At 43.4% G+C, this 72,089-nt stretch overlaps 1 protein-coding gene and 1 pseudogene across 6 annotated transcripts; both read left to right on the top strand.

The window, feature by feature from the left end:
* The first annotated feature begins 20,965 nt into the window (after nt 1–20,965).
* On the top strand, nt 20,966–39,935 carry LOC103643172 (mediator of RNA polymerase II transcription subunit 15a). 6 transcript variants are annotated; one of them, XM_008666330.4, is made up of 10 exons: nt 20,966–21,445; nt 23,009–23,120; nt 23,409–23,523; nt 24,715–25,917; nt 29,562–29,632; nt 36,019–37,455; nt 38,563–38,904; nt 39,036–39,227; nt 39,345–39,433; nt 39,513–39,935. In XM_008666330.4, the coding sequence occupies exons 1-10, from the start codon at nt 21,291–21,293 to the stop codon at nt 39,718–39,720; spliced, it is 3,924 nt and encodes a 1,307-aa protein (XP_008664552.1). In that variant the 5' UTR covers nt 20,966–21,290; the 3' UTR covers nt 39,721–39,935. The 6 variants fall into 6 exon arrangements, with proteins under 6 accessions (XP_008664552.1, XP_008664553.1, XP_035820115.1 ...); XM_008666331.4 differs by having other exon boundaries at nt 39,516–39,933; XM_035964222.1 differs by having other exon boundaries at nt 20,968–21,445; nt 24,719–25,917; nt 39,516–39,935.
* A 428-nt stretch (nt 39,936–40,363) lies between these two features.
* LOC103643173 (uncharacterized) lies at nt 40,364–42,062 on the top strand (annotated as a pseudogene).
* Nucleotides 42,063–72,089: the final 30,027 nt, after the last annotated feature.

Raw genomic sequence — 72,089 nt, 5'->3', positions numbered from 1 at the left:
TGTAAGTTCTGCATTCCCTTAGGAACGTCTTTTGAACTTCTTCGCCTTCTATTTCGACGGTATTGGCGTTGACTTTTCGCGCTTCGCCTTATATTTCGGCGGTATTTGGCTCTGCATTCCCTTTGGAACGACTTTTGAGCAGAAAACTTACACTGCGCTCCCTTAGGAACGACTTTTTGTAGCTTCGGCAATCTTACGCTGCGTTCCTTAGAACGATTTTTTGTAGCTTCGGTGATACTTGCAATGTGATTTTTAGCCCCGCGTTCCCTTAGGAACGACTTTTGTGCTTCAGCGACTTTTTGAACTTCGTGAGTCTGTGGAGAAGATATATTTCACTATAGCAAGAACGAAGCTATCACAAGAAATTGAAAATAGCAAGAAAACTAGATTTACAATAATTGTTCCTTATTAAAAAAGAAAATGACAATGAATATAAAAACTGTTTTAGGGGTAGGATATCTCTCAATAGATATGTTTAGATTCTAGCACAGTACTGTTGACTGTGTGAGCTTCGAACTCCTCCCTGAAATCTCGCTGCTGATGGGTATGCTGGCTCACTTCTGGCTGCTGGCCTCGTGAATATGCAGGTTGTAGTGGTGGTGGAGGTGGAGGCTGTTGCCAAGATGCCTGTGGCTGGCTAGCTGAAGCAACAGAAGCTGCAGGATGGTTACCCACATACTCTGGTATGTAGAGTGAGTGATACGAAGCAGTGTGCATGACCTGCTTCGGCTGGTTCTGCTGAGCTGCGGCTTCTGCTATTTCCTTCTGTTTCTGAATGGTGACATGGCACATCCTTGTAGTATGGCCCTTGTCCTCACCACAGAATAAGCAATAAGTTTTCCTAGGCTGATCCCCAAACCTTCCTCTGAAGCCCCTGGCGCCTCTGCCTCTTGGAGCTGGCGGCCGAAAAGAGCTTTGTTGTTGCCCCGAAGCTTGCGAGGAATACTGTGGCCTCTGTTGTTGACTTCCTCTGTCATCACTCTGAGTAGAGTTATGAATTGACCTGACGTGCCTCGGGTGGATTCTTCCTCCGAAGCCCCTGGTCATTTCAGAGAACCTGTATGCTTCCTCCCTTCTTTGGCGGAAGTCATTGTCAGCTCGGATGTATTCATCCATCTTCTGGAGCAGCTTCTCCAAAGTCTGTGGAGGCTTTCTAGCAAAATACTGGGCAGTAGGTCCTGGACGAAGCCCCTTGATCATGGCCTCAATGACAATTTCATTGGGCACTATAGGCGCTTGTGCTCTCAAACGTAAGAACCTTTGGATGTATGCATGGAGATACTCCTCATGTTCTTGCGTGCATTGAAATAGAGCCTGAGCTGTGATTGGCTTCGTCTGAAAGCCCTGGAAACTTGTCACCAGCATATCCTTGAGCTTCTTCCATGAAGTAATAGTTCCTGGCCGAAGAGAAGAATACCACGTTTGGGCCACATTCTTAACTGCCATGACGAAGGACTTAGCCATGACAGCTGCGCTGCCTCCATATGAATATATGGTTGCTTCATAACTCATCAAAAATTGCTTCGGGTCTGAATGCCCATCATACATTGGAAGCTGAGGTGGCTTGTATGATGGGGGGCCATGGGATAGCCTGCAGTTCTGCTGCCAAGGGAGAAGCATCGTCAAAAGTAAAGGTATCATGATTAAAATCATCAAACCATCCATCATCGTCGAACAGGCCTTCTTGATGAATCTCCCTGTGTTGGGGCCTTCGTTCTTGTTTGTCTTGAGCAAGATGGCGTACTTCTTCAGTGGCTTCATCAATCTGCCTTTGAAGATCAGCTAGTCGAGCCATCTTTTCCTTCTTCCTTTGTACTTGTTGATGAAGCATCTCCATGTTTCTGATTTCTTGGTCCAACTCGTCCTCCTGGAGTGTTGGACTAGTGGCCTTCCTCTTCTGGCTTTGGGCCTCTCGAAGAGAAAGGGTCTCCTGATTTGGGTCCAGTGGCTGCAGAGTGGCAGCCCCTGGCACTGAAACTTTCTTCGGTGGCATGACGAAGGTCAATGCTTGCCGAAGGTGGTCGAAAAGGATTCACCAGAGGTGGGCGCCAATGTTGGGGACTTGTTCTCAAATGCTATGAGTTAAGAACAAGGCAACACAAAAAATGTTAAACGTTAACGCCCTTCGTCCTTCGAGACATTATTTCCCTTAGGATATAATGATTTTCGGACGAAGGTCATGAAGGACATACCTTCATCATCTCAACATACTTATATATATAAACATTAATGATGAATGAAACATGCAAAGCATAAGAAACAGTGTGAACAATAACATTATCACATATATTTTTAACATATTATTGCAAATTAACATAAGAACAATATTGAATTACATTTAGTACCTTCGGCTTGACAGACAGCAAAGGTACGAGTGTGACGCACGAGCAAATACAAGTCAGCGTGAACAGTACGGGAGCACTGTTCATCTATTTATAGGCACGGGACGCAGCCCATGTAAAATTACACCCATGCCCTTTACATTTGCTAATGACTCTATAGTGATCCATCGAGGTCTAAATAACCTTTTCCCTTTTAAGTCGGTTCCCTTTTCTGCTATCATGTCGAAGCTCCCTTGCGCATAGCTTCGGCTCTGCGTCAACCTTCGTATTCTTTGTGTTTCTCACACTGTGGTTCTGATCCGAATCCGAAGGTACCTATTCATGTATTACACTCCAGAAACATTGTTAAATCATGTTTTTGAGGACCTTCGGAAGACGAAGGCCCCCAACACTTATCGTTGATATTTCTCGATGACTTAACCAAAATCAAGCATAAGGCAAGCACACGTACCTTGCAGGTGATAGGAAATCATCCGACTTCTAACGTCTAAGCAAGCCTAAGGATTTAAGCATACTTAAATTACCTAGGTAACAAGGATAGGGATAAACAAGGGTAATCAAGGATAAATGCAACAATTGTTTCCAAACAACTACAACCTAATGCAACAATCATAGGCAGGTAGGTGAATAAAACAATTATTGTAAACCATGGAAATTAGATGTCGGGGCTTGCCTGAAATCCAACATTAGGTTAGTGTTTTTGTTAGACGACACCCGCTTGATGAACGTCTCCTTGATCAGTCCTTCTTCTTCAGGATAAGTCCTCTACACCTTCTTGGGGAGGAGTTCTAACGCCACGTCCTTCATGTCCATGTGCTCACATCTAGCGTACCTAATGAAATGCACGATGCATATGTATGAACATAATAAAAAGTAACACAAGACCATGTGATGCCTCATCATAGTGAAGTAAACACTAAATAGCAAGACACTACAACACTCATACACAAGCACTAGCTATCCATACATCATCGACACATGAATCTAACACCACTGAAGACATGGGATAATCGACCATATACTTAACTTAATTTGCACGCAAGCATAATAGGGGAAATGGCAAACACATCAATCATGGGACACATGCTAACTTGAGTTTCTACAAGTATTCATCAATCAAGAACTAACCAAACCTACTTAGCCAAACAAAAGTAAGTCCAAGCGATTAACTTAGCATTTGCAGTTTTTGGACACCAACAGAACACGCACTTATTTTAGGCATATCCAAAGATTTAAGCATCCAAAACAGGTGATCCTAGACTTTCTAGAAAGCTAATACAGATGTCTACAAAACATTTATAATCATCTTAGGATGATTCAATCTCTATCAAGGTCAATCAACACAAATAATTTGCCTCTGTCTAGATTTGGACATATTCATACTTCATACTTCAAACATCTATAATTGAAGATTTAGACCAACAAAAAGGGTGATCCATAACTTTTTGAAAATCTTAAAAATGTACTAAAACTCTTCTATAATTACTATGAACCGATTCTAAGCTTAACTTAGTCAAACAATACAATCTTCTAAATCTGAACAGAATGTGGATATATTCTGATATTGAACTTGTGAGAACCATAACTTCCAAACTATTAGACCTATGGCCATGAAATTTTAACACAAGCAAGGTAATGAAGTTATATACAACTTTTGTATAGAACATTTCTACATAAAACATAGTTTAGTTCACCAAACTAATGGCACAACAAAAATTGTACCCACAGCCCAAACAGAAAGTATTCTAATTTCACTCCTCTTTAGTCTCTACAATTATAACGTTATTGATACTTAGTGTTGGGGACTTATTCTCAAATGCTATGAATTAAGAACAAGACAACACAAAATGTTAATGGTTAAAGACATTCGTCCTTCGAAGCACTATCTCCCTTAGGATATAATGATCTTCAGACGAAGGTTATGAAGGACATACCTTCATCATCCCAGTATGTAATAACGAAAGTAGAAGCATGTGAGACATGGAAGATAACATGAACAATTATATTGAATCGTCGTGTCATTTATATTCTCATTATCTCATTATGAACAAATATTAATAACAGTAAATTACATCTGTACCTTCGACTTGACAGAAGGTTTGAGCCCAAGAGTGACGTGCGAGTGAATACAAGTCAGCGTGAACAGTACAGGGGTATTGTTCACCTATTTATAGGCACGAGATGCAACCCGGTTAAAATTACATTCATGCCCTTAATAGCTAATTACAAACATGACACAAGTCATCATGGACTAAACAGTTTTTTCCTCTTTAAGTCGGTGCAGCCCTTCGTCTCAAGGTGCGTCGTCATGCCAAAGCTCCCTGGATTGTAGCTTCGGCATATAACTTCGTGTTGTGTCTTGCTTGCATATCACCCTGTCGAAGCTGTTTTTGCTTGGAGGACCTTCGGCGACGAAAAAGGCCCCCAACACTTAGCATAGTCTAGCTCTTATCATTTATTAAAGCTAATACCAACTAGTAAGCACTAACAATTCATCTCACTAATTACATTCAAGTCATTTGGAGCACTAGAGTTACAGACATACAATTAGCAAGCACATTTATCGTTCTTTCCTACTTAACACAACATAGCTCCTACATTAATAAAACACTAAACACGTTATATAAATTTATATTTTTCTAAGTTAAGGAATGACACCAAAGAGTAACGGATATTAGGCTCACCATTTTAGGACACCTAAACTCAAACCATGGATAGAAGTAATTTAACTAGCTCTCTAAACCACTTTACAAGATTAACTTGCATAACGCATCTCTAACACCCCATGTGTTACTATTAAGGATGAAAACAGTTTCGAATTTTTTTGGAATTCCGGAAACCGTTTTCGAATTTTTCCGATCGAAATCGTCGGTATCGGTATTTCTCGGAATCGGTCATCGGAATTTTAGATCGAAATCGGTATAGTCCTTTACCGACCGTTTTCTTCGGTTACCGTTTTGGGTCGGAATTTACCGAAACTCATGGCCCAGCCCAAATTCTAAATTCACAACTCATGGGTGGCCCATAGTCCAGCAAGCAGCCCAGCAGGCCACCACAAGTCCACAACCCATCTGCCGTCGGCCACTGCTCTTCCACTTGTAGTCTTCTATCGCCCTCGCCCCTCGCCCAGGCACAACCGCACAGCAAGCATAGCCGCCACCGCCAGTCGCCACTGCTCAGCTCGGTGCTTCAAGGTGTGCCCCCAAATTTCGTGACGGCGTGACTCGTCTTCCTCCTCTCCTCTCTGCCGGGCTGCACGTGCAGACCACGGACGGACGCACTGCCCCCAAAGCCCCAATCCAGTAAGTAATCTGTAATCCCTAATCTAGCTTTGTGGCGATGGATGCACGCACCCACTGCCGGACGCACCCAACCGCCATGGACGCACACGCACCCAGTTGCACTTGCACAAATGCACTCCAGTCCTCCTCTTGCCACTGCTCTTCCTCCTCACGCGCCGGACGCATCCGCTGCTCTCCTCCTCGCGCACCGGACGCACCCACTGACCACTGCCGCACCAGTGCACCACGCACTGCACTAGGAGTCTGGGGCCAGCAGTCACTGCACCACGTGCGGCCAGCAGTCACTGCACCACGCACACCAGGCAATGTCGCACTGCCGGGCTACACACACTGCACAAACGCACACACCGCCGCACCGGCACCAGCAGTCCAGCACCACACACGGCCTCCACAGCTCTGGCTCCACGCATGGTAGAAACTGTGAAGGTGTGATCTACTATAATGTCACAATTTTTATTTGCAGGTAAAAACTGTAATTCGCTCTAATGGCTAGTGAAGGTGAAGCTTCACTTCCACGAAAGCGTATATTGTTGGAGTTGCCTAGTGAACATCAAAGTCAGAACTTGACATCCTCACCTCATGCAAATACAACTCAACCTTTTGGTGTGTCCGCATCATCGTCAACACCTGCTGCAACATATCATGAACAAGGTGCAAATCCAGAAGAATGAATTAATTTGGATGAGGATGATCCTTCAAAGTTGAAGCAAATGTCAACAGTAGCTTCAGAATCTGCTTTTAGTGTGGGTGGTCGTGTACTTGATCCATTTCGTACTCGCCTTGACCCTACCATGGTAGAAGCGCTAATCTGCACCAAAGATTGGATAGCTGGAGCAAGAATAGGTTGTATAACAGGAACTTATATTTATTTACAATTTAATTAGTCATTACCTTTTTACTAATGCACTAATTGATCTTTATATTCCTAGGTTCCAAGGCTAAGAGTGTTGTTATTCCTAATATGGTTTGTGAAATGGAGGAACTTGAGGCTCTTGCTAGAAATCTTTCACTTGAGGTTAATTTACCTTCATGTTCTAATCTACTTTGCATAAAACATTAGCTATGATTCAACTATATATTCCTTTAACAAAATGTTGGATGAAAACCTAGATGATGATCATGATGATGGACCTGAGGCATCGTTGTAAGCTTGTTGACGAAGACCTAGATGATGATAATGCAACATGAATGCTCCGAATGTTTTTTATTGTACTTGTTGCGTAATGCTTTGTGATCTTGCGAACTTGGGACTTGTGGACTTGTGGCTTTGTGTACTTTGTGATCTGTGTGATCAACTTGTTATATTATGAACTTGTGATCAACTTGTTATATTGTGAACTTGTGATCTTTGTGATTACCTTGTTATATTGTGAACTTGTGATCTGTGTGATCCACTTATTATATTGTGAACTTGTGATCAACTTGTTATATTGTGAACTTTTGATATTGTGAATTGTGAACTTGTGATATTGAAAATTGTGAACTTGTGTTTTTGTGATATTTGTAAACTTTGTTGTATTGTATAATTTCATATTGAGATATTTTCATATTGATATGGTTATCGATTGTATTTTAGATTCCAACCTATACCGATGTACTTTTTGTACCGAACTTCCGTTTCCGATGATTCTAAAATACCGATGTCGTTTTCGTTTCTGTAATTACCGTTTTCGATTTCGTTTCCGATAAAAATATGAAAACGGTAACGGTTTTAGTGTTTTTCGATCGTTTTCGACCGTTTTCATCCCTAGTTTCTATATGTTTAAATATGGGTATGGACTTAAACATGGGAAGTCGGTGAGAATAATGGTCTATATGTCCTAATCATCTTTGCTCAGCATGAATTCGATACCCCTTTTATCTCTATCTATCTGAACTGTCCAAAATGTTTCGCAAATTTCGTAGTTAAATAATCACCTAGGTATTAAGTGCCACAAATTGAAGCATGACATCATTTTGAGCATCATCATCACATGTGATTATTCCGAAAAGGGTAATCATGTTTTGCATTCACCTTAAAATAATGCAATTTGTTTTGCCTATGCATGGTTTGGGTGAAGCTGTGTTTTGATTTGGTAAAAACCCCGACTTAAGATTAGGACCGGGACATTTTATTTTATGTTCTCAAGTGAATAAAAATATGAAAAACTCTATTTAACTCCTTGTTGTAAGGTGGGTATTTTGGTACCAAATAGGTCGTTTGACTGAGTAGTGAGGGGCTAGTAAGGAACAATTGCCAAAATAGGTTAATAATAGACTTAAGAATCAAAATTAGATTTTGCGACCCGTGCTGCACTAATTTGGTTTGATGTGGGGTTGATTAAAATTTGGATACAAAATTTAAGTATGGCCCGATGATTCAAAATTTTGGTGATGCAAACTCAAGTTAAGTCGAGCTCTAATTTAGATATTATAACTAAGGACTATTAGGCCACTAGTCACTTGCGCGCGCCAGCGCGCACATGTAAGCAATGTAATAGCAGTATTCTAGATATATTTTTAAGAGAAAATAAGCTGAATAGAATAAATGATAAACATGTAAATTTTCTACAGCATATGCTGTGGATTGACAGGAACATAAATCTATTTAATTTAAAGTTGTAACAGATGGGGTTGATAAATTTTCTGTAGTAATTACCTGATATATGCATGTTTTTTTTTTACTTTCTTTGTATACCTAGTTTGCAAATAAGCACATTGTAATAGAAAAGAGAAGAATATAATTTTTACATTGTCATTTAGATAGACCATTTAGAAAACATCCAACATTCATAAGCCTTTTAAAAAACGTACAGTTATCTAAATGAGAAATATGTAATACTACTAACAACGTAAAAAGGTAAGGAGAGCACACTGTTAGGAAGGGATAAAAGAATGTGTAATGAAATGAACCTTGTTTAAGCAGCAACTTTTTGAGCAGATACGTAGACGATAATTAAGCCCATGTTTCCAAACCAAAGTTTAGGGTTGACTGATAAATAAAAAAGCAATCAAAACAATAAGCAGGGAGTCATGAATATTGAATATCCGTTGTAAGATGCTCGAAAGGTCTGTATCAAGATCAATGCACCATGCGAGGAAGTTATAAACGAAGGCGTAATAGAAGGAACCTTTACGAAGCAGTAAACTTCTGAGTATATTTGTAGATGTTAATGAAGCCGATGTTGCTAATCAGGAGTTTAGAATGTACTACAAAAAACAACAAAAACAATAAGTAGAGGACCTTGTTTTCCATGGACCACATCTCATGAAAAATAATTGTCGAAAAATTTAGAACATAGGGTAGGTATTTTTTTTAGTCGCAACTATTTATTTCATGTGCATGCTTTTACTTGCTTTGTATACCTAGTTTGCAATTAAGCACACAGTCATAGAAAAGAGAAGGATCGATTTTTTATAATGTCATTTAGATATACCATTTAGAAAACATCCAACATTCATAAGCCCTTTAAAAAATGCACAATTATCAAAAGAAGAAATATGTAATACTACCAACAATGGAAAACAAATTGTGGAAGCTGAGCTCACTATTTGGAAGGGATAAAGGTATATGTAATGGAATGAGCCCTGATTAAGCAACAACTTTCTGAGCAAATATGTAGAAGTAATGGAGCCCTTGTTTCCAAACCAAAGTTTAGGGTTGACTGACAAATATAAAATCAATCAAAACAATAAGCAGAGACTCATGAGAATTGAATATTTGTAGTAAGAGATCGTAAGGTTTGTATCAGGCTCAAGACACCCTGTTTAGAAGTTATAAAGGAAGAACCTTTATCAAGCAACGAACTTCTGAGTGGATTTGCAGGCGTTAATGAAGTCAGTGCTGCCAAACAGAAGTTTAGAGTGTACTGCAAAAAACAACAAAAAAGCATTAAATAAGAAGCATGGGTAGTTTGCGCAGCAAACGGACATCGACTGTGGAGATCAAAGGCAGAGTTGATTCTACTGTATTAAAAATCGATAGACCACCTAAATAGCTGTAGCTAAACAAAGAATAGTCATAAAATTTTCCTAATGCTAGGATAAGGCTACAATAGTAGCGGTGGCAAGAATGCGACGGCCCTAGCCGGACCAACATTACGGCATAGCGGCTACCGTGCGGAGTCGCTTCTCACCATCAGAAAGACATAAAGTGAGGAACGAAGGAACAACCAAAAACATTAGGTGTCACGACAACGCCCGGACGAAGAAAGCCAGCATCGTTTGGTAGCTTGATGTGAAAGCGGAAGCAACATCAATTTGTTCTAGAGCACTTAAGGCACGATCTCCCTCAATCCTTGTATATAACTAAGTACAGATTCCTCCTGATTGCTAAAGCTGCAGTTGGAGACGATGACGATCCACCATTGCCAAAATCTTCCTCTCTCTGACCACAGACTGACGATGCAACAACAATGACCTCTCCATCATTTCTAGTTATAGATCTCTGACCAACATTCTTCCTCCTCACAGCTGACATCGTAGGGGATGGAAGAACGGACAGTAGAAGGAAGCTCATCCACGTCCCTAGGAATTTCGGTATAGCTGCTTCCACGCATCTGCTAGTGAGTGCCTAGAAAATGCCCCCACACAGCAATGTCATCGCATTTGGCAGCTAGGGACGCTCGGGCGGAGCAAGTGAATTCGCCTCGCGGATTGCTGCGAAACAGTGAAGGAACGGGAGAATATCGGCAGCCAAAGGGAGCATATTTCAAGTTAACGTCCGGACGGAGCAGTAGAGGGTGGCTCGTCAGCTTGCTGAAAAAATGGCGGACTAAGGGAGACGGCGGCTTGACGGCGCAGGAAAAGTAATAAGAGAGAAGGATAGAGCGTAATGTAGAGAGAGAGGAATGAGTGTTACCTTCAACGCTCCAGGTAAAGCGACCATGACGCTGAGGCCACCTGCCGTCATCGACTGTCTAGAAGATGACACCTCTCAAATTTACTGGCACTTCTACCAGACTGGAGCACTTTCGAGAGACTCAGCCAACTCCATTAAAAAAGTAGATGAAGAGTAGGCCTGAAGTACTGGACAGAACAGACCAAACAAAACAACAGTTCGGCGATAGGATATTCATCTAACGGCTCTTGAAATCTGCACTACGTGGGCACCTTGTCTGGGGAGCGTAATGAGGCAACAGATGTTTCTAGGAGGCCGTGGAACACACACGATGCTAAAGAGCTGGTGGACCTACATGCCAGCCAGCACGAACGGAGACTTTTCTAGGGTTAGGTTCGATACCCGTTAATCTCTCATCAGACGGCTCACAGAATTGTGAATGACGTGGACGCGTGTACGTCAAGCTTTGTGACCCCATTTAATATATATATATTAGGCCATAAGCTTTAGATTTGGGACAATATATATGCATATATTTGGTAGAAAAAAGAGAATGGCAAAAACATTCATGAGAGTATGTATTTGGTGAGAGCACGTTCATGAGTTTCTCTCCACGCCGCTCAAGCTTTTTAATCCTTATCCACGCCACTTCTCTTCAGTTTCAGCCGACATAATTCTTTGGAATTCATGCCATTGTTCACGTCTCACCCTTATCCCCTCCACGACCTCCAAATTCCAGTCATTCTTATCTCTAATCCACGTCACTTGCTCACTGCCTCGAGGACCCTTCTCGTAGGTCCTCAACGATCCATTCCTAGCTAGCCGTATTCCATTCATCCTGTCAAGAAATCCCTATAAGCTAACGTACATCTTCTCTATGCCAATGACGTACAAGTTCCTCGAATCTCCCATATGTTCTTCAATTCCTAACACTAGTACACAGAAGCTCTATAGTGGCGGTTCTAAACCTATTTACATTGGCGTTTTTCAGTACCGCCAGTGCTAGAGGCCAGTGAAAATCAGTATTTCCACTGGCGGTTATTTTTGAACCGCCAGTGGAAATTCTATTTTCACTGGCGGTTTTCTTAAGAAAACCGCCAGTGAAAATAGAATTTCCACTGGCGGTTTGCTTTATAAAACCGCCAGTGGAAATGCACTTTTCACTGGCGGTTTTCTTTATTTAGCCGCCAGTGGAAGTTTTCCCGCCTTTTTTCAAAATTTCAAACAATACTGAATTATATATATATTTATTTACACACACACAAACATATATATATATATAGATCTATATTGATATTGAAAGCAACATGAAATTAAATTCTATCATACATTTATATACATCAAAGTATTCTGTTTACAACCATATATGCTTCATGCATTCTATACATCATAAGTTTTCACCTAAGCTCTAATAACTATCTCGGCTAAGAGATAATCTACTAATTTCTGTTAGTATTCTAAACTCTGGCAAAGCTAATGTTCCGGAAGCATCGTGATATTTTCCTTCTGCGGGAATGACCTCTTTCAATATGAATGTGCAGAGGTCCTCGACTATGCCATACAATGCAGCTTCGGTCAAGTTCTCCGGGTTTTCTCGTTGAAATTGCTGTAAAGGAATTTTATAAACATCATCTATTTATACTCAATAATAACACATTTGCATCTTTAATGACATAAATACATACTTGACTATTACTAATAATACCTTGACAGGGTTCGTGATGTATCGTCCGTTCACTCTCATGAACTCGCACGCATAGAATCCACATAGGACCGATCCTTGTGGTTGCTTGTGGCACTACATAACGGGAGATTGGTTATTTAGTTGCAACATTGTGTATGATATGTATTCATAAAATCACATACTTACCGGCCAGTGATGATGGATGTCTAGTGGCACGCGTTGTTTCGACAGGTCGTACTTTCCACCTCTCATCTTATAGAATCTATAAGCCCTGTGATCTCAAATAGAATCACCATGTTATTCTCAAATTTTAATCGATAAAAGTATGCATGCATAGAAAAGGCTTACAGCTCTAAGATGCTGAGGAATTCTGCATATGTCGAAGGGTCGAAGTTCAAGGAGTCGAGCACCAGCACCTTTCCAACCTTAGGATAAATGAGGAAGCATATCCAGTGGTCCCTGTACGAATCAAATTTGTGATGCATGTGTATTGAAATTATTAATTTTATTTATGCAAAATCACACTTACTTAAAGTTGTACGGGGCCATTATGGCTTCCCTGTCTTGAAATTGAAGCATTGCATGTCCTATGTAGGTGGCGTATCGAGCTTCAAAATCCTTCTTCATATCCTTTATACGCTTCTCAACTTCTTCGTCCGTCTTTCCCCGTATTTCATCGTTGTCTTTCCCGATTCTAAAAGTGTGGCTTTCCTCGGATATAAGTATTGGGTTGAGATACCCAACCCTTTTACTGGCACTAGCATTGGGCTTGGTACCGTAAAGGATCTCCTGCTGATCATGTTGCATTCTGCAAGTCACACGTGCATGTCAGATATTGAAATTTTATACAGCTCACTAATAATAACACACATATGTGGAAGTATGAGCGACACTTACAATGCAAACATCGTTACAAGTTGCACGTCGAGTCTCTGAAGGTTCATCATTAACCACATGTCCTCGAATGTAACAACGACCTTTTGGTCCGAACCAATAAAAGCATGGTCTGGTATATGCACACTGATGGTGTCGATGCCAACCGATGATGCCCGCATGTACCAGTCATGCAACCTTTTAACACCAGCCGGGACCTTTCTTAGTTTCTCAAGAGGTAGCAGAGGTCTGCCCGGCACATATTTTTAGGCACGTTTTTGTAATCTGCCTTAGTTGGCTTCTTTATCTTTGCGGCCATTGCCTCAGCCTTTTTTGCAGACTCCTCGTGCTCGGCCAAATCAACAGTTTGTGACGTGAGGCTCCGTCCAATCCCTTTCAAAAACCGAGCTGTGTCAGCAGTACTAGCTTTACTCTTCTTTTTCTGATACGGGGACACCAATTTTGGTATAGGAAGTTTAGATTTCTTTGATGGCCGTGGATCCTTTGATGGCTGTGGAGAAGGTGGATCCCTTGATGGTGGCGTAGACAGTGGGTCACCAAGAGGATGGGGAGGAGAAGGTGGTGGAGCCCTGAATGGTGATGCTTGTGGCGGAGACGGTGGGTCAGAAAAAGGATGAGGAGCAGCATGTGAAGTTTGAGGAGGTGATGATGGATGTACAATAGGAACAGCAATTTGAGAAGGCGGAGACGGTTGGGCCTGCGACGAATTCGACCAATCAAGCAATTCGACATCCCTTCAAGGCCAAAGGATAAAATTCTTGATAGCTTGTCCAAGTTTCTCGATACCTTCGGGCCCAGGGATGTCTAGCATGTCGTCCTCGGATCCTTGGACGACCATCGTCACTTCTACTTTGCAATCATCATCTGGAATATCGGTTCCATGGAACTTGCGTCCTGGGATCGCAAGGCCTGTGGCTACTTTCTTTGTACGTTTATTGTTAATACCATATCTTATAACCAGTGTGCACGCCACAGGCCTTGTGATGTCATCAACTGGATAACGGACCTTATTTCCCGTTGAAGCAACAGAGCTTGGTAATGTCGTACAATCGGTGGAATCCGGCGGTTGAGCTGCTGGAATTATTTGTATCTGTGGAGTGGTCATCTGTTGAACAGACATCGCACTCGCCAACTGTTGCATCAATTCTGGAGGAGGATTCGATAGCATTTGAGACATCATGGCTTTGAACTCTTTCTTGGCCTCCTCCTTAAAATAATCCGCCATCTCTTCCTTGTATCGATCACGTTTCTTGTACAGACCTTCCCACTGTGGTCCGAATCCTTCCTTCCATCCTTCCTTAGACGAGATTCCTCGTACACGACCAGGATGCTCAGGGTTACCGAGACCAGCCGTTAGGATGTCTCTTTCCCTTTGTGGCTTAAAAGTTCCTTGGCTCTGCTTAGCTGCCATTGTATATATGTTTTTTGCCGCTTCTTCGACAATGGGATCATCAAAAGATACACCGGTCTTGGTTTCCCTTGGTTTTCTAGCACGGAGCCAATTTGCCGCCCTTTCACCAAGTTGCTCGGACAGCGTCGGCAACCCTGTGGCCTTCTTCTCGGCGTCTTCTTGTGTCCATTTAGGAACCTGACGCTTGTAACCACCTGTGCCTAGGTGGTGGCGGTACTTATTCTTCTTTGATAGTTCCGAATTTGCCTCACTTAGAGATATGAAATCAGGGCTGCTCCTCTGCTCTAGAAATACTGCCCACTGACCTGCTGAGATTTTATATTTTTTGGTCGGGTCCAGACCTTTCTTTGCAAACTTTGTGTTCATCTCAGACCTCCAGTTTCGGAAATTGATTGCAAGCTGCTTCATCGTGTATTCCTTCACGAGTTCTTCTGAACCCCGAGGCAGAACGAACCTCATTAATAGCTTATTCCATATTTGATTCTTGACATCATCTGACACATCTCTCCACTGTCGTATTGTTATGTCAAGATTATCTCTAACTAAAAACCCAAGTGCATTCCGGAACTTAGGTAGTGCCTCTTCTGGAGCTAGGGGCTGACCTTTCGGGCTCACGTCTGAGATTTTGTATGTTTTGTCGGGAAACTTGTTCAGCCCCCTGTCACCTCTTTTTCGATCGCTCTGCTTCCTTTTCCTTGACGTCTCGGTTGTTGTCTTGGTCTGTTCCGGTGCGTCTTGGGTCGGCTCCGGTACGTCTTCGTATCGTGCCACGGCTTCTTCGAGTATCGCACGAAATTCAGACACGACCTCCTATTCATGTAATAAAATGCACAAGAGATCATGCATGTGAAATCAGTAGGGTACACATACAAAGCTAAAGATGCGTACTTTTACCTCAGCTTCTCGTGGATCATAAGTAGGGTCACGTTGCAACTCACGGAGAGCGGCCCTATCTATGCTAGTGGTAGGAAAAGGGTCGCTAGGCGTTTCATATCCTTCACTGCTGGATTGTTCTTGAGCAACACTCTTGTCCATGTGGTCGGGCACTAATCCTTGGTCCTTGATCGGAGAACTCATTGAGCTATATATATACAAATACATAAGCAATAATTAAATACATATTAACACATATTAACGTAAGCAATAATTATATGGATATTAAATACATATTAACACTCTTGAGCAACACTCTTGTCCAGAGTCGTATAGGACGGGGAGAGAGGGAGAGAGGGAGAGTCGCATAGGACGTATAGAGAGGGAGAATCGTATGGATATTATCGAGTTACGTATAGAGAGGGAGAGAGGGAGAGTCGTATAGGACGATGAGAGGGAGAGAGGGAGAGTCGCATAGGACGTATAGAGAGGGAGAGAGGGAGAGTCGTACGGAAATTATCGAGTTCAGATCGAATTCGGATCGGATCGGATACGTATATTATCGAGTTGTGACGGATAAAATTACAATGTATATATTCAACCCGATGATTTTGAACACATATGAACACAAATATATATATATATATATATTGAACACATACATTTGAACACATATGAACACACATATGAATAAAAATAAGTATTGTATGAATACTCTCATCTCCTCTCTATCTCTCTCCCTCTCCCTCCTCTCTCTATCTCTCTCCCTCTCCCTGTCTCTATCTCTCTCCTCTCCCTCCTCTCTCTCTCTCACCCTCCTCTCCCTCCCTCTATCTCTCTTCCCTCTCCCTCTCCTTCCTCCTGGAAGCCTCTCCCATGCGTGGCCACGTGCAGTCCTAGACACTAGCTTCTCCACGTCATCTCTCTCCCTTATCCCATCATGGCTTGGAGCAGCAGGCGCCCAGCTCCTTGCATCAGGCAAGCCCGGCGGCCAGTTCCCTCTCCCAGCCAGCTCCACTCCTCTTCTTTCTTGCGTGCTCAGTTTTCAACTTCACACAGCCGCTTCCACAGCGTCAATTCTCTTCCCAGCCACTCCTCCTCGCCGTTGCTCGCCCCAGCTCGACGCCCTTCTCATGCCGTCCAGCCGTCGGCGCCCTCGCTCCTAGGTGTCCCACGCCGGCCGTCTGCCACGACATGAGCTCGTCGGCGGACCATCGTCCGTTGCTCGGCGCCCACATCAGGACTTCGCTGCACCCTTAGGCTATCCGTACTCATGGAACCCTAAATTTCTACTCTAAAAGAAATATTTCATCTTAGTCAGCGAGATTCTCTACTCTATCCTATAATACTCCGCGTTCATATTCACCCTAAATATCTACTCTATACCAACTATCACATATTCTATCATTTTTTCCTACACTTTTTTATCCCACCCGCATGCAACAGTATCTGTGGTGCATGTGAGAGGTAGGCCCACCCGCATGCAACAAGATTTGGCGTAGAGTTGAACGAGCGCTGGATTTAGCGTTCTCTACTATGGAGAGAGAAGATAGAGTGAGATATAGAGTTACCGCTGCAGGTGCCTAGCTCACTGCAAAAATTTACGGTTGCTTTTACCGTAGGCGACTGCGGACAGCCTTAGGACTTCGACCCCAACCCCAAGCGCTGTCAGGTGGCCACCAGTAGAGATGGCCAAACGGGTCGCCCGGCCCGGACCCGGTGAAGCCCGGCCCGTTTTGGACCTGGCCCACTAGACACAGTTAGAAAACTGGACCGGACCGTCTAAGCACGTGGGCTCGTTTCCCGTCCGAGCCCGACCCGCAGTGGGCCTAAACGGGCCGGGCCAACCCGTTTAGCACGAAAAAGCAGGCTGAAAAGCAGGCTAAACGGGCCGGTAAGCACGTTTTAGTGTAAAAAAGTGGGCTTAACGGGCTTAGGGTAAACGGATCGTGCCGGGCTAGCCCACCGTGCCTAGTTTCCTGTCCGAGCCCGGTCCACTTATTCGTGCCGGGCGGCCCGGGCCCGCATAGAACCGGGCCGTGCCGGGCTCGGATCGAGCCCAAACAACGGGCTTCGTGCTGGGCTCACGGGCCTCGTGCTTATTGGCCATCTGTAGCCACCAGGCTGTGAGCCACGCCGTCCCTGCGCTGGACTTCCACCTGCCATCGCTGACCGTCTGGGTACTCGACCCCACCAGCAAGTGTCCATGGTCGTGTCCGCTCGCCTCTCCATGTCGCGCGCTCGTGGGGCTGTGCGTCGCTAGGACTCGACGCGCCGTCCTTCGCCTCCAGCTCGGCGTCGTTTTGTTTGGACAGCAACGACGTGCATAAAAGCCTTGTTGCTGCTGTTGGAGGCTTCTCGATGAAATATCTAGCAAAGAGTTGAAGCATCGTTCGACCCCGTCGTCTTCGTTCGTCGCGCTACATGTTCATCACAGTCCCTAGTTGTTGTTGCTTATCTCCATCGCGTCGGGGTGCACCTATGTTTGGTATCGCAAAAGCCATCACAGCACCACCACAATAGCACCGTACCAATCATCAAACTTCGCCTCGCCATTTCTCCAGCCACACGCTTGTGGTCACACGTCGTGAGCCTCGTACTCGATCTACTCGACCGGTGCGTGCCTTCGACGACATCACCTACTTCGTTGTGCTCGTCATCTACGCGCTGCTTGGTTCATGGGAGGGTGTCTGCTCTCTGTTTGCTATTGGTGGTCTATATGGGCAAGATGGTGAAGGAGCGACGCCCGTGCAACCCTCGTTTTGGTGCTCGGCAAAACATCTAAACCCGAGTTTCGTCATTTGTGCGATCATCATGTCGACTTGGTCTCGGTAAGCGGAATTATGATTCGTGTTCTTTGGATTGATGGATGAATTGACTAGATGTGTTAATCACGATGTGTGGTGGAGCATAGGTTGGAGGTTTAAATGATGTGAAGAATGTGTTGGTAGACTTATATATGCAACGTGATTGGTTTAATAATACGAGAGATAGGCTAAGTATTTTATCCGGCTAGCCGACATATTTTAGCGATGCTATTGTGATGATTTAGTCTATTTAAGAAAGTTAATGTTTTATTAATAATTGTTTTATGTTATGTCTGGCGGAGGGATAGATGTTGTAGATAGATGACGATGGCTATTTGAATATGTGGAAGCGAGTAAAGTCGTCGAGTTAATTTCAATTAAATCGCGAGACTGAGTTTATTCTCCAAATTCATATTCGCTTTACGACTAAGTCGAGTAGGCACTATTCTCGTTAATTACTATGGCGAAATATTTCTGAACTTCACAAGATCCTTGATATAATCGGGATAGACAAAGATAGATGTGCGATATAAGCGGGCAAGAGAGGGAAGGATCCCAAGTCTCTATGCGATGTTGGTTCTCAAGTGATACATATCGGGCGTTTGCTACTTGGCTAAGTCATCCAGTGCCATTCTCCTTTTTTCGTCCCCTTGCCTTCGGGCCAACCCTCCCCTTTTATAGACCAAGGCGAGGGCTGGTTACAAGTAGCTTTCCTAGAAGAGATCATTGTACTGAGGTGCTATTGGTTACATAAAGCTTATCTAGCTGCTAGCTAAAAAAGGGTGGCGATCGGCCTAACCGACCCTCCTACAAATGGGGATACTTATCTCTATCTTTACATGTGCGCTCTTATAATTCTGGACATCCTACATTTATAAAGATATCATTCTTATCTAATAGAATAATTGATCATTATCTTCCCTTGTATGTACCAATCGAACAAATCTTGCTCTGACATGTGGGCCGAGCCCCCCGTCGCCGAGTCTGATTCCTTAGAAACCGAGTCCGAGTCCCTGGACCGAGATCGAGCCCATCACCCTAGTTTAGCATCATCTTTATTGAATCGTCTTGGCATACCCTCTGTATATATTCTTAACAAAATGTGCTGGTCTAGGTACACAACATGTTGTCATCATTGTATATGATAGTGACCTCTGTGTGGTTTGGCATTCCCTTAGTAGCCTTTAGATGGGCCAACCCCTTTGAAACTACATTGATCTGGTGCACTATGGCTAGAAGTATGAACCCTAACAAAGCCTTGAATATCTTTCTCCTCTTCTCAAATAGTATCATTATATTTTTCCTGATTGCATCAAACAACATGTCCACTAGTAGGTGTTTGTGGTCTTAGATCCATGCATTCTAACATTCTGCCAAGTTGTCATTTGTGTAATCACACTCCATCTCTTCTTTGAATCCACTTCTAGCCCACACAAACTATATGATGTTCCTTCAACCACATCATTAAGTACAACTACATCTTTCTCAACATCACTGTTACATGCATTACCTTCTCACCCATCCTACATATAATCATATTCTCAAACTAATCACTACTAGTAACTTTCCACTCTCTTGCACCATCTATGTCAACAACCCAAACTAGCAGTTGCTAGCTTGAGCGCATATGATCTTGCTAGCTATATCATTTACAAAGCCATTTAGTGTGTACACATTGCTATCAAACCATAAGTCATGTTCTTGAGCTTATATGGCATATACTGAATAGTCATTGACCAACGCATGTGCTTATCAACACGACCATGGATTCCAAAGGCACAATTAGGAGGAACCGTGACAATAACATACACATAAAAGGGGGGATTAGGACCAAACTACCTCCGCACTCTACATCACATATAATGCAATAACATATCAACATACCATGGGGGCACAGACAAAACACCATATTGTCTAAGGGTTTGTACTACATCCAGAAGTTCTACAACACGTATGAAGGACTAAAAATCAGGAACCCTAACCAAGCATGAACATGCCACAAAACTCTAACATCAATTATTACAACCACACATGTGGCGTCTAAGGAGAAGGGACTACATTTAACCTTAGAGTTTGCTAGGTCATGTTGGACTGACGTGCAATGTCAGCAAAAACAATAAAATTATAGGGAAGATAAAAGGAAAAGGTTTTAGTAGTTAGTAAAACAATATACATGAATACTTGCTCTTTTCTCGATTTTAGATTGGATTTTTGACAGCATGATAAGTGAATTTCTATTTTTCATGAAAAATTTATAATTGTCGTGATAAAACCGACAAATACTTAAATACTAGTAATTTGTCCGTGCATTGGTAGGATTTGTTTTAATAAAACACAATAATATGTGTTCTATTGGTTAGGTGGATGTGAACGTGCAGTTAACAATCAAGATTCAAACTTTTACTTATGCACAATTTTACTTTATTTTTGTAGGAGGAGGATGACGCGAGACGACCATTGAAACCGATGCTTTATTGCCTGTGTATTGCCACAGTTTCCATATATCATATGAGTTGTCTTTGTTTTAATAAGATATAAAAATATATGTTCTATTGATTTTATGTGAGGTGTGAATGTAGAGGTACACAATTTTTCTTTTTTCAATAAACGGGAAGGATAAAGATAGCTTGGGACGGATATTAAAATTGTTTTATATAATACATAGATACATATATGGTTAATACTTAAGAGCATATATAACCTTATTTAATATATATTTTTTTAGGTCTCTAAGGGTCTAATTTTGAAAAAAATAAAAGAGATGAAATTTTAGCGAATAACTCATCTCTTCCCGACTCTTTATATATGTTTATGATCTAAAATATCATGGCTGTATCATAACTGTTGTTAGGGTTGTACATGTTCCGCTGGTTATTGATCCGCGATTTGCTGGCTCATTCAGCAGCATCCTGATTCGTTAGGCGTGCCGCGTGAGCCTTGCTCGCTCCAATCGATTTCGTCGTCGTCCGCTCGTCGCTAGCTCCTTCTTGGTCGCTCCTTCGCCCCTGCTACAATCGATTTCGTCGTCTTCAGCGAGGAGCTGGGGAGTGATTGAACGAAGCCAGCGCTCCCTCCATTGTCGCCCCGCAGATCGATCGAAGTCAGCAACCAGATCAGAAAGAGCAAAAGAGGCGCCCGAGTCTCTACGGCGGAAAGCCATGGACGGCGCCGCCAACTGGCGTCCCACGCAGGGAGCCGACCCTGCCACCGTCGCTGCTGTCGGCGGCGTCGACCCTAACGCGGCTGCCCCCACCGGAAGCGACTGGCGCACCCAGCTTCAGCCCGAGGCGCGCCAGAGGATCGTCAATAAGATGTACGTCTTCTCCATCTAACCTCCTCCCTTTCTAATGGGAATTGTCAAGCAACTCCAATTTTTTTTCCTTTCGCCGTGGTTGATCCATGTAGCTTCTTCTACGATTCGATCGACTCGATCGATTCGATCCACTGGTTCCCTCTTTACTTATCCAGTTATCTCTTTACTTTATTTAGATAGATACAGACGGTATCATGCGTTTGCTGTTGATCCATCCGTACATTTACACCTAACAATACGTCAACATTTGTCTCGTTTGTATACCCACGGATCTGCATTGATACCATCCAATGCAATATCATACTTTCTAAGATCATGTATCTTTATTTAAACCAAATTTTATTACCAAAATTATCAGTAGATTTGACTACCTTTTTGCTTGCTATATGATTCAAAAAAATATCTTTATAAAGCCATCTCTGCACCAGTACATACAAAAGCTGCATATGGTCTGATATCATCACATCCGGAGGATTCACAACTGGGGCATGGATCATGTGAGTAACGAAGAACAACTTGCGGATATTCTGATGAAGTCACTTGGGTGCGCACGGTTTGCTGAAATTCGTGGCAAGATTTGCATCCTTTAGGTCATATGAACCGAGACAGACATAGGGGGAGATTGTTGCATAATTCAGCTCGGTTTATTTGTTTTCTTCTTAGTTGATTGATTAGTTTCCTTTTTAGCTAATTGATAGCTGATTGATTAGTTTTCTTTCTTAGCTATTTGGATATTTTTCTTTAATAGCTAATTGATTGCTGATTGGTGCTGTGATTTATGGTTATGAGCCTTTGTAATTGTGTAGATAAACAGATTAATATAATACATCTATTGCAGCGGTGTAGTTTGGCAGCGAAAAAAAATCTTTTATGTTTTTATCTTCAAAAAAGAGAGAAAGAGAACTAATCAATTATCTAAGAAAGGAAACTAATCAATCAACTAAGAAGGAAAAAACAAACCGAGCTGGATTGTGCAACAATGACTACTCATTTTTTTCTCAGCCATGAGGGGTACTTCAATGCGCATTTGAGTTCTTTTAAGGTATGGGTGTAGAATGCAACAACCCATGATGTGATTATTTTTTCCAACTGTTCTCTGCCCAGGTAGGCATGGCATATCGGTAGATTGTTGACTCCAATTTGTCAACCTTCTTGCAAAATGAGAAAGGGTAAAACCATGTAAAAATCCCCTTCCTAGATCCTCATCTTGTGTGGGAGCTTTTAGCCTTTGTTATGCAGTATGACTCCAGTATTTTTCTGCCAACTAATTATTACATAAGCCATGTATATGCTTGCCAATCGAATGTGTTCATTTTACCCTAGACGCCACTTGAATTTTACCCTAGTTGCCACTTGAATGTGTCCATTTTTACCCTAGTTGTTTGTTCAGTTCAACCATATGTATGTACATTAGTGGTCCACAAATTCCATGCCCACTTTTTCCACTAGTACACTATTTTTGTACATGTACTGGGGCTTCTGGTTAATGGACTAATTAAATGGTAATCAAAGACATTTACCATTGTATCTCTCTCTATATCACTTCTTGCATTATATATGTAGAATGGAGACTCTGAAGAAGCACCTGCCAGTATCAGTACCGGAGGGGCTGACTGAGCTTCACAAAATTGCCGTGCGATTTGAAGAGAAAATCTATACTGCCGCCACCAGCCAGGTACATTTAGCCTAACTCTAGTACGCTCCTGTACAGAGTCAGAATGTTCAGTCATGGGGTGGGTTAATACTATGATCAAGCTTAAAGGCTTTTAGGTAAATTTTAGATGCTTATAGCATCTTTTTATCATGCTAACATACATGATGGGGCAATCATGGATACTGTGCTAATCATATTTAGGAATTAGGAGGTATGGTATCAAAATATCATGGGCCCATGCATCTTGCACATTTAAATTGTATTAATGCAAAAAATACAACTTAAATCCTTTTGTTTTGTATCACTCAGTCTGATTATCTGAGGAAGATTTCTCTGAAAATGCTGTCCATGGAAAGCCAGAAAAAGACACAACAGAACCCTGGAAATGCTCAAGTGATTCCAAATCAAAACCCTCCTGGTCCAGGTAGCAATACACAGCAAATGCAACATCACACCTTTTTTTTGTGCTAGTAATGTATTTGCTTCTCAAAAAAAGAAGAAGAAAAGAACACATGCAAGATATTTGTGCACAGTTAAGTTTTCCACATTGAGGGAGTTTACTTCTCACTGGTGGAATGCATGCCTTTTTATTTTCACTTGTTTCCTAATATGTTTGTATTTACATCTTCACGATTTTTAATCGCTTTATTGTTTTAAAGGGCAAATTTGTTGTTGCTAAAATTTATTGGCTACCATAATGTAGTGCCTGTTTGGATGCCTTAGTTTTAGAAAAACTATGGTATGAAGTAACTGTAGTTTAATAAGATAAAGGTGTGCAAAACCGTCGGTTACAAAAGAAGAGGTTATGAGTGGAGTATCTAAAACTTGAAAAGACTACAAAACAATACCATGTCTTTGAAAATAGAAGGTTTGTTGCATTCAAACACGCAATAGATTTCCAAAACTAGAGTTTTTTTTTTGCAGAACCATAGTAGTTGCCCAATACTCAGAAAATACTTTGCATCCAGAGCCTTAGATGATTTTTACCACAAAGGGCTTAATTGTTATTCTCCTGCCCCAAAATGTAGGTTGTTTTAGATCTCATAAGTCAAAATAGAAAATTGCACCAATATCTACAACATAAAATCAAATCCATTTGATCCACCATGAGAGATGTCTCCATAGTGCATTTATTTTGTATTATAGATTGTACTACCTCCGTTCTCGAATATTTGTCGCCTGCTAGTTCATTTTTGAACTAAACCGTGACAAATAAAAAAGAACGGAGGGAGTATATGTTATTATGTTAATATTATTTTTATATAAACTTGACCAATGTTATAGAAGTTTTAGGACGAAAGTACAAAACTAAAACACCATACATTTTGGAGCGGAGGGAATGCTTATTAATTATTGGGATGTAAAGTCATATGCATTCTGAATGATTATACCACTGTACTTTTCTTTTCAGATGTGAATCAATTGCTTTCCTAATTATTTGCAGTATACTTGCCTATTTTTCTCTTCAGAATTGCAGAAGCTCACTGTCAATTTTATGTATAATATGTTGCATCGAGTGCTTCTGTATGTTTGTTACAATTTTAATGTAAGCATTCTTTGTCTTAACATTCATATGGTGTATTTTCTAAAACGGAACCTGGCCTTCCTCCACAAGGTAGTAATCCAGCACAGTCATCAGCTATCCCGTTGATGTCTCAGCAACAGACACGGCAGCCAAATGCTTCTACATCCGTTCAAGGTTCTCTTCCTAGTGTTGGTCAGAACTTGTCGAGTGTCAGCCAGACATTGACGCTGCAGAATCTGTCTGGCATGCCACAAAATACCATGAACAATGGTTTAGCACAAGGTACTCCACAAGATATGTATGCTGCACAAAGACAAATGGCAGGTAGGCAGCAGCAGCAACAACAACAGCAAGCACATAATCAGTTTATGTATCAACAGCAGAAATTGTTGATGAACCAGAAATTGCAGCAGAATTCACGTATGCAACCACACATTCAGCAGCAGCAAACTTTGTTGCAGTCAACACAGATGCAATCTTCACAGCAGCCCATGGTGCAAATGTCATCTGGCCTTCAGCCTGGGCAGATTGCCATTCCACAAACTCAATCCATGGCGATGCAGTCAGCTACACAGAGTGGTATTCAACAGAATGCACTGAATTCGGTACAACAACCTGTGCAATCGTTACTCCAGCAGCCTACACCGTCTGTGGTAAGGCAGCAGCAACATCCACAGTCCATGCACCAGCAGTCTTCTCTGCAGCAAACTCAACCAACTCAACAGCCCAACATTCCTTTGCAACAGCAGCCACAACAATTAATGGGCCATCAGTCAAATTTACAGCAAAATCAGTTAGTGAATCAACAGAGTGGTGCTGTGGAGATGCAACAGCAACAAAGGCTACCAGTTCAGTCAACTAATCTTTTGAATATGCATCAAACGCAGCAGATGATGAACCAGCAATCTATGCCCTTGCACCAGCCACAACAATTGGCAAACCAGGGAAATGTGTCAAGTCTAAATCAGCAGCAGCAGCAGCTTCTTGGAACCGTGCCAAATGTCCGTATGCATATGTTACAGCAACAAAAGCCAATTCAGCAACCACAGCAGCAACAGCATGCTCAGCAGACATCAATGGGTTTGATGCAACCTCAGTCTCAGCAGAATCAGCTTCAGCAACCTCAACAACATATGATGTCGCAGTTCCAGTCTCAGCCTAATCAAACGCAGCAACAATTGGGAATGCAACAAAGGCTCCAGACTTCAGCTGGCATGCTCTTGCAACAAAATAATATTGATCAACAAAAGCAGTACGTTCAGGCACAGAAGGTCCTCCAAGAAGCACCCAGTAGTAAGTTCCTCATATAAGGTCCTTGAAGTCTTGTACCCATTAACGTTTCCCCATATTCTTGTGCAAGCCTTTTTGTGCATTTTCTTGAAGATGAGGCCTTGTTATGCTTACTAAGTTACTATCATTGTTGTTGTTAGACTATTTAATTACGCTGATTAAGCCTGCCATATATGCTGATCATGCCTGCCATATGTGTCTTGGTGTTTATGGTAGTTGATCATAGATTAGGCAAGGATCTCCATTGATTGAGTGCTTTAGATTAGGCAAGGATCTTTATTGATTGGGTGTTTTCTAATTTCTATAAACCTTAAATGATCCTTGCCTCTATTGTATTGTACACCCCTTGTACTTGTACCTCTACCATCAATCCATATCTGACAGCTAATATTCTATTATGGTATCTAGAGACCTAGGTTTCTCCTACCGCTTCCGCTTTCCTTCCTAGCCATGCCCCCTACCATCTCAGCGCTGCTGCCCTCTAGACGCAGCGCGCCGAAGCCGCCGCCAAGGTCGCTCAGGCTACTGCCACCCCTCCTGTTGGTGCTAGTGCTCCCAACCGCTCCGGTGGGCGCAACAAGGGGCGAACGAAGGCTGCAGAGGCGGCCACAGTGGTAACAGCAATGGCTCTGGAGGAAACTCCAGCGGCCAAGACACCCTCTCCTGCCTGACTCTCCTTGTACAACCCCTGGACCGATCACATCATCATGATGCAGTTCAGCAGCAGCAACGTCCCCAACAGACCTTCGCCGGATCTGCAGGTGGTCAGCCATAGTGGATGATGCCCCCGGCGCCTATCCCAACACCTCCTGCATCGACGCCTGCGCCCAAGTACCATTGGGTGCCACAGTAGCCGTGGACGCCTTGGACTAGCCCTGGGATTAGCAGTCCCTGGCGAACTCCTTCGGCACAATGGCTCTTTTGTAGCCGTCTATCGCGGTAGAGGTCTGGGTCATTGACTTTGGTGCCACCGACGACATTGCTTCCATCGCCGGTTTTACATTTACCCTTCGTCCACCTCGCCCTGCTCTTCCTTCTTCTATCCTTGTTGGTAGCGGATCCTCTCTGCACCTCAGTAGGCGATTCGGTTCTTTCCAATCCGTTCTACCTTAACAACATTTTACTTACTCTTGATATTATCGCTAATCTCCTTTCTTTCCGACGCGTTACTACTGATAATCACTGCTGCACGGAATTTGATCTGCTTGGTGATTCTGTTGAAGATCTTTTTTCCAAGGACGTGATCGCCTACGCCTCTTCTTGTTGCCTGGACCTGCACGTGCGCTGACTGTTGTCTCAACCTCCACTTGGCACCACCGCCTTGGTCATCCTAGCTCGGATGTTCTATTTCGTCTAGCTTGCTTGTCGGCTATCTCTTGTCATAAGGACACGGATGTTTCCCTCTGCCACACTTGCCAGCTCGGTCGTCATGTACAACTTCCCTTTTCGTTGTTGTCTTCTCGTGCTATGCCTCGGTTTGATCCTGTGCACTGTGACTTGTGGACATCTCCTGTCTCTAGTGTGTCCAATTACAAATATTACTCGGTGATTTTGGATGACTTTTCGCACTAGTGGTCCTTTCTGCTTCGGCTAAAGTCTGCCATTTTTACCACTCTGTCACACTTCTTTTCCTTTGTGGCTTTGTGTCCACCTAGTTTGGGTGCACTATCAAGAGCATACAGTGTGACAACGGTCGCGAGTTTGACAACTCGTCTACTTGGACCTTCTTCCTCACCCACGACATTATTCTTTGGATGTCCTGTCCTTATACCTCCGCTCAAAATGGTAAGCCCGAACGTATTATTCGGACTACCAATAACATCATTTGTTGCTTATTGTCCTAGGCATCCCTTCCTGCCCGGTAATGGGTCGAAGGTCTTCACACCGCCACCTATCTTCTTAATCGTCTTTCCATCCAAGGCCATCACCACGCCCAACCCTTACGTTGCCCTGTTACGATTTTGTCCTACAAGCACCTTCGGGTTTTCGAGTGTGCCTGCTATCCTAGCCTTTCCGCCTCCACCCCCATAAAATCTTTCTCTCCGTTCTTCCCATTGTGTTTTCCTTGGTTATTTATCCGATCACAAGGGGTATTGTTGCCTTGACCTCTCCACAAGTCGTATTGTGATCTCCCATCACGTTGGCTTCGACGAGACAACTTTCGCTTTTTTGAAATTGCTGATTCTCCTAATGATTTGGATGTTCTTTTTGAGTCGGCCATAGTCCCCTTGTTGACCAGGACTAGGCTTGCCTTTGCAGGTTCTCCTGCCCCACGAGTAGCCACATCTGGCCCTGCTAGTGCCCCTGCTCCGGCGACGGGCGTCCTTGCACCTCCGGCGAGCACGCCCGACACCTCGAGCTCAGTGCCCTCCCTAATAGCACCACCTGCCTCCCTGCTAGGGCCGCTGGCCCCCTACTAGGCCCGCTGGTCATGCCAAGCCTCAGTGCTAGCCCTCCAGCCTGCTCTACATTGTCCCAGTCAACTCCAGCCTGCATTGGCTCCTTCACGCCGATGCCCGTGCCTCGGTTGACTCCAGCCAGCCTCGTCGCCCTCGCCCCAGCACCCACCCCTCGGCCGTTGCTGGTCAACAATCGACGACAGCGGCTGAAAGCTGACGCTTCGTCACTGCAGTACGCTCTTTTGGCCTTGTCTCCATTCCGTGCGTTGCCATAGGGGCCGTTCCTGTTCCCCTATGGTAAATCATCACCGCATGACCACATGGGGGAAGCTGGGCTTTCGTTAACCAGCTCAGATCATGGCTGCTTCGTCAACAACCGTCTTTCCCATTTTGTCCTCTTGCCGCGCTGCCCTCACTGACCCCAACTGGTGACACACGATGGAGGACTTTGAGGCACTGCTGTCCAGTATCACTTGGGACCTCGTGCCACATCCTATTGGCTCTAACTTTGTCACCGGCAAGTGGATCTTCAAGCATAAGCTCCACGCTGACGGTAACCTCAAGCGGTACAAGGCGCGCTAGGTTCTCTGCGGGTTCACCCAGTGGCTTGGTGTCGACTACGACAAGACCTTCATCCTGATTGTGAAGCTGGTGACTATCCGCACCGTTCTCACACTAGCCCTCTCGTGCAATTGACAAAACCCTAATCAAAACCTCCTCTGTTACCGTGTCACTAACCTTAGGATTAACCACAAATCATCAGCCCCTAAGGACTATTATATATATAGGCAGTGGGCCTGAGCCTAATGGGCCTTAACAACCATTACGCTAGATGCTCTTAAGGATTAGTAATTTTCTGTTTTCCACATTATTCTTTAAGGCAATGTTTATGCTGGAAAAACAAGCTTCTAATTGTTTAGACTAAAAAAATGGAAATGGCAACCGTGCATACATAATTCTGATGGAGGTTACATATTAGTCTACAGTGCCTGTCATTTTTACTGTGTTGATCTTCAGCGTTTTTCCTTCACCAAATGTGGTTCTCATTTGTGTTCGGTATTGTTGCAAATGCTACTCTGCGATATTTCTTTGTACTTGATCCTTAAATTCTCTATATGACTCTTTCCACTAGTAAGCGCAGAAATTTTCCACTCGCTACTTGCATCTCATTCTATGCTCTACAAGGTTGCTACTTGATTGCTTGTTCATGGTGCTGATTGAGTTTTGACAACCTTGCTTTCTATGCAGCATCTGTGGATTCCACTGCTCAAACTGGTCATCCAGGGACAGGTGATTCGCAAGAGGAGTTATATCAAATGGTAAGGCATGCGACAATCCCATTGGCATTATCACTTTTAGCTCACTTTCACCTTTATAGATAGGATTTTCACTTTCTGTTGCCCCTTAATTACTTTTACTGCTTTCTATTGGTCTGTTCTTTTGCGAAACTTGTTTTCACATTTTTTAAGATAAAGTTGGAATTGAAATCCATACAACAACGGTACTCCCTCCGTTTTTTATTCGTCGCCGGTAGTACAAACCAAAATTATTCAAAATACTTGTCACTGGTAGTACAAAGTGAAACAACTTTCCAATTTTACCCCCTTATTATACTCCTCTGCTCAAATTTGTGAGAAGTGCGCTGGTGTGATCCTGTACCAGATCAAAACCGAAGGGCTGACAGTGCTCCTGTGCTGTTCGCCTGCATCTAGAGGAGCTCCTTGTTTTGTGTCTCCCTGCCTACCTAGTGAGTGAGGCAATACTGTACAGTACTCCAAAAGCAGAATCAAACTTGGTTGGCTGCCATGGGATCATTAGCATCAACCAAAACAACTACTCCAAGGAGCATCTACCAGAGCACTGATCAAAGTATCAAACAACTACTCCAAGGAGTATTCTACTGCCATGTAGTATATACCAGAGCACTGATCAAACAACAAGAGCACTGATCAAACAATCATCAGCATCAATCAACACCACTATACCTGAAGCTGTCATGGGGCGGCAGCCCAGGGCATGGAGGCCTATAGGGATAGGCTCAGGGTTAGGATTAGTGGATAAAGATTAGATTAGATAAGATTGAGTTAGTTACTTGAGATTAAATTAGATAAGATTGAGTTAGTTACGTGGGATTAGATTAGATAAGATTGAGTTAGTTACATGTGATTAGATAAGATTGAGTTAGTTACTTGGGGGCCAAGTCTTCCTATCTATATAAGGATGGAATGTACCTCCTTAAGGAGGAATCAATCAATGAAGAAGAATTAGTCCTAGATCTCTTTAATCCCCCCCCAAGCCGACTCCGCCAGGTTATTTTCCTGGCGTTGTTTATCCCTCTATGAACTAGGAACCATAACATCTGGTATCAGATTCTAGGCCATCCTCCCCACCACTTCCGCCACCCAAATCCATCTCTTCATCACCATCCGACGCAGCCTCATTAACCTTTGCTATGGAGGAACCCAACACATCCGACCTAGTCACCATCATCCAATCCCTTGTAGCAACAGTGGAATCCCTCAAGCTGTCGGTGGCCGAACTCCAGCAGGACCGCCGAACCGAGTCCTCTGCCTTGGGTGGGAAGGGACAACACACCCGCGATCATCACCAGGATCGACCCGCGCGGTTCCAGAAGTTGGACTTCCCAAAGTATGATGGCAAACTGGTCCATTGGTGTTCCTTAACCGATGTGAGTCCTACTTCCATCAACATTGCATCATCGACGAGGAACGTGTGTGGATGGCCTCCTACAACCTCGACGATGTCGCCCAGCTGTGGTTCATCCAAATACAGCAAGATGAGGGCACTCCATTATGGGCACGGGCATCAGCGGCCTCCCTCTCGACGTAGCGTGGAGATGTTCGACGACTTGCTGGAGGAGGTCGGCCTCCTTTCTCTCCTGGCGGGCTTGCTCCTCAGGGGTGAGAAGGTTGTCACCCATGGTGGAAGGCAGCAGGGGGTGGGCGGAGAGGGGGTTGGGAGGGAGGCGGCTAGGAAGATCAGCCGCCGGGGTGGAAGCAGAAAAAAATGGTTCTGATTACCATGTTAGAAGAGTGGAAAGGGGTAGAATCTGTATAATCTATTGATCATAAGACAGATGAACCATTACAAGCTTATAGGGTGAAAGGCCTTGGGGGCCAAGGCACCTAGGGCTGGCCCACATCGCTTGAGAAGGCAAACCTCTCTACTAGGGAAAGAAATATCTCTACTTAGGGAGCAATCACACGCAGGTGAAAGGAGAGATATACTCAATTAGCCTAATATAGAAAGGGAGATATGTATTCTAACAACACTGTCTCCACTAGAACTCGCGGCAGCTCAGGCCGTACGGCTGGTGAGCTGCCACGTCTTGACCTTTGCAGCCTGGACGAGGTTGTTCCCATGGGATCAAGGGGGACCAACCTTGGCATATGTTAGGTTCTTTATTTTATTTACAAATAAATTAAAGCCGAGATGTAAAATGCTTCTAGTTAGGGTTGCACTTTCACGTGCATATCAAGTTAGACAACAAGACCGTTGCCATGCACCCCATTACAGCTTGAGGACGAGCTATCTTCGAAGGGTGGGGGAATGTCATGGGGCGGCAACCCAGGGCATGGAGGCCCATAGGGATAGGCTCAAGGTTAGGATTAGTGGATAAAGATTAGATAAGATTGAGTTAATTAATTGTGATTAGATTAGATAAGATTGAGTTAGTTAGGGTGTGTTTGGTTTGACTTTTGGCTTTGGCTTTTGCCCCCTAAAAGCCAAAAGCCAACCAAAGGGCTGGATCCAGGAAGCAGCTTTTTCTAAAAGCCGACTTTCTCGCAGTGCAAATCTGAAAGCACCCCTGGACCTGCTTTTAGTGACTTTTCAGATGGAACTGTGAAAACATATATCAAAAAAAATTTAATGACTTTTAGTGGTTTCCACCAAACAGTTTTTAGCTTTTTAACAGCTTACAGCCTACAGCAGCTTTTTTTACAGCTCACAGCTCACAACAACTTTTTTTACAGCCACAGCCCAACCAAACAGACCCTTACTCGGGGGCCAAGTCTTCCTATCTATATAAGGATGGACTGTACCTCCTTAAGGAGGGATCAAACAATGAAGAAGAATTAGTCCTAGATCTCTCTACTAGTCTAGCCCCCCCTCCCCAAGCCGACTCCGCCCGACTATCTTTTTGGCGCTGTTTATCCCCCTATGAACTAGGAACCATAACAGAAGCACTCACAAACAATAAGGGAACCAAACCAGTCCTTATCTGTAGAAGAGGATCACTAACTGAACATTCTGAATATTCCATCATCAACAACCTAAACCACAATCTTAAGCAAGAGAGTAACTCATTCATAACAGTTTCCACTCCATCACCAACAATTAAAAGAAAAGGCAGATCATCCAAAGATTCCATCAGCATTCATCAAAAGACCAAGTTTAACCAAACACTATTTCTAGTACTTTCAGCATCCAGAAACTTTCACTAGACAATTTTTTCACTATATAAACACTAAACAAATGACCAAGGTTCCAATACTTTCACTAGACAAACAATAAACACAATTTTATTCACTGGTCTGAACCATAACTTGTTGAACCAATGATGCATCACACTTGAGTTGTAAAGGAAGACGCCCTTGCCTTTCAAGCATCTCTTTCTTGATGTGTGGGATGTTATATCCATTTCCACCTCCAATTTTCATCACTTCCTTCATGCATCCATGTAGAGTCAAGAAAATTTTGTTTGAATGTCCCACCGGACAGTCTACAAAAGCCTAGATCCATGATATTAATACCAGTGAATAGTAATCTGCTGGCAACTAATTGCATTCAACTAATTGCCCAGAAAATTCAGACAAATTCTGACAGCATTCAACTAATTGCATAGATAAAATTCTGACAGCATTGGAAACAATGGGGAACCCAAAATTGTGACAGCATAAAATAGGAGCATCAACAGAACTAAACAATGAAGGCAATTATCTTTCTACATTCTCTACAACAAAAGCCTCTCAAGAAAAATTATAACTTCAAAAATAAAAAGGCAATTATGCTAGTGGACAAGTGTGCCGGGCTGAGCTTGGTGAATCGGTTTAATCCCAGGGAGGTTAGCAAATGTTTCGTGCACTGGGGGACTGGTGATGTGAACATGGAGCTCTGGTCAGAGGCAAGACCAGTGTCGAATGAGACGCCGTTGAGGATTTACCACCAGTACGAGGTGCGGCAAACAAGCTAAACACTGCCCGACAGCAGAAATAAAAATACCAATTGGAGGATGCTTCAGTTCAGGCTTGCACTTGTGTTTTACGGTCTAACGACAATCTGTCTGTATACCTTGTTTTCTTTCCAGATAATTTGACGTACTGTTTTTTCCAGCCTTGGGGTTGGGGTGAGGAAATAATAGAAGAGAATACTCCTTTTTCCATGCGTTGATCAGAATTGCTCAGTGTCAGCAAGCTTATCTGCATTGTTGTATGGCCCCATATTTTTTTATAACGATGGTTTCGTTGCAACACAGTTGGTGATGTGTTGGTAAATGCTCATTTGTGTGGCTAGAATGGACAGTAACTAATGGTTCCGCAGGAGCTTGGGGTCAGTTTGGTAGGGATCTGGGATCTAGATTTGTTTTGGTAGGGATCCGGGATATAGATTTGATTCTTGGGCCGGAGTATAACAGAAGAAACCGTCAACATCTCCTTCATTCAGTCTACCGCGTATGGAGCAGGTGAGATGCAGTCAAGCATTCCGAGGTACCCAAGCAGTGACCACATACAAGAGTACAAAATTGGATTTGCATACTGTGCAAAACTGGAACAAGGATCACCATCATACCTTGGGGATGAAGAAGATGAACTCGTGCAAGCTCGCCGGCGCCATGTGGGTGATATAGATAGGCTCTGTTATGAGGTCGACCAACCATCGGTTCACATCCCTTACATCCCGCACCTCCACACACTCTCGTGACTGGAACCAATGCTTGGAGTCTCTCTGTGAGGCTCGCCCTCTCCTTCCGTGAGTCTCGTCCTCTCCTTCACTGAGGATACGCCCCCTGCATCGTCGACCGCGGTCTCCTGCTTCGCCTATCGGTGACGCGGAGGCGTGGCGGGCTTGCTTGACAGTGGAGGCGGTGCCCGAGTTACGGAGCCGCGAGCCCCGGATGTGGCGGACGGCGAGCCCTAATGTCGCCCGATGTGGAGACGGGTTAGAGATCTGATTTGTACTCAGGGGCAATTTAGTCAGGTTCTCGTTACCTTAATTTTTGTTAAACGGTCGGAAACGTCAAATATAAAAAAACGGAGGGAGTATTTAGCATTGTATGTAGACGTGCTATCTTGTGGCAGACCTTTATTAATTTAGGGAACCTGTGTGATTGTGTCCATAACTTCATATGTACTGTGGAGCAGCTGGTGTCTAGATGTATGAAGGCTACTTCTTTCTTTAGGCAGTCAGTTCCATTAATTAATTGGGTTGACCTAGAGAACTCATGATTCCTTCAGTGGACTTTATAGTTTCACTTTTTGTGCCAGATTCTTTTTTTTTCTCGAACGCGCAGGAGGACTGCACATCTTTTATATATTAGAGAGAAAGAAACGGGACAAGACCCAAGTGCACAGAGAACCCTTCTACAGGGCTAAAGCATCCTGATATATACCTATTATGGATGAAATATGAAACTTGACCCTGTTACTAACCTTGGATTAGAGTGAGAATGATTAGTCCTTAGGACTTGGTAGAGTATATATAGGCACAACTAATATGAGCCACATGAGCCTTAACGCCCTCTTCAAACTCAAGGTGAGAGTGGAGGATCTGAAACATTGAGTTTGATCAAGTTGAGTCGATGTTGTTCTCTTGTTTGTGCTTTTGTGAAGAAGACTGCTGGCCTCGGCTGCTGGGAGAGCCGTTCCTAGACGCTCTTGGCTTCATGCATGCATTGACGATTCTGTCATGGCCTCCGACTGTTGGGACGCCGAACCTAGACGCATCCAGACTGAGACCTTAGGAGTTAGGCCTAGTCCTGCAGGTCTGATTGTCCTGCTATGCCAGCCTCAACCCACCCGGCTCTTGCCACTCTGCTGACCAGCGATCACCTTGCCGCTGCTCCTGTTAGGACATTCGAAGGATTGATGACCCTGGAGATTGCAATGGAAGTACCTTGTTTGCATTGCAGCACTGAAAAGCGAAGTGATCAACGTCAAGGCAATTGAAACACCTTCTGATCAGGTCCTCCGGAACGGTCCTTCTGCTACTGAGTTGTTCCACTCTGCGTCATAGCTTCCTCGTGTGCCTGGACTCAACTTGGCGCCAACCTTCATTCTTTGCCGCCATCTTTGTCAGTGCACTAGACGTCCTGTCGCCAACTGGCCGCCAAACCAACTTCTGCCGGGGAGCCTGGACGCGCACCACCGCCTGGTCTGTAACCTCCTTAACGTCTGCAGCTGACTTCAGGGTGTTCACCACTCGGTCCGTGGCGAAAGCCTATACCTCATACGCGATCGCCCCCTGGACGCTAACAATACGTCTCAGAAGAGATGGTCGGGCCACAAGCTGCATGTAGATGCCCGTGTCCAATGAACTTCTATGCTTGTAATTGCAACCGATCGATCTTGTATCATACTTGTGACTTAATGGGAAGCCTTGTTCTATTAAATTTTGACCTTATGTATGTACATCAACGTGTAACCTCGGCAATCAATTTATTGGTTTTTATTTCCTTTGTGCACAGATTAAGAGTTTAAAGGACCAATACTTTGCGGAATTGAATGATGTGTACAATAAGATATCCATGAAGATACAAAATATTGACAACCACATGCCCGCTCAAAAGTCAGCGGAGCAGTATGAAAGGCTGAAAGGCTTTAAAGGAATGTTGGAGCGCATATTGCATTTCCTGCAAGCTAACAAGAGCAGCATTCAGCCAGGTTTTAGGGAAAAAATCTCTATTTTCGAGAGGCAAATTCTCAGTATCATGAGTTCACAAAGAAGGAAGCCTGTGCAGGCACCTGGACAGCAAACGTTTCAGCAATCTGGTGGGCAAGCTCCTAGCTCTAATATGTCACAGCAGCATCAGACTTCCCAAGGTTTGCAGCAGCATGATAGTCATACTAATCAGATGCCTCAAGCAAGTTTACCAAGTATGAACACAGGAGTACCGACCTCTGGAGCACCTGGCATTCAGCATGTACCTGCGCCTCAAGCATCAAACTTTGGTGTTCCAACAACACAGCAAAATGTCACAAATGCACCGCAGGCTGCCTCTAATCCGGAGAATGCTCAGGGAAATAATTTTAATCCTGTGCAGCATGGTTCAATGGGTACTGCATTGCAACAGGGAAGCACTGGTCCCATGCAGGGTGCATTGAATGCACAGCATCAGTCCAATAGTAACATGATATCCAACAATGCAATGAGTACAATGCAGACTAATACCAATGCCATGCAAGCAAACGTGAATTCATTGCAGCAGCTAAAGCAACATCAGGAGCATCAGATGATGCAAAATCAGCAAATGAAGCAGCGTCAGCAGATGCTGCAGCAGATGCAGCAAAAGAAAATACTTCAACAACAGCTCCCAATACAACAACTACAGAAACAACAGCAGCAAGGGCCGATTCAGGTTCAACAACTTCATTCTGGAAATGATGTGAATGAGCTAAAGGTCAGGCAAGGAGCTGCAATCAAATCTGGAATGTATCAACCGCTGAACCAGCGTAACTATTATCAGCAGATAAAACGGGGGGATGTCTTTCCAATTTCTTCTCCGCAAAACCTCCAAGCATCGTCCCCACAAATTTCACACTATTCTCATGTTGATCAGCACAGTCTGTTGCAATCTCAAGTGAAAACCGGGACACCGTTGCATTCAGCTAACTCACCATTTGTCCCATCTCCATCTCCTCCTGTTGCCCCATCACCGGTCCCACTGGATTCAGATAAACCACTCTCCAACCTATCTTCACTCACTAGTGCTGGGCAGGCTGGACATCAGCAAACATCCCTTGCACCTCTAACACAATCTATAGCTGTTAACACACCAGGTATATCAGCGTCACCCTTGCTTGCAGAATTCACAAGTGCTGATGGAGGTCAGGTTAGCGTACCAACTCAAGTTCCAACAAAATCAAGCGCAGCAGAAAGGCCTCTCGATCGCTTGCTTAAAGCAGTAAGTAACTTGCCACCTTCATGTTTACTTTCTTTTGACAATTAGTTGCTTGATCAATTCTGTTTGGAACATGGTTTTGAACGTTATTAATATGCTTATTAATCTCCATAACATACTATCATAAAAGAAAATATGGACTAAAAGTTCTGCTATTATAGGAGTAGGTATATGGCACCTTTACCTGGCTAGCCCTCTAGAGATACCATGTTAAAGTTGGTGCAATGTATTTTTTTATCAGCTAGTCCTTGATATGATGGTCAATATTGCCTAGTCAGATTTCATTCTACTTCTGGCTCTTGTTGCCTACCTGAAATTGTGTAAGCAGCATAAGTCGGTTTCAATGGTTTCAAGTCGCTCGACTAGCTAGTCGAGACACCCGACCAGGCGACTAATCGCGATTAGTCGACGATTAGGTCGACTAATCGGGTCCTAGTCGACCTGATCGTCCCTATTGGTCCTCCTGCATATTTACAGGTACAGGACCTATATATACATTATATATATGTGTAATAATGTAATATTGATATATATACGCATAGCATATAGCAATATAGCATATAGGAGGCAATATCAAAGTAACCAAATTACCAAACAAAACAAATATGAATACCAGAACTGGACAGTGGAGAGTGGACAATTCTGATTTCAGAACACCATTGAACATTCAAATTTCAGAACATCATAGAAATTATGAATACTAGAATTGTCAGGCACTCAAATCACATTTCAGAATTAAGAATTCAGATTTCAGAACATGAACTGAATATCACTCACTACTCACTACATAACATATGATGTAGAGTTGCAGACTTACTAGACGTCCAGCCCAAAGCAAAAACAGGCCAGCCGCCAGCCAACCAAACCTAACTAATCGTCCACACATTAACTGGACGACTAATCGCACTTGGTCGACGACTAATCGGAAGACTGGACGATTAGTCGACCTAATCGGGTCGGATACCCTGGTCGCTCCACTAAAACCAACTAGCCCGACTAATCGCGATTAATCGCGATTAGTCGGACGACTTGAAATCATTGTTTGTGTCTATATTATTATCCCACTATTTTGGTATTGTATTTCATGTTCAATTTTGTTTTACAATACAGTTGAGAACAACACAGCCTGAGTCCCTTAGTGCTGCAGTTAGCGATATTGGATCTGTCGTGAGTATGATTGACAGGATTGCTGGATCAGCGCCTGGTAATGGTTCCAGAGCTGCTGTGGGTGAAGATCTTGTCGCTATGACAAAGTGCCGCTTGCAAGCCAGGAACTTCATAACCCATGATGGGAGTGGTGCATCAAAGAGAATGAAGCGGGACACAGGTGCTATGCCTCTTAATGTGTCATCCGCTGGAAGTTTGAATGACAGCTTGAAGCAATCATATACTGTTGGCACTCCAGAGCTACAATCAACTGCAACCTCACGTGTCAAGTGTCAAAGGGCTGAGGTGTGTTTCTTTAAAATATTTGCTGATAAGCTATGTAGGGCATTGGTTTTTCTACAAATAGTCGTCCGTCACTTGCATATTTGTATCTAAAAGGGCAAACATTGTTCATCTCTTATCTGGCTACCTCGCAGGTAAACCATGTTCTGTTAGAGGAGATTCAGGAGATAAACAAACAGCTTATAGATACAGAGCTCCATGTCTCTGAGGATGATGCTGAGTCCTTCACTACATCTGATATGGCCGAAGGGACAGTCATTAAATGCACATTCACTGCTGTTGCTGTTAGCCCCAGCTTGAAATCCATGTTTGCTTCAGCGCAGATGGTGAGGCAGCCTCAAAACACCTTTGCTATGTTTCTTTTTTTCTTCTTTTTATTGAGGGGTCCATGCCTGTATGTTTGTCGTCTCACTTTGTTCTATGTTGGAACGTGTGGGTGGCAGAGTCCAATTTTGCCGTTGAGGTTGCTTGTTCCTGGTAGCTACCCAAAATGCTCCCCGGTGCTTCTAGACAAGTTTCCTGATGAACAATGGTGCGTGTAGTGGCATATTACTGTATATATGTTAGGTGCTTCGGCAAAGAAACCTCACGGGGGTGCTCTGTGGTTGCAGCAGGAACTCGGATGACCTGTCTACGAAGGCCAAGTCAAAGTTCAGTGTGTTGCTCCGGGGTCTAGCTGAGCCCATGTCATTGCGAGAAATCGCAAGGACGTGGGATGCTTGCGCCCGGAAAGTGATTGCAGAGTATGCCCAGCAAACTGGAGGAGGCAGTTTCAGCTCGAGCTATGGTTGCTGGGAAAGCTGCGTTGGCGCTTCATAAGTTTATTGTATCTATTACTCCGTAGTATATTTATTATTCTTTATTACACTAAGCATTTATGTGTTGAGCAAAAGAAAATAACAGTTTATCTTCCTTTTGGTATCGAGTCACTGTTAGCTTGATAAATAAGATCGTGTACAGTACAGTGTATGGAGCAAGCTTGGGTGCTTCAGCCCGGTTAATATTTACTATCTTGTATGCTTTGCCTCTACTTACATAACTTGCGCGGTTACCTTGTTTTTTTGTTGATTTTTATTTGCTGATTTTTAAATAGTTTTCTTGTTTCCTTGATTATAATATAAACTTTTATGTTTGCTCTGCTTCGCTGTATCCATCTGCGTGATTTTTTTTTTTACATCGACCAATTCATTGACATGGACTAAACGTAGAAGCTGCATCTAAGCTGCATCTAGGGTACATGGACTACATTAGTGGGCTAGTGGCGTTTAGGCTACTGTGAGAGCAGATGTCTAATAATCCCAATCTCTCTTTCCTATCGTATACCTATCGAAATTCTGAAAGAATAACACAACAACATAGTCATTTTATTATATACTTCCCCTCCAAAGTTAGGCTTACTTCAGCAGCTACTGTAGCGTGTCCCGAATGTGTAGTTTTCGCAACTGCAGGCCACTGTAGCGCGTCACAGCATGTCGCAAACACGGTTGCACAAAAAGGTGCCTGCCCAAAACAATGTGTACTATTGCATTGCCTCTCTCCTCCCACATTGAATCCGTGCAATGGCCAAGTGCCTCGACTTCTCCCTACCCCGCGAGAGAACCCAAATTGGCGTCTCCACCATCACTACCGGTGTCGCTCGTGACGGCGAATGGGGGAGGAAGCGACCAGTGGCCACGAGCGAACGTTCCTGTCCAGGCCCAAGTCCACTCTTTGTCGGCGGAAGAAGCACTGGATCACCTCGACAGGGAGCGGCGGCTCCACGACTTCTACATTGAAATCTTCAAGGTTTGTTCAAAATCTAAACCCCTCGTCGTAGATCTGTTTATTTGCATGTTTTTGAGGTTGTTTGCAGTGGATTGGGGTTGATTTAGGTTTATGGTAGGGTTTTACCCAAGTCGATTTGCCCCCTTGTACAAATATGGCCGATACACATGGATCCGATATGGATTTGTAGATCTCCACCCGCTTTCGACTTCGTATGTTACCGATTGTGATGTCGGTTGTGGAGGAATAAATCAGAACCTTAGGTTCGGACAATACTTTCAAGTTTCATATGTTTTCACTTTTATTTGGCCTTGTGGTTACATATTTTTTCATCACTGCCAGATGTCCTACACTCCAAACGATGCCCTCAAATGGGCTGTCCGGGAGATGAAGGACCATGCATGCGAAGTTAGGCAACTCGTCGGTAGTGCTACAAGCACACCAATTGTAACACCCGTCCAATCCCGGACCGGTGGTACTTACTCATGGCAGCTCTCTAGGATCATATATTGTCCCCACACGCCAACCCGGGTCTTTTGTGCACACTTTGTCCTCACTCATGCGCCCCCGAGAAAACTTCCCGGTCGGTCACCCATCCCAAATTGCTCCAAGCCAAGCACACTTAACTTGGAGGTTCTTTCGAGATAGGCTTCCGAAAAAAGATGCACCTTATTGGTATGGATACTCTATTAATTCTATTAAGCCTTGGGCCAGGATATCACCATCTCAGGGGCCAGGATATCACAAGCCTGCCACACATTTGAAATCTGTTCTACTAAAATTTTTGGAGCTTGTGGATTGGCTTGACAAGGTTTCAATCCTTTGCTCCAAAGTGGTCTACAAGAATGGACGACAGCACCCCGACGACAACATCATAGTGGAAGAGTTTTAAGCAGCTCATGAGATAGAACTTGAAAGGCTCCCAAGTCCTGAAACTCCTAAAGCCTTGAAGTGTTCTATGAGGATTGGGGTATGCAGTATGACAACGATCAATCACGTGGGATCAACTAGGAGTAAATTGTAGAATAATGGCATGTTAACGAGGAGTTTCTAACTGTTAATGTAATTTAGTAATGTGTATTGTCGCTTTATGTTCAAGTCTAGAACGTTGGTCCTGAATTGTTAAGTTTGGGGAATGAACTGTTAGATTTCTTAAGTGATGATGCCTTCCTGTTATTTTGAAATGTCTTGTTGTGTTACCCAATTCACCAACAATCAGGTTTTCTATGGACAACACTTGGTCGAGGTATTTGATTCGAGGTCCCTACGATGTAACCTATACTCCAGGAATTGACCTACCATATGATCATGACTAGAATGCCCAGGAAGGCTTCGCTCATCCTGCTGAGGTTGATACACCTCTCTTTTGTAGGACTAGGTTTGTACCCATTCATGTCCATTCTTGTATTTTTCTGACCCTCGTTGTATGTTGAATAATGCAGACACCACATTCATGTAAAGCCCAAAAATTTGTATAAGACAAAAATAATAAAATAAATAAATAAAGAAATTAAAACAGTAAAGTAAGATATCTCAAATTATACTTGAGGTTTGAATCTTGGGGACTGAATTTTGAAACTAAGAATTAACTTAGAAAAGAAGTAATAAAAAGGTTTTCTGTTCAACTAAATGATTATTCATTTCATGATACACTATAAGCATTTATTTAAATGGGTATTGAGATATAAGTATGGTATTAAATTTTGATGACTCAAATCTAGACTAGACTTTTTGAATTTAACACATAATTTTCAAACTCGAAAAAAATAGAAATAATAGAAAGATTTCATATTTATTTGAGTAAGTACTCCTTTCATCAATATTATATTTAGAAGCATTTACTAATGTAAGTAATAAATAAATATGTAAAAGAAACTTCACATCCATTCCGAGTGTTTGTACTGTGCATTTAAATTGACTTAAAACTTGAACTCTATTTGAGTTGAATCTGAAACATAGAAATTGAAAATAGAAATAGGGAAAAGAAAAAGAAAAAGAAAGCTTACCTCGGCCTGGGCCGAATGCGGTCTGGCCCAGCACCACTTCCACGCCATGGCCTAAGTTACAGCCGCTGGCACACCGCGCGGACAGGCGGGACGAGCTCGCCAGTTTCTCAGCTCAATCCGCGTGCGTGTCTAGTGACTGCTTTGTGGACCCCGCAAGTCAGGCTTATCCCCTTCCCAGTGAATCCCCTTTCACAGTGCTGCGTTTCCGAAATTGCCGGGAAAACTACGGACTCGTCCGGTGCGTGGGGTTGTTGGGATTTGGTGTACGAACCCCTATATAATCTAGGTCAGGTTCCCCCTCCCTCGATCAAGCATGCTCGAGCCACAAAACCGATGAACCAACGCCGCAGATTTTGAGATCGCGCACAGAGAAAATGAGATGGCCACCGCCACGCGTACCTGGGCGTCCACCCTAGCTGAAACCTGCTTGAAGGCTCCAGGGTTCACGTGAGTCAACTGAAACACGGTCACGGCGAAATCTGCACGCTCGACCGATTGGTGGACGGCTGGGGGTGCGCTTCTTCCGCGGCTCGCCGGGGTGCCCATGTTCACGCTCGCCAACGCCGCCCTGGTGTTCGTGCTTATGCTGTCCGCACGCATGGGAAGGCAATGGGGCAGGGTACTCCACTGCTCGGATAAAGGTAAGGAGCCGCATAATACCTTCGTCGTTCTACCCGCTGTGTATTTCATGGGTTGGATTAAAGCATCGACACTCTAAACTCGTGGTCTGGGGGTGGTCAGAACCATCGGCGCCGCCTCGGTTCTCAGCATGAGACATGGGAGAGAGAAAGGGGAGGCAGGAGCACGTGAGGTTGAAGATATATGATGACCATCGGATCTGTTCCCAACGCACGAGATTAAGGGTTGTGAACCGATCACCAGGGTTGAATTACCATCGTTGATCTGAAATCGTGTGGTAATCGAGGGGACCTCGTTTCATTAAACCACGACCACTGATCTCGGATCTAAGGGCCAATACTGGATACCGGTTCGGGGTGGTGCTCGATTTAATCTGAGCCTTCCATCTCAGATCAGACGGCCCAGCCAGCCCCGTACCCCCCTTCGGTGCCGCAACTTTGCTAAAACGCCCCTGATAAATTAGCTAATCAACCCGCCATCCCCGCTCACTGTTCGCTGAGTCAAGGGAACCTTGCGCTCTGGCCCCTGAGTTTATTTTTATTTGGCGCGCAGTCTCGACAGATAATTAATCACAAAATCTATTTAAGAAATGAATATTTAAGTGTAAAAATAATCCTAGAACTTGTAAAATCCATATAAAATTCATTTCAACTCCTTTTTGATCCATTCCAGTTCCTATAATTTTGTAATAATGTTGTTTATCACATAGTGTCTCTGTTTTAACATGAAAACCATATTAAAATATATCTCTTAATTAATCTTGTATCAAATGTATAAAACCTTTGGAAATTCATAACTTAAAATCTATAACTCCAAAATTAATAATTCATGTTCCTGTGATCTTATTTTAATATGTAGATTATTAATATGTATTTTGCATATATGTTTGGTGTGATGTTAAATTTTGCCTATACATTGTTTGTTTGTATTGCTACGACTAGCGCGAGGTCACGAGTCATCTGAAGAGCAAGTTGGTACCTGAAATCTCAAGTCCCAGACAAGTTGTGCCCTTGATCACTTCTTTTTACCCAGTCATGTTCTGATTAATCATAATGATCTGCATAGGTTAATTTTGATGGGACCCAATAGGTTACCCTAGTTTGATTATCTTTATACCTTGATTACCACTGGACTTTTTGGGTAGTACCTGCTATTGCTTTATGTGGTTTTGGGTATGAAGATTACATTATTCATGATTACACTTTTGTTATTAGTTGTTATTTACTATTCATGATAAGATCATTATGTTAATTGGAACATGGAGAACCACCCGGGAAAACAGTGCTACCACAAGGGTTTATGGACGCCCTTGGCTGATTAACTAGGAAAGCTAGTGGAGGTCTTCCTTACCCGAAAGGGGCAAGGGCAGTAGGGGAGTGGTCAGTGTAGGGAGGTCCTTGGTTGATTTTGCTGCGATGGCGGTCAGGCAAGAACCCTGCATTAGAGCTTCCTATAAACTGTAGCGGGATTTCTGAAGCTAGTGGAACTTTGTAAAGGCCTCGTAGTGTTACCCTGCCTCGCCTCCTCGGTAGAGGTGTATGGGATTGACCGTCTCTTGGCAGATGGGTAACATGACTTGTGTGTAAAGATGCACAACCTCTGCAGAGTGTAAAACTGGTATACTAGCCGTGCTCACGGTCATGAGCAGCTCGGACACTCACATGATTAAATTATGGAACTTAAACTCAATTTGTCATATGCATTGCATCGCAGGTGAGGTTGTTACTTTTGTTCTACTAAATTGGGCTGGTATTTACTTATACTTAGTAATTGCTAATAAAATTTTGACCAACTTTAAAAGCAATGCTCAGCTCTAACCATCCTCTTTGGTAAGCCTTACACTTCACGTGAGCTCCCACCTTTGGCGAGTTCATGCACATTATTCCCCACAACTTGTTGAGCGATGAACGTATGTGAGCTCACTCTTGCTGTCTCACACCCCCCACAGGTCAAGAACAGGTACCCCAGGATGAGGCGCATGGAGGATGCTGCGATGTGTTCGTGAGAGGTCTAGGCCGTCGTCTCCCAGTCAACTTTGGGTTGCTGGACCGTTGTCTCCTTATAATGTAATTACTTATTTATTTTGTATAGAACTCCTATTATATAGTAAAGATGTGACATTCGATCCTGTGCCATGATTCATCATATGTGTGAGACTTGGTCCCAGCACACCTGGTGATTGTTCGCGCCCGGGTCTTGGTGCCCCGAAATCCGGGTGTGACAGAAGTGGTATCAGAGGAATGTTGACTGTAGGACGGAACCTAGATAGAACTGGACAACCATTATCTACTTACCTTTGCTACTCTGATTCTTTTCTAAACTTATCTTAATCTTTTCTCATCTAATTCCGCCTACTCTGATTATTCTTATCTTTTCTTTCTAAAGACAAATGTGGATTCCACACTTTGAAATCTTGTACCTAAAGTGACCTTTAGGGATAGGAGACCTACTCTTAGGAACAAAAACAAAACTATTTTTTTAGATATCTATGAACTTGAATGTTTGTTCTTATGATACTTGTTTGATTTGGATCTTTGAATGAGTGTGATGAGTTGTGGAGTAATATCCACAATTACATCTGCATATACATATAAAAAATGCTCATCAAAATAACTAGACAAACTAGATTATCTCTCATTAAAGTATCTAGTCTAACAATAACCATCTCATCTTAAAAGATTCTATCCATCTTATCTCAAAAGATTCTATCTTATCCTTATGGATTCATCTTGCCCTAATAAGCATATCTATCCCACACTAGTGTAACCACCATGATCTAATCCAAAGTAATTAGATATTATCTAGTCTAATCTGGTGATACTGATCTAATCTAGATCCCAGCTAATCTAATGATCCAATCTAAAGTGAGTTATGTAATAGATTAGTTAGTACTAGTGAAATAGATTAGACCATACTCCTAACCCACTTAAGCCTAAATTGGTGACTTAGATCAACTCGACCATACCAAAAAAAAACTAACCTACATCATAGGTTGCCTAGTCCATCTATCCCAAAAAGCAAAGTAAAACTATGTGTAAACCTACCTACCCCGTGTACCCTGACTATCCTAATTATATATCCTTAGCCACATGTCCTTAACCCGGATGGCAACTCCAGAATTGAGGGCTAAAGAAGACCAACCACGTCAAGGGAGGAAAAGCATCAACTCAAGTCTTCAAAGATCAAGTTGGATCGCTAGATGAAACAAGATCCACTGTACATGGAGTCTCTTATTACCATAATCCTGGTTATCCCAACCTATCCATTCATCAACCCACATAATAAGTATCTAGATATCTATACTCTCCTAATCACCCATTAAGGATTTTTATACAAAGTGGACATACATATATATACCCATGCTTCCATAACCACTTTCTAAATAACATGAAACTTCGTATTCATAAACTAATTAGAAGTTAAAAGCTAAACTATAAATAAATTTTTTTTTACATCCCTGTCCTTGCAAATCTCGAGGACGAGATTTCTGTTAAGGGGGGTAGGATTTGTAAAGCCCAAAAATTTGTATAAGACAAAAATAATAAAATAAATAAATCAAGAAATTAAAACAGTAAAGTAAGATATCTCAAATTATACTTGAGGTTTGAATCTTGGGGACTGAATTTTGAAACTAAGAATTAACTTAGAAAAGAAGTAATAAAAAGGTTTTCTGTTCAACTAAATGATTATTCATTTCATGATACACTATAAGCATTTATTTAAATGGGTATTGAGATATAAGTATGGTATTAAATTTTGATGACTCAAATCTAGACTAGACTTTTTGAATTTAACACATAATTTTCAAACTCGAAAAAAATAGAAATAATAGAAAGATTTCATATTTATTTGAGTAAGTACTCCTTTCATCAATATTATATTTAGAAGCATTTATTAATGTAAGTAATAAATAAATATGTAAAAGAAACTTCACATCCATTCCGAGTGTTTGTACTGTGCATTTAAATTGACTTAAAACTTGAACTCTATTTGAGTTGAATCTGAAACATAGAAATTGAAAATAGAAATAGGGAAAAGAAAAAGAAAAAGAAAGCTTACCTCGGCCTGGGCCGAATGCGGTCTGGCCCAGCACCACTTCCACGCCGTGGCCTAAGTTACAGCCGCTGGCACACCACGCGGACAGGCGGGACGAGCTCGCCAGTTTCTCAGCTCAATCCGCGTGCGTGTCTAGTGACTGCTTTGTGGACCCCGCAAGTCAGGCTTATCCCCTTCCCAGTGAATCCCCTTTCACAGTGCTGCGTTTCCGAAATTGCCGGGAAAACTGCGGACTCGTCCGGTGCGTGGGGTTGTTGGGATTTGGTGTACGAACCCCTATATAATCTAGGTCAGGTTCCCCCTCCCTCGATCAAGCATGCTCGAGCCACAAAACCGATGAACCAACGCCGCAAATTTTGAGATCGCGCACAGAGAAAATGAGATGGCCACCGCCACGCGTACCTGGGCGTCCACCCTAGCTGAAACCTGCTTGAAGGCTCCAGGGTTCACGTGAGTCAACTGAAACACGGTCACGGCGAAATCTGCACGCTCGACCGATTGGTGGACGGCTGGGGGTGCGCTTCTTCCGCGGCTCGCCGGGGTGCCCATGTTCACGCTCGCCAACGTCGCCCTGGTGTTCGTGCTTATGCTGTCCGCACGCATGGGAAGGCAATGGGGCAGGGTACTCCACTGCTCGGATAAAGGTAAGGAGCCGCATAATACCTTCGTCGTTCTACCCGCTGTGTATTTCATGGGTTGGATTAAAGCATCGGCACTCTAAACTCGTGGTCTGGGGGTGGTCAGAACCATCGGCGCCGCCTCGGTTCTCAGCGTGAGACATGGGAGAGAGAAAGGGGAGGCAGGAGCACGTGAGGTTGAAGATATACGATGACCATCGGATCTGTTCCCAACGCACGAGATTAAGGGTTGTGAACCGATCACCAGGGTTGAATTACCATCGTTGATCTGAAATCGTGTGGTAATTGAGGGGACCTCGTTTCATTAAACCACGACCACTGATCTCGGATCTAAGGGCCAATACTGGATACCGGTTCGGGGTGGTGCTCGATTTAATCTGAGCCTTCCATCTCAGATCAGACGGCCCAGCCAGCCCCGTACCCCCTTCGGTGCCGCAACTTTGCTAAAACGCCCCTGATAAATTAGCTAATCAACCCGCCGTCCCCGCTCACTGTTCGCTGAGTCAAGGGAACCTTGCGCTCTGGCCCCTGAGTTTATTTTTATTTGGCGCGCAATCTCGACAGATAATTAATCACAAAATCTATTTAAGAAATGAATATTTAAGTGTAAAAATAATCCTAGAACTTGTAAAATCCATATAAAATTCATTTCAACTCCTTTTTGATCCATTCCAGTTCCTATAATTTTGTAATAATGTTGTTTATCACATAGTGTCTCTGTTTTAACATGAAAACCATATTAAAATATATCTCTTAATTAATCTTGTATCAAATGTATAAAACCTTTGGAAATTCATAACTTAAAATCTATAACTCCAAAATTAATAATTCATGTTCCTGTGATCTTATTTTAATATGTAGATTATTAATATGTATTTTGCATATATGTTTGGTGTGATGTTAAGTTTTGCCTATACATTGTTTGTTTGTATTTCTACGACTAGCGCGAGGTCACGAGTCATCTGAAGAGCAAGTTGGTACCTGAAATCTCAAGTCCCAGACAAGTTGTGCCCTTGATCACTTCTTTTTACCCAGTCATGTTCTGATTAATCATAATGATCTGCATAGGTTAATTTTGATGGGACCCAATAGGTTACCCTAGTTTGATTATCTTTATACCTTGATTACCACTGGACTTTTTGGGTAGTACCTGCTATTGCTTTATGTGGTTTTGGGTATGAAGATTACATTATTCATGATTACACTTTTGTTATTAGTTGTTATTTACTATTCATGATAAGATCATTATGTTAGTTGGAACATGGAGAACCACCCGAGAAAACAGTGCTACCACAAGGGTTTATGGACGCCCTTGGCTGATTAACTAGGAAAGCTAGTGGAGGTCTTCCTTACTCGAAAGGGGCAAGGGTAGTAGGGGAGTGGTCAGTGTAGGGAGGTCCTTGGTTGATTTTGCTGCGATGGCGGTCAGGCAAGAACCCTGCATTGGAGCTTCTTATAAACTATAGCGGGATTTCTGAAGCTAGTGGAACTTTGTAAAGGCCTCGTAGTGTTACCCTACCTCGCCTCCTCGGTAGAGGTGTATGGGATTGGCCGTCTCTTGGCAGATGGGTAACATGACTTGTGGGTAAAGATGCGCAACCTCTGCAGAGTGTAAAACTGGTATACTAGCCGTGCTCACGGTCATGAGCAGCTCGGACACTCACATGATTAAATTATGGAACTTAAACTCAATTTGTCATATGCATTGCATCGCAGGTGAGGTTGTTACTTTTGTTCTACTAAATTGGGCTGGTATTTACTTATACTTAGTAATTGCTAATAAAATTTTGACCAACTTTAAAAGCAATGCTCAGCTCTAACCATCCTCTTTGGTAAGCCTTACACTTCACGTGAGCTCCCACCTTTGGCGAGTTCATGCACATTATTCCCCACAACTTGTTGAGCGATGAACGTATGTGAGCTCACTCTTGCTGTCTCACACCCCCCACAGGTCAAGAACAGGTACCCCAGGATGAGGCGCATGGAGGATGCTGCGATGTGTTCGTGAGAGGTCTAGGCCGTCGTCTCCCAGTCAACTTTGGGTTGCTGGACCGTTGTCTCCTTATAATGTAATTACTTATTTATTTTGTATAGAACTCCTATTATATAGTAAAGATGTGACATTCGATCCTGTGCCATGATTCATCATATGTGTGAGACTTGGTCCCAGCACACCTGGTGATTGTTTGCGCCCGGGTCTTGGTGCCCCGAAATCCGGGTGTGACAATTCACCAGGAGGAGTTGCCACCTCCCAGCTCTACAAAGAAAGTAGTTCACAAGAGGTAGAAAAATTTCACGTCAACTGAAGATTAGTGTCTAGTGTATGTGTACCTAAATGTCAGCAATGACCCAATTGTGGGTGTCAACCAACCCATAAAAGGTTACTGGTAGCGGATCATAAACTACTACAACGAGCATAAGGGAACTCCAATATCTAGGACCATATCATCTCTACAACACAGGTGGGCAGACATTCAAAAGGATACTTCAAGGTTTTGTGGGTTCTCTACCCAAGTCGAAAGTCGCAAACAAAGTGGTGCTAACAAGGACAAGGTTTATCTACATCTTTGTTGTCCTCTGTTCATGTTATTGTTTCTTCATATCAGTGATCCTTCCTATGTATGTAGCTAAAAGAAGCTATGTTACTTTTCGAGAAAGTGATTGGTAGTACTTTCAAGTTCATGCATTATTGGTTGATGTTAAAGGATGATCTAAAGTGGACTACTCAATTGGCTAGGGCATCTGCTAACTTAGAGTCCAACAAGGAAACAACTCAGAAGCAACCAACTGATCAGATGTTGCCTCCAAAAATGATAAAACCTCTTGGATGGGATCGTACCAAGAAACAAAGAAGCAATGCTAGTTCATCATCATATACACAATGCCTAGAGGTTCTCCATAAAATGTATTTGGACCATCGTGCTTATGAATAGAAGGAGGAGCTAGTTGAAAGAGCTAGAAGCGATAGGCAACTTGAAATTTTAGAGAGGAAAGAGGTAACCGAAGCAACTAGAAGTGAAAGGCAGCTACAACTACTTGAGAAACAGACTGAGCTTCAATAGAAATAGACTGAGCTCCAAGAAATGATGAGGATGAATCAGCAGGAGGACAGGGAGGAAAGATTTATGAGTGTCGATTTTGACAAGATGCTTCCATGAGTTAGGGACTACTACATCGGGAAACAAAAGCAGATTAGTTCTCAGTCCGCTAAAAGATCGACTCCATGATACAAAAGTTCAAGTAGTTGTCGTTTTCGATGAATGAAGGAAATATGTGATGCCTAAGAGGGGTGAATTGGGACTGCTAAAACTTTCTCTAAACTAGACCACAAATAAATCCCTAGAGCAAAACCTGTGCAAATAATCAAACTAGAATGTGCAAACTAGGTTTTGTCTAAGTGTTGCTATCTCTACCGCAATGTCTAAGTTTCAATCATAAACAATCTAAGTATAAAGACGAGATTTGAAACTTAAATACTTAATGTAAATGCAGAATCTAAAGAGCAAGGTAGAGATGCAAACTCTCGTGGATGACGCTAGTATTTTTTACCGAGGTATCCGGAACCGCGCAAGGTCCCAACTAATCCTCGTTGGTGCCCCTACGCAAAGGGAAGCCAACGCGAGGGCCAAGAACCACGGTCGAGTAACTTCGTAGAGAGCCACGGGCCTTCTCCATGCGCGAGTGGTGCTCCGCTTCCGGCTCCTGTCGGACGCTCCCCGCCGTCTCCACTATTGTGCTTCCGGCTGAAAACGCCGCGGGCCTTGTTCCCTTCGGTACACGGTGGCGGCCTGACATAAACGTGGTTGTCACGAGATCGCAAGACTCTCGCCCCACTCGATAAAATTACAACGGCTCGCGCAAGAGCCGAGGGGTTGTGTGATTTTTCTAAACTCACTCAACTAACTAGGATTCACCTAGAGCAAGCGCTAAAGCGGTCTAACTAATCTAAGCACTTCGCAAAGCACCTACGCTAATCACCTAGTGATTCTATTAAGCACTTGGGTATATGAGCACTTGGGAATGTCTGTTATATGCCTTGGTATGTTGCTTGGGGCCCCACACCTTTAAATGGCCCGTTGGGGTGGTATTTATAGACCCCAATACAAAACTAGCCGTTGGAGAAAAGCTGCTGCTCTCTGCGGCACACCGGACAGTCTAGTGACCCTGTTCGGTGCGCCTAGCCGTTGGATCTGACACCACAGGTGACCGTTGGCGCTGTAGGCTTTTACACGGACAGTCCGGACTTCACACCGGACAGTCCAATGGCTTCTCTCTGAAAGGGAATTAGGCTTACACCTATTTTCCTAATTGATTTTGGTGGTTGAATTGCCCAACACAAATAATTGGACTAACTAGTTTGCTCTAGTGTATAAGTTATACAGGTGCCAAAGGTTCACACTTAGCCAATAAAAGACCAAGAAATGGGTTCAACAAAAAGGAGCAAGGGATAACCGAAGGCTGCCCTGGTCTGGCGCACCGGACTGTCCGGTGCACCACCGGACAGTGTCCGGTGCACCACCGGACAGTGTCTGGTGCACCAGGGAACTCCAAGCCAAACTCTTCACCTTCGGGAAAACTCAGAGGCGCTCCGCTATAATTCACCGGACTGTCTGGTGTACACCGGACAGTGTCCGGTGCTCCAAGGAAGAGCGACTCTGAACTCGCCAGCTTCGGGAATCCGCTCCGCTATAATTCACCGGACATGTCTGGTGCACACCGGACTGTCCGGTGAGCCAGCGGAGCAACGAATACTTCGCGCCAACGGTCACCTGCAGAAGTAATTAATGCGCGCCAGAGTGCGCAGAAGTCAGGCACGCGCGAAGTGGCACACCGGACATCCAGGCGGGCCCAGCAGTCAGAGCTCCAACGGTCGGAACTCAACGACCTGGTGACGTGGCTGGCGCACCGGACAGTGTCCGGTGGCGCACTAGACTGTCCGGTGCGTCATGCGACAGCAGCCTCCACGAAACGACTAGTTTGGTGGTTGGGGCTATAAATACCCCAACCACCCCCACATTCAAGTCATCCAAGTTTTCCACCTTCCAACCACTTACAAGAGCTAGGCATTCAATACAAGACACACCCAAGTGATCAAATCCTCTCCAAATTCCACAAAAGCTTTAGTGTTAAGTGAGAGTGATTTGTTGTGTTCTTTTGAGCTCTTGCGCTTGGATTGCTTTCTTCTTTCTCATTCTTTCTTGTGATCAATACTCAATTGTTACCAAGGCAAGAGACACCAATTGTGTGGTGGTCCTTGCGGGGAAGTTTTGTTCCCGGTTGATTTGAGAAGAGAAAGCTCACTCGGTCCGAGGGACCGTTTGAGAGAGGGAAGGGGTTGAAAAAGACCCGGCCTTTGTGGCCTCCTCAACGAGGAGTAGGTTTGCGAGAACCGAACCTTGGTAAAACAAATCCGCGTGTCACACTCTTTATTCGCTTGTGATTTGTTTTGCACCCTCTCTCGCGGACTCGATTATATTTCTAATGCTAACCCGGCTTGTAGTTGTGATTAACTTTGTAAATTACAGTTTCGCCCTATTCACCCCCCTCTAGGCGACTTTCAATTGGTATCAGAGCCCGGTGCTTCATTAGAGCTTAATCGCTCGAAGTGATGTCGGGAGAACACGCCAAGAGGGAGATGGAGACCGGCGACAAGCCCATCGGCGACAAGCCCACTACAAGTCACGGGAAGGCTTCATCGGAAGAGTCCCGCAACAAAAAGAAAGGGAAGGAAAAGAAATCCTCTTCCCACAAGTCGCATCGGAGTGACGACAAGAAAAAGAAGATGAGGAAGGTGGTCTACTACGAGACCGATACTTCATCACCTTCCACCTCCGGCTCCGACGCACCCTCCATAACTTCTAAGCGCCATGAGCGCAAGAAGTTTAGTAAGATCCCCTTACACTATCCTCGCACTTCTAGACATACTCCATTACTTTCCGTTCCATTAGGCAAACCGCCAACCTTTGACGATGAAGATTATGCTAGGTGGAGTGATTTGATGAAATTTCACCTAACCTCACTCCACAAAAGTATATGGAATGTTGTTGAGTTTGGAGCACAGGTACGATCCGTAGGGGATGAGGATTATGATGAGGACGAGGTGGCCCAAATCGAGCACTTCAACTCCCAAGCAACAACTATACTCCTCGCCTCTCTAAGTCGAGAGGAGTATAACAAGGTGCAAGGATTAAAGAGCGCCAAGGAAGTTTGGGACGTGCTCAAGACCGCGCACGAGGGAGATGAACTAACCAAGATCACCAAGTGGGAAACGATCGAGGGGGAGCTCGGTCGCTTCCGGCTTCGCAAAGGGGAAGAGCCACAAGACATGTACAACCGGCTCAAAACCTTGGTGAACCAAGTACACAACCTCGGGAGCAAAAAGTGGGATGACCACGAGATGGTTAAGGTTATTCTTAGATCACTTATTTTCCTTAACCCTACTCAAGTCCAATTAATTCGTGGTAATCCTAGATATACACTAATGACTCCCGAGGAAGTAATCGGGAATTTTGTGAGCTTTGAGTACATGATCAAGGGCTCAAAGAAAATCAATGAGCTAGATGATCCCTCCACATCCGAAGCACAACCGGTCGCATTTTAGGCGATGGAGGAGAAGAAGGAGGAGTCTACCCCAAGTAGACAACCAATCGACGCCTCAAAGCTCGACAACGAGGAAATGACGCTCGTCATCAAGAGCTTCCGCCAAATCCTCAAGCAAAGGAGGGGGAAAGATTACAAACCCCGCTCCAAGAAGGTTTGCTACAAGTGTGGTAAGCCCGGTCACTTTATAGCAAAATGTCCTATTTCTAGTGACAGTGACAGAGGCGACGACAAGAAGGGAAGAAGAAAGGAGAAGAAGAAATACTACAAGAAGAAGGGTGGCGACGCCCATGTGTGCCACAAGTGGGACTCGGACGAGAGTTCCTCCGACTCCTCCTCCGACGAGGATGCCGCCAACATCGCCATCAACAAGGGCCTACTCTTCCCCAATGTCGGCCACAAGTGCCTCATGGCAAAGGACGGCAAAAATAAGAAGGTTAAATCCAAATCCTCCACTAGATATGAGTCTTCTAGCGATGATAATGCTAGTGACGAGGAAGATAATTTGCGTACACTTTTTGCCAACCTAAACATGCAACAAAAGGAAAAATTAAATGAATTAATTAGCGCTATACATGAGAAGGATGATCTCTTGGACTCCCAAGAGGACTTCCTTATTAAAGAAAACAAAAAGCATGTTAAGGTAAAAAATGCTTATGCTCTAGAAGTAGAGAAATGTGAAAAACTATCCAGTGAGCTAAGCACTTGCTATGAGACTATAGACAACCTTAGAAATGAGAATGCTAATTTGTTAGCTAAGGTTGATTCAAATATTTGTGACATTCCCAATCTTAGAAATGATAATGATGATTTACTTGCTAAGATTGGGGAATTAAATGTTACTCTTGCTAGCATTAAGATTGAGAATGAGAAATTAATTGCTAAGGCTAAAGATTTTGATGTTTGCAATGCTTACATTTCCGACCTTAGAAGTAAAAATGATATATTACATGCTAAGGTTGTAGAATTAAAATCTTGCAAACCCTCTACATCTACCGTTGAACATACTTCTATTTGCACTAGATGTAGAGATGTTGATATTAATGCTATACTTGATCACATGGCTCTAATTAAACAACAAAATGATCATATAGCAAAAATAGATGCTAAAATTGCCGAGCATGAACTTGAAAATGAAAAATTTAAATTTGCTCGTAGTATGCTTTATAGTGGGAGACGCCCTGGCATTAAGGATGGCATTGGCTTCCAAAAGGGGGACAATGTCGAACTTAATGCCCCTCCTAAGAAATTGTCTAATTTTGTTAAGGGCAAGGCTCCAATGCCTCAGGATAACGAGGGTTACATTTTATACCCTACCGGTTATCCTGAGAGCAAAATTAGGAGAATTCATTCTAGGAAGTCTCACTCTGGCCCTAACCATGCTTTTATGTATAAGGGTGAGACATCTAGTTCTAGGCAACCAACCCATGCTAAGTTGCCTAAGAAGAAAACTCCTAGTGCATCAAATGATCATGACATTTCATTTAAAACTTTTGATGCATCATATGTGTTAACTAACAAATCCGGCAAAGTAGTTGCCAAATATATTGGGGGCAAGCACAAGGGGTCAAAGACTTGTGTTTGGGTACCCAAAGTTCTTGTGTCTAATGCCAAAGGACCCAAAACCATTTGGGTACCTAAAGTCAAGAACTAAACTTGTTTTGTAGGTTTATGCATCCGGGGGCTCAAGTTGGATCATCGACAGCGGGTGCACAAACCACATGACAGGAGAGAAGAAAATGTTCTCCTCCTATGAGAAAAACCAAGATCCCCAACGAGCTATCACATTCGGGGATGGAAATCAAGGTTTGGTCAAAGGATTGGGTAAAATTGCTATATCACTTGACCATTCCATTTCAAATGTTTTTCTTGTAGATTCTTTAGATTACAATTTGCTTTCTGTATCTCAATTATGTCAAATGGGCTACAACTGTCTATTCACTGTTGTAGGTGTCACTGTCTTTAGAAGAAGTGATGATTCAATAGCATTTAAGGAAGTGTTAGAGGGTCAGCTATACTTGGTAGATTTTGATAGAGCTGAACTCGACACTTGCTTAATTGCTAAGACTAACATGGGTTGGCTATGGCACCGCCGACTAGCCCATGTTGGGATGAAGAATCTTCATAAGCTTCTAAAGGGAGAGCACATTTTAGGAATAACAAATGTTCATTTTGAGAAAGACAGGATTTGTAGCGCATGCCAAGCAGGGAAGCAAGTTGGTGCTCATCATCCACACAAAAACATCATGACGACCGACAGGCCACTGGAGCTCCTACACATGGATCTATTCGGGCCGATTGCTTACATAAGCATCAGCGGGAGTAAGTACTGTCTAGTTATTGTGGATGATTATTCTCGCTTCACTTGGGTGTTCTTTTTGCAGGAAAAATCTCATACCCAAGAAACTTTAAAGGGATTCTTGAGACGGGCTCAAAACGAGTTCGGCTTAAGGATCAAGAAAATTAGAAGCGACAACGGGACGGAGTTCAAGAACTCTCAAATTGAAGGCTTCCTTGAGGAGGAGGGCATCAAGTATGAGTTCTCTTCTCCCTACACGCCACAACAAAATGGTATAGTAGAGAGGAAGAATCGAACTCTATTGGACATGGCAAGAACCATGCTTGATGAGTACAAGACTTCGGATCGGTTTTGGGCCGAGGCGGTCAACACCGCCTGCTACGCCATCAACCGGTTATATCTACACCGAATCCTCAAGAAGACATCTTATGAACTCCTAACCGGTAAAAAGCCCAATATTTCATATTTTAGAGTCTTTGGTAGCAAATGCTTTATACTTGTTAAAAGAGGAAGAAAATCTAAATTTGATCCTAAGACTGTAGAAGGCTTTTTACTAGGAAAATGATTCAAACACAAGGGCATATAGAGTCTTTAACAAGTCCTCTGGACAAGTTGAAGTTTCTTGTGACGTTGTGTTTGATGAGACTAACGGCTCTCAAGTAGAGCATGTTGATCTTGATGAGATAAGTGATGAAGAGGCTCCGTGCATCACACTAAGGAACATGTCCATTGGGGATGTGTGTCCTAAGGAATTCGAAGAGCCTCCAAATGCACAAGATCAACCATCCTCCTCCACGCAAGCATCTCCACCAACTCAAAATGAGGATGAGGCTCAAGTTGATGAAGGAGAAGATCAAGCAAATGAGCCACCTCAAGATGACGACAATGATCAAAGGGGAGATGCAAATGATCAAGACAAGGAGGATGAAGAGCAAAGGCCGCCACACCCAAGAGTCCACCAAGCAATCCAACAAGATCACCCCGTCGACACCATCCTCGGCGACATTCATAAGGGGGTAACCACTAGATCTCGTGTTGCACATTTTTGTGAGCATTACTCTTTTGTTTCTTCTATTGAGCCACACAGGGTAGAGGAAGCACTTCAAGATTCGGATTGGGTGGTGGCGATGCAAGAGGAGCTCAACAACTTCACGAGGAATGAGGTATGACATTTAGTTCCACGTCCTAATCAAAATGTTGTAGGAACCAAATAGGTGTTCCGCAACAAGCAAGACGAGCATGGTGTGGTGACAAGGAACAAAGCCTGACTTGTGGCCAAGGGATACTCCCAAGTCAAAGGTTTGGATTTTGGTGAAACCTATGCACCCGTAGCTAGGCTTGAGTCAATTCGTATATTATTAGCCTATGCTACTTACCATGGCTTCAAGCTATATCAAATGGACGTGAAAAGTGCTTTCCTCAATGGACCAATCAAGGAAGAAGTCTATGTTGAGCAACCTCCCGGCTTTGAAGATAGTGAGTACCCTGATCATGTCTATAAACTCTTTAAGGCACTTTATGGGCTCAGGCAAGCCCCAAGAGCATGGTATGAATGCCTTAGAGATTTTCTTATCACTAATGGATTCAAAGTCAGAAAGGCCGATCCTACACTCTTTACTAAAACTCTTGAAAATGATTTGTTTGTATGCCAAATTTATGTTGATGATATTATATTTGGGTCTACTAACGAATCTACATGTGAAGAGTTTAGTAGGATCATGACACAGAAATTCGAGATGTCTATGATGGGGGAGTTGAAGTATTTCTTGGGATTTCAAGTAAAGCAACTCCAAGAGGGCACCTTCCTAAGCCAAACGAAGTATACTCAAGATATTCTAAACAAGTTTGAGATGAAGGATGCCAAGCCCATCAAGACACCCATGGGAACCAATGGGCATCTCGACCTCAACACGGAAGGTAAATCCGTGGATCAAAAGGTATACCGGTCGATGATAGGTTCATTACTTTATTTATGTGCATCTCGACCGGATATTATGCTTTCCGTATGCATGTGTGCAAGATTCCAAGCCGACCCTAAGGAAGCTCACCTTACGGCCGTAAAACGAATCTTGAGATATTTAGTTTATACTCCTAAGTTTGGGCTTTGGTATCCTAGGGGATCCACATTTGATTTAATTGGTTATTCGGATGCCGATTGGGCAGGGTGTAAGATTAATAGAAAGGGCACATCGGGGACTTGCCAGTTCTTGGGAAGATCCTTGGTGTCTTGGGCTTCAAAGAAGCAAAATTCCGTAGCTCTTTCTACCGCCGAAGCCGAGTACATTGCCGCAGGTCATTGTTGCACGCAACTACTTTGGATGAGGCAAACCCTTAAGGACTATGGTTACAAATTAACCAAAGTTCCTCTTCTGTGTGATAATGAGAGTGCAATCCGCATGGCGGATAATCCCGTTGAGCATAGCCGCACTAAACACATAGCCATTCGGTATCACTTTTTAAGGGATCACCAACAAAAAGGACATATCGAGATTGCATACATTAATACTAAAGATCAATTAGCCGATATCTTTACCAAGCCACTAGATGAACAAACCTTTAACAAACTTAGGCATGAGCTAAATATCCTTGATTCTAGAAATTTCTTTTGATGTCTTGCACACATAGCTCATAAATATACTTTTGATCATGTCTCTTTCATGTGCTATGACTAATGTGTTTTCAAGTGAATTTCAAACCAAGTCATAGGTGTATTGAAAGGGAATTGGAGTCTTCGGCGAAGACAAAGGCTTCCACTCCGTAACTCATTCTTCGCCATCGCTCCGAACAACTCTCCGTCTATGGTATAATTTTCACTCATATGTTCTATTTGCCAAAGGGGAGGAAAGTAGTTCAAAGGGCTCTAATGAATCCGTTTTTGGCGATTTATGCTAAAGGGGGAGAGAGCATGAGCCCAAAGCAAAAGGACCGCACCACCACAATTTTAAAATCTTGGTCTTTCAATTGGTACTAATTTTAGAAAGAGTTTTTCAATTGGTATGATTCTCAATTTGGTATCTTCTTATGTTCAAAAAGGGGAGAGAGTAGTAGTTTCAAAATCAATATCTTAAAACCCTCTTGAACACTAAGAGGAGGAATCTATCAAGGGGGAGTTTTGTTTCAGTCAAAGGAAAAGCATTTGAAACAGGGGGAGAAAATTTCAAATCTTGAGAATGCTTCGCAAAATCTTATTCATTTACCTTTGACTATTTGTAAAAGAACTTTGAAAAGGATTTACAAAAGAATTTGCAAAAACAAAACATGTGGTGCAAGCGTGGTCCAAAATGTTAAAAATGAAGAAACAATCCATGCATATCTTATAAGTATTTATATTGGCTCAATTCCAAGCAACCTTTGCACTTACATTATGCAAACTAGTTCAATTATGCACTTCAAAATTTGCTTTGGTTTGTGTTGGCATCAATCACCAAAAAGGGGGAGATTGAAAGGGAATTAGGCTTACACCTATTTTCCTAATTGATTTTGGTGGTTGAATTGCCCAACACAAATAATTGGACTAACTAGTTTGCTCTAGTGTATAAGTTATACAGGTGCCAAAGGTTCACACTTAGCCAATAAAAAGACCAAGAAATGGGTTCAACAAAAAGGAGCAAGGGATAACCGAAGGCTGCCCTGGTCTGGCGCACCGGACAGTGTCCGGTGCACCAGGGAACTCCAAGCCAAACTCTTCACCTTCGGGAAAACTCAGAGGCGCTCCGCTATAATTCACCGGACTGTCCGGTGTACACCGGACAGTGTCCGGTGCTCCAAGGAAGAGCGACTCTGAACTCGCCAGCTTCGGGAATCCGCTCCGCTATAATTCACCGGACATGTCCGGTGCACACCGGACTGTCCGGTGAGCCAGCGGAGCAACAACTACTTCGCGCCAACGGTCACCTGCAGAAGCAATTAATGCGCGCCAGAGTGCGTAGAAGACAGGCACGCGCGAAGTGGCACACCGGACACTCTACAGTACATGTCCGGTGTGCCACCAAACATCCAGGCGGGCCCAGCAGTCAGAGCTCCAACGGTCGAAACCCAACGGCCTGGTGACGTGGCTGGCGCATCGGACAGTGTCCGGTGGCGCACCGGACTGTCCGGTGCGCCATGCGACAGCAGCCTCCACCAAACGACTAGTTTGGTGGTTGGGGCTATAAATACCCCAACCACCCCCACATTCAAGTCATCCAAGTTTTCCACCTTCCAACCACTTACAAGAGCTAGGCATTCAATACAAGACACACCCAATTGATCAAATCCTCTCCAAATTCCACAAAAGCTTTAGTGTTAAGTGAGAGTGATTTGTTGTGTTCTTTTGAGCTCTTGCGCTTGGATTGCTTTCTTCTTTCTCATTCTTTCTTGTGATCAATACTCAATTGTTACCAAGGCAAGAGACACCAATTGTGTGGTGGTCCTTGCGGGGAAGTTTTGTTCCTGGTTGATTTGAGAAGAGAAAGCTCACTCGGTCCGAGGGACCGTTTGAGAGAGGGAAGGGGTTGAAAAAGACCCGACCTTTGTGGCCTCCTCAACGGGGAGTAGGTTTGCGAGAACCGAACCTCGGTAAAACAAATCCGCGTGTCACACTCTTTATTCGCTTGCGATTTGTTTTGCACCCTCTCTCGTGGACTCGATTATATTTCTAACGCTAACCCGGCTTGTAGTTGTGATTAACTTTGTAAATTACAGTTTCGCCCTATTCACCCCCCCTCTAGGCGACTTTCACTCTCCACCAGTGCCACCTAGAACTAGCCATTGGGCTACTATTCCCTGGTGCACCGGACAGTCCGGCGTGTGGCACCGGACAGTCTGGTGCTCCTCAGCCGGACAGTCCGCTAGTGGCAACACTTATCTTCGTTTCTTGGACTTGCTTAATACTTGTCGATCTTTACTTGTGATCTTCATAATGTCTTATTTTGAGGTGCTTATTTCCTCATTGCCTTAGTCCAAGTAACCTTAGCATCCTGTGAACTACAAACATAAACACTAGCAAACACATTAGTCCATAGGTTATGTCGATCATCAAACACCAAAACCTATTGAGCCAAATGGCCAGGGGTCCATTTTCCTTACAACGAACTATTCGTTTCAATATAGTTTCATTGTTGTCATTCGCTTCACGAACCAAATTTAGTACCTTGTAGCTTCATCATATGGTTTCTTAAAACTGTTATATGGTTTGTGGTTTGTGGACATCAAGTCGTATGGTCTGTCGGTCTGTTTGCTGGACAAGTTGAGTAATTTGCTTCGAACGTTTGAATAAACCTTTATATGTTCTCCATGAACAGAGTTTGGTACCTTCTTGCGTTCTTCCTTGTATTCCATAATCCATTCATACAAACACACACACACACGCACCGTTCATCCATACAAACACACACACACATTGTTGTCTTTTTTGATGAAACAACAACAATGATGAATGATTCATCCATACAAACACACACACACACACACTATTAATCCATACAAACAGACACACCTTTGTCCTTTTTTAGGAAACAACAATAATGTTGAACGGTTCATCCATACAAACACACACATCGTTCATTCATTCACACAATGTTCATCCATAAACACACAATGTTGAACAGACTAGGTCCATGTCACAAAGTACTTGCCAAATTCATAGGCACACAGTACATGGCAACAATTCATATACAAATCACAATGAGTTCCATTACTAGAGGGACAACATGTTCCAAAATAAGTGCAAACGTGCGCTTTGCGAAAGGAACAACATTGTCCAGCGCCATACACAAATGTTAGAACCATGTTGACTGTATTTCACAAAAGTGGTAACCATTTGCAATTCTACAACACCTACTACATTATATATACTTGGCTACGTTCAAGTGGTCCTACAACTAGTTACTTAATGGTTCACAGGCTATGACAAGTTAAGCTAGCCAGCATCCAAGGGTGTTCTTTACCTACAGTTACAAGGTCATGACAACATAAATCCAATTGTGTAGATAATAAAGAGTGGCAAACAAAATGAACTAATACTTGCTCCATGCCATAGAAATTCCACACATGCTCTATGAGGTCGGATATGGTGGACTTATTTGCTTTGATTCTGGTTGTGATATTGGATTAACTGCTAGATCTCAGGGACATTCCTGTTGTCATCAAGTGCTGGGTAGGAGGCACCATCATATTCTTCTAGCTTGGTCTCATCCATCCCTACCCCATATTCAATACCCATGTTGTGTAAAATGATGATATAGTCCACTATATTCTTCAATTCTAAAGGTTACCACTGGTGTGCAGGGTTCTTAATAATTTGGTATTTTGCTTGGAGCACCCCAAAAGCTCTCCCCACATCCTTTTTGTACTCTTGCTGTTTTGTAGTGATGTACTTGTTTCTGTTTCAACGAGGCATTGAAATGGGACCTATGAGAATAGTCGATGGGGGTATATACATCTGCTAAATAATACCCCATAGTGTACTCTGAACCCTTCACAACATAACTCACTTCAGGTCCATTGCCTGTGCATAGGGCATCGAACATAGGAGAGCGATGTAGCACATTGATATCATTCAACGAGCCAGACATACCGAAGAATGCGTGCCATATGCAAAGATTGTAACTAGCTACAACTTCTAGAATGAGAGTTGGTTTTTTAAAGTGTCCTCTATATTGTCCATGCCAAACAGTTGGACATTTCTCCCACACCCAATGCATACAATCTATGCTCCCGAGGATTCTAGGGAATCCCCTCTCATCAGACTTAGCTAGTAGGCCTGATATGTCCTTTGCATTGGGTGTTCTATGGTATGTCGACCAGGAGACATTCACAACAGTCTGGGTAAACTCACTCAATGTCTCCAGTATTGTGCTCTCGCCCATGTGGAAGTACTCATCCAACCTATCGACATCCCCGCCGCATGCTAGCATGCGGAGTGTGGTTGTTACCTTTTGCACTGTGCTGAATTGTGACACGCCAGCTGCATTTGTCCTCCTCACAAAATATAAGTTGTTCGACGCTACCTCGTGGCATATGTCAATAAACATTGTCTTGCACATTCGAAACCTATCACATACAAGTTGAACTAAAAGTCAGCACAAGTTCATTTGGAAAAACAAAACAATATTGAGGGAATCTAATTGCAATCTTTTCCAAAAGATTGTGTCACTAAACTGGTCGATCAACAAAGTAATCTTGCACCAAGCAATGGAATACTTGAACTCTGTCGCGATGTATTGTCTGCCAACTCACGATGTTGAGACGAACTGTTCTCTTCTTCGTTCACTTGGAGGACTACTAAGACAGTGAAGAATTGTTGGTTGAAGAAATGTTGATGCCTGGCTCCACTGCACCGTGTGTTGTCATCGTCAATGAACTCATCCATGTGAGCTACAAATAGTTTGACACACAAAATGAGTGGACACTTGCTAAACTTATTTTACAACTTATTTGCTAAACAGAAGATAAACTGATGCAACCGACGGAGTTATTTCTGTCCCCAACAAACCATTAACGTTGTGAAATGGATAGTCAAGGCAGGGGAAACACAATAAAATGTTATCACCTTCATAACGTGCATGCTTTATTAAGTTATAATTCATTGAACGAGCCAACATACGATCTGAGTGGATAAATGGTACCCTTAATTTGTTGTCACCGATCACATGATTGATATCCCTAAAGTTCAAATATTTCTCACTGAGCACATGGATGATATGTAGTCCGTGTTATCCTAAAGGTTAACCAAGCAGATGAAGCATGTCGCCGAGCTTAGCAAAGTGAGATGCAGAATACAAAGAAATGAAGCATGTCGCCGAGCTCCTTGACTTGCGCTCATGAGTGGCGGACAATGCAATCGTCGTTATTCAAGGCACAGTCGTCGAGATCCGTGAGGCAGGGAATCGATGTGCAAAACCTAAACAAGAGAACTACTACCATGCAAACAGGACGATAGGGATCTCTCCAAATGTGGCAGTGCCGGTGTGTAGATCCATGGAATCAGCTGAATCGATTTGCACGGTGACGGTGGCAAGCAACAAGGACACAACTTTGAACCTTTGTGTAGGTGGCGAGGTCTCCACAAGCGCCGCCTTCGTCAGTCCACCGCCACGACCTTCGCCCACCGACACTTCGCCTAGTATTGCGCACACCGACGCAACGACGAATCCGTTCTCCGCGGGAGGCAATCGCAAGCGAGACGCGGCAACGACAGTGAACCTTCCACGACAACGCAGGAAGCATCAGCCGTGGCTCGCTACGAGAGCGGAGGTGTGCGCGATATGACACCTATTGGCAAACGTGGTCGTGAAGCTGCGTCTGTTAGCGGGGCCCACTACGAATCCAAGTGGAATTTTTGCATCCGCGACCGCGAACTGCTGAAGTCAGCCTTAGATGGATAGAGCAGGAGGTTTACTCTATTGTAATGATTGATAAATTAAATTTTATGGGAAGTGGCCATTCAATTGCATGTGAATAGACATGTAATCATACTATGAGACAAGCACTTGTCAGTGGCGAAATAGTTTTGTACAAGAGGCAATAATCAAACCGAACAATCAAATAGCTTCAGATATTGAATAACAGAGGGTTAGAGGGAACAAACATTCGCAGATAAGATTCGTTATACCTTCGGGGGTTCTTTGGAGGCAGAGATGCAACGAGCACATGGTTACAAATGGACAAATGGTTGATCACCATAGTAATGGCATTGTTCATCTATTTATAGGGATAGATCATTATACATCTTCATATGAAATTATAACTTTACCCTTGTTACTACATAGTAACTCTTCATGATCGAGGGAGTATAATTATGTCATTTTATGACCATGATATGCCATGTACGTCTTTTCTTCGTCTTGGAGACATTTTCACTTTTTTCTTGAAACCTTATCTAATCACACGATGCTACGCTTCCCTCTTCTTCGGTTCCGTGCATGCTTTGGCAAGTCCGAAGCTCCCATAAGTGCAATGGCCTTTAGCTTTGATTGAGGTCCTTATCCTGAGAAAATGTCTAGATATTGATTTTTGTTTACATCCATCCAGAGGCCTTTCCTCAATAGTAGTCTCTCATGGGATTAGTTTAGTTTCTAATGAGCTCAAACCATTCAATCTACTTTAAAGGGCCCTCAGCCAAAGGTTTGAAAATCACTTCTATTTGAGTTTGTTATTAAAACAAAAAACAATGAATGCACAAACAAAATGCAAAATATGTATTTGTTTTACTGGATCAGGTTGGCAGCGAGTGTTGTTTTATGCAGGGATCTCGATTTATGGGCCACCGAGCATCTCCAATAGTTATGTAAAGAAATCCCTAAATAGGAATTTAAGAAGTTTTCGAGAAAAAAACTTTTCTCCAACAATTATGTAAAGCAGATACCTAAATTTACAAACTCCCTACAAAACCCAATTTCATCCCTAAAACAACGTTGGTGTTAAATCCCTAACGAAAACCATACTTCGACCACCGTTTTACGGCATCGCACCATCCTATTGACCACAAATCCATCTCCAGAGCTCAGACGCCTTGACGTCGCCACTGCTAGACAACCTCTTCTGCCGAGGCGCCATCAGAGCACCTCCTATGATGTCTTCACGTCGTCGCCAAGACCGTCTGGTCTTCCATCGATAGCTCCGATCTCTCAAGAGTCAAGACATCAGGCAAGGATGTTGATACTAATTTCTGTCGCTAGCTTAATTAAAAATAGAAAGCATGCTCACTTATTTTTGTTGTTGATGTGGACAACTTTAAAAATTAGGAACCAATAAATACAGAACTGTTAGAGCACATACATTTTTCTGCTCCTTAAAATGTTTTAGCAACTTCTTAAATCTATAATTTTGGAAGCTAAATTTACATAACTATTGGAGATAATCTAAGGTATATAAAGGGATGTGGGATACTCTGACCCGCATGCCATTGCTAACTTGTGCCCCATACGTCATTGCTCTGATCTTCGCCTTCAAAGCTCTTCTGGGATGTCACCCTAAACTGCACTTCTTAAGCTATCTTCAAATTGTTTATCATCAATGCTCCTTTAAATGGCTCACATCAAAATAGTTGCTTTGATCCTAATTCCCACATCATTCGAAGCTCTCCAATGGGAGAGCACTAGCAGTAATGAGGAGCATGTTGAACAAATGACGACAAATCTAGCTCGAGAAGTCAAAGAGACGATGACCAATCCATCCTAAGTAGTTGAGGGGGTCCTAGTGGTCGATAATCACCCCTAAAAGGGAAATGGGGTTTAATCCATTTCTAGATTTGTTTTTTTTTGCTCGATCACCATCACAACTAATTGGTCTAATGGGTTTGCTAAGTAAGATCAACAATCGAGATTCTAAGTCAGAAACAACTCAAACCCAGCCAGAAAGGGGTATATTGTGGAGAATATGAACTATTGGTAGTTCAACATCTTGGATAAGTTCTAAACATCCCTAGAAACATATTTTAGCCAACTATAATGGTTGGATAGCTTAGATTTGAATTTTAGTACATTTGGAACTAAAGTTTGAGCTTGAATTAGAATATGAGTTAGAGAAATCAAAATGATCAAGTTTCATGACTTAGACTGGTTGGCTAGTCTCTAGATATGTTTTCAACGACATAGGAACACCCTCGAACATAGCCAAATCAAATTGAAGAAGATTTGCACAAAATAGAGTTAAGTGAGTTGGTCTGTGGCACACCGCATCGGTCCGGTGGTGCACTGGACCGAGTGTGCAGATAGATTTGTATATGGGCATTGGTCGATTGGCGCACCGACCAGTTCGGTGGTGCGCTAGACCACTTTACCAGAGAGGGTTTTTTTGTAGAGTTGAAGTCACATGCGTACCGGCTCAGTCTAATGGTGCATCGGGCCTTTCATAGTTCAACTGTCAAAGTTCTAGATTCAATGACTAGCTGAGGTGGCACGGTCCGGTGCTCACCGAACCAGTCCGGAGCGTCTGACAAGACTAATCCCTGTAGAACGGCTACCTACAACGACAATCTAACAAGGTCCGGTGGTGCACGAGACCGACACTTTTTAAGGTCTGGTGCACATGCAGAAAGTGCAGATTTCAGCATTCAAGTCCAATGGCTATTTGAGTGGTTGGGTGAAAGGTAAATGGGCCTAAAAATCATTTCCACACTTGTTTTGGTAATTGACAACCATCACAATCAATTGAGCTAATTAGTATGCTAAGTTATGATTTCAGGCAATCAGAAAATACTTCAAGGAAGATCAACCCTCAAAACAGCATATTGCGGACCGTCAGAGGCTCTTGTGTAGACTGTCGACGATAACATAGATTATCCTAGATATGAGCTCTTCTTAAAAATACCACTTGAATTCAGACCATTCGGGCCCTTCCGGTGGCCCATCCGCGTCACCTCGAAGTACTCCAGACAAAACTATGCCAAATGATCATTTCTACTATGGACTGTCCGAAGGAAAGAAAAAGTACCGTCCGACACCATGTGCGGACCGTCCGGTCTTATGTGCGGACCGTTCGACCATTAAAGTCAGACCAACCCGAAGGTGTCGGGTTCGGTTGAATGAATTATAACGTTCACGTGGACTGTTCGGGGGCACGACAGGATAATCCATGTAAGACTTTATCTAACATCTAACGACACATTTAATGTGATTATAGCTGTTATAACTAACCGTTGTGATCCAGCCGTTGATCTTGCAGCGGCGGACCGTTCGGACTAGGAGCGCGGACCGTCCACGTGTGGCAGAAAAGTGGCGATGGCTAGTAGCGATGTATAAGTAGATGTAGCTAATGACTTATATTATATTAATATATTACATTATATATATTTTACATAATATTAATATTATATATAAATATTTATATATACATACATAAAAACATATATATAGACACACCCACGCACGCCACTAAGAACAAGGCCGAGCGGCAGGTTCAAAGAAAATAAGGTCGGCGCTAATGCTCACGGCGCGATCCCCTTCCATATAAGTGAAAGGGAAATGTGCCCTTGGGCCATTTCTATAATGTTGGTGATTAAGTGTCCAACACATAGTGAGTGAGATATTATGTGCCAAACAAGCAAGAAGTGAAAATCATGTAACAAGGTATGTTTTTAGATTTAGTACATTGTTTTGAGTAATAACATATATTGTCTAAGTGCTAGAAAAAGAGAAAAGAAGAGAAGAAAAGAAATGCAAAAGACTTGGCTTGGTACAGCTAAAGTCCAGCTCGGCTTGGCACACCGGACTGTCCGGTGGTGCAGGCCAGCCTCCGGTGAACATGCCACTCTCGGCAAAGTTTGGCGGCGTACGGCTATAATTCACCGGACTGTCCGGTGGTGCACCAGACTGTCCAGTGAGCCAACGGTCGCCAGCGCAACGGTCGACCGTGCAATCCGCGGGCGACGCGTGGCCCACGCCAACGGTCGGCAGGGGGCACCGGACTGTCCGATGTGCACCGAACAGTGTCCGGTGCGCCATCCAGCCCGGAGATGTAACGGTCATCTGCGCCAGAATAGGAAGGAGATCGGCACCGGACCGTCTACAGTGACTGTCCGGTGGCGCACCGGACTGTCCGGTGCGCACCCGATAGAAGGCAAGGATGGCCTTCTTTGTTGGCCTCCAACGGCTCCTAGCTTCCTTGGGGCTATAAAAGGGACCCCTAGGTCCATGGAGGAGTCACCCAAGCTTTCACTAATCATTCTAAGGCATCAAGACTCTGCTCCCGCGCATTTGCTTTGTTGTGTTAGATATTTGAGCTCTATTCGAGTCGAGAACTCCCTATGTGTCATTTGAGCTCAAGTCTTCACTTGTGTGCGTTGGTGTGCTGCGTTTTTGAGTCTTGTGTGCATTGCTCTTCTCAACCTTACTCTTGTGTGTTCTTTTTGATCAATCTTGTAAGGGCGAGAGGCTCCAACTTGTGGAGATTCCTCGCAAACGGGAAAAGATATAAGGAAGAAAAGCCGTGGTATTCAAGTTGATCATTGGATCACTTGAAAGGGGTTGAGTGCAACTCTCGTCCATTGGGACGCCACAACGTGGAAGTAGGCAAGTGTTACTTGGCCAAACCACGGGATAAAATCTCGTGTCTTGTGTTGATCTCTTTGTGATTGTTTTGCCCACAAGAACTCGCCTCTCAACTACGTAGTCGCACTAACATCTCTATAACCAAGATTTGTGGCTATTAGTATTTGATTTTTATAGGATCACCTATTCACCTCCCTCTAGGAGCTCTCAATTGGTATCAGAGTCGTTCTCTTCATCTAAGGGACTAAACACCCGAAGAGATGGATCCTAAGGGAAAGGGGATGGTGGTCAATGACAAGGAGAAGGAGTCCCTCTTCAACGAGCCAAGGGACGACAAGCCAACTAACTCAGGATCGAGTCACAAGAAGAGGGACGGGAAGAAGAAGAGGCGGATCAAGAAGATCATTTACTACGACAGCGACGCCTCCTCTTCTTCACCAAGAGACGACGACGACGATGACTCGTCTAAAAAGAAATCGGTTAATCAAAACTATTCATTTGATTATTCTCGTATTCCGTTCAATTCCAATGCTCATTTGCTTTCAATTTCTCTTGGTAAACCTCCACACTTTGATGGAGAAGACTACTCTTTTTGGAGTCACAAAATGCGTAGTCACTTATTTTCTCTCCATCCTAGTATTTGGGAGATAGTAGAAAATGGAATGCATTTCGACAGTACGGATAACCCGGTGTTTATTAATGAGCAAATTCATAAGAATGCACAAGCTACCACTGTTTTGCTAGCATCTTTGTGCAGGGATGAATACAACAAGGTGAGCGGCTTGGACAACACCAAGCAAATTTGGGATACCCTCAAGATATCACATGAGGGAAACGACGCTACCATGATCACCAAAATGGAATTGGTGGAAGGTGAGCTGGGAAGGTTCGCGATGACCAGGGGAGAGGAGCCAACACAAACATACAACAGGCTAAATACCCTGGTCAACAAGATTAGGAGCTATGGAAGCACAAGATGGACGGACCACGATGTCGTCCGACTAATGCTAAGGTCATTTACGGTAATTGACCCCCATCTTGTCAACCTTATTCGTGAGAATCCTAGGTACACCAAGATGACGCCCGAGGAGATTCTTGGGAAGTTTGTGAGCGGGCGCATGACGGTGAAGGAGGCTTGATATGTGGACGATGCTCTAAACGGTCCACTAACCGTCCACGAGCCTCAAACCATTGCCCTCAAAGCAACCAGCAACAGGGAGACGCTACCAAGCAAGGTGGCACAAGTGGAGGCCACGGGCCTCAACGAAGATGAGATGGTGCTTATCATCAAGCGCTTCAAGACCGCACTAAAAGGACGCAAGGAGTACCCCAACAAGAATAAGACAAGGGGAAAGATGAGATGACACTTATCATCAAATGCGGTAAGGCTGGCCATTTTATTGCTCAATGTCCCGATAATGAAAATGACTAGGGGGAAGAAAGACATGGGAAGAAGGAGAAGAAGAAAAGCTATAGGAAGGCGAAAGGCGAGGCTCACCTTGGCAAAGAATGGGATTCGGACTGCTCTTCATCCGACTCCGACGATGAAGGACTGGCAGCCTCGGCCTTCAACAAGTCCTCTCTCTTCCCCAACGAACGACACACTTGCCTCATGGCCAAGGAGAAGAAGGTAAGTGTTCGTGATACCCTTAAATACACTACTTCTAGCGATGATGATTCTAGTGATGATGAAGTAGATTATACTGATTTATTTAAGGGTTTAGATAGAACTAAAGTAGATAAAATCAATGAGTTAATTGATGCTTTAAATGAAAAAAGATAGATTGCTAGAGAAGCAAGAGGATATTTTATATGAGGAGCATGATAAGTTTGTTAGTGTGCAAAAATCTCTTGCTTTAGAAACTAAGAGAAATGAAATGCTATCTTCTGAGTTATCTGCTTGCCATGAATCTATCTCTAGTTTAAAGATTTTGAATGATGATTTAAATGCTAAGCTAGAGGTAGCTAATAAATCTAGTTCATGTGTAGAACACGTTGTAATTTGCAATAGATGCAAGGATTTTGATATTGATGCTTGTGATGAACATCTTGCGTCTATTACCAAATTAAATGATGAGGTGGCAACTCTTAATGCTCAACTTAATACTTGCAAGGTTAATTTTGATCAATTAAAATTTTCTAGGGATGCCTACGTCGTTGGTAGACACCCCTCTATTAAGGATGGATTTGGTTTTCGAAAGGAAACCAAGAACTT

The sequence above is a fragment of the Zea mays genome, chromosome 1 (assembly GCF_902167145.1).
Source record: "Zea mays cultivar B73 chromosome 1, Zm-B73-REFERENCE-NAM-5.0, whole genome shotgun sequence".
NCBI classification, from domain to species: Eukaryota; Viridiplantae; Streptophyta; class Magnoliopsida; order Poales; family Poaceae; genus Zea; species Zea mays.
Note: the sequence above shows the minus strand (reverse complement) of the source record. Positions and strands in the feature narration are given on the sequence as shown.

Bases quoted from the DNA above. Each gene is read 5' to 3' on its own strand.
- LOC103643172 (XM_008666330.4), top strand. From the start codon at position 21,291: ATGGACGGCGCCGCCAACTGGCGTCCCACGCAGGGAGCCGACCCTGCC. The intron at 21,446-23,008 runs GTACGTCTTCTC...TTATATATGTAG, and splicing joins CAGAGGATCGTCAATAAGAT to AATGGAGACTCTGAAGAAGC. The intron at 23,524-24,714 runs GTAGCAATACAC...TTCCTCCACAAG, and splicing joins TCAAAACCCTCCTGGTCCAG to GTAGTAATCCAGCACAGTCA.